General features: G+C 38.7%; 1 protein-coding gene and 1 pseudogene across 1 annotated transcript; one reads left to right on the top strand and one right to left on the bottom strand.

The window, feature by feature from the left end:
* The first annotated feature begins 2,027 nt into the window (after positions 1-2,027).
* LOC138894205 (protein neprosin-like) lies at positions 2,028-34,795 on the top strand (annotated as a pseudogene).
* A 10,329-nt stretch (positions 34,796-45,124) lies between these two features.
* On the bottom strand, positions 45,125-46,878 carry LOC104121370 (F-box protein SKIP22-like). Its single transcript, XM_009633346.4, has one exon. It carries the CDS (start codon positions 46,874-46,876, stop codon positions 45,371-45,373), a length of 1,506 nt encoding a protein of 501 aa, XP_009631641.3. The 5' UTR covers positions 46,877-46,878; the 3' UTR covers positions 45,125-45,370.
* Positions 46,879-72,089: the final 25,211 nt, after the last annotated feature.

The following is a 72,089-nucleotide window of genomic DNA, read 5'->3' on the forward strand; positions in this document are numbered from 1 at the left end:
GATGATACTGCTACAAAAAGAATTTCATTCAACGGTCAATCTCAAAAAGGAAGCAAGCACTTCAACTATGAGGAAAATCAGAAATCATATCAAGGAAAATCTGCAACAAATATGAACAGATGATACTGGCAGCAAGAGGAACATAAAGAAGATCTGAAGACACTTCTCAGACCAGCTTCACAGACAACTTTCCTATTTTTTCTACATCTTAGTCAAGCACTGTATTCTTAAATTTACAAGTGTCATAAAAGATAAAGAGAAAGGAAAAAATACTGAGAGGTTGTGTCATTATTCGTTTCTTTGGTGAGCGAGTGAAAACCAAAGTGTCGTTATTGGTGAACGATTGAAAATCAACCCTTTGTCGTTTGTTGGCGAGCGAGTGAAAATCAACGCTTGTAAACGTTGGTGGTGAACGCTAAAAATCACAAAAGTTATACTCAACCCAACTTACAAAGAGCTCTAAAAGATAACACTCTTGTAACCCAAGAGAACTGGATTAGGATACCGCATTGGCTCTGAACCAGTATAAAAATTTCTGGTGTCATTTACCTTAATGCTCTCATATTATATTTTAATCCTTTACTGTTTGTTGTGATTTACACTTGTTTAAATTGAAAGGACTAACAGTTTTGTGCACGCTGTCTCCGTATCAGTTGACTAAGTCTATATATAGTCGACCAATTTTTAATAGGCGTACAATTTACCTCTCCCCTATTGTACTTTCAGATTTTAGAGAGTTTGGAGAGCTTTTAGAGGATTGTCATTTCTTGTTAAGGAAAAATTCTAATATTTCTCCAATTTGAATTAAGAGACAAACAAATCTAGCTGCTCATTGTTTGGCAAGAGAGTCTAGAAATTATGCTAGTCATTTCTATTGAGAGTATGCTCCTAGTTTTATTGTAATCTTGTTAGTTGCTGATTCAGTCTAATAAATGTTTTTGTTTTAGTTCCAAAAAAAAAAGTCCTGGAAGCAACATAAGAGAGAATGATTTAACTCACAGTCAATAGGTATCTCCAAAAGAAAAAAAGAATTTAACTTATATACACAGTCAATATAAATAATTTTTATACCATATATAACTTATATATGTGTATGTATGTGTGTGCTATGTATATTATATTTTAACCCGTAGGAATAGGGGACATGTTATATTTTTCAAGTTACTAATTCATTTCATTTAATAGAGACGGATCCAAGACTTCAACATGATGGGTTCAATTTTTATGTACTTACCACTGAACCTGTTATAATTTCAAAATTATGAGTTCAACATGTGATATTTAGTGAAATTTCAGTAATTTTTCGTATATATTCCTAAACTATGTGTCAAAATGTTGGGTTCAGTTGAAAATAGCGAGGGAGTGGACCTTGTTTTAACTTATAACTCTTTTGAACTTTTCTTAATTAAGTCTTTTGTATGAATTTGTTGATAGAGCTAGGCACTGTTTCCATGGACAAAATTTTGGAATAAACCTTTCTTGTCCTGCTGCTCATCATTGTTGTAGACAAGCAGAACACATACAAATACAAAGGCCAAGTTAACAGAAGAAACAACCACACGAAGACAATAATACCCCAAAATCACAAACAAATATAATGAGAGGTGATTTTATTAATATAGAGAATGTGAGTACAAATTGTGTATCATTTAATTATTTTCTCCAAATTATTTTATTTTGATTGGAGGGCCGAAATAGTGTGATTCTCAAGTAACGATGACGTCGACTTCTTCGTGGTGTATATGTATCTGATGTTCGAGAAAGTCATGTAAAATTTGAGTTGAGGTAAATAATTTATGTATTTTCATTCAGACTAGAAAAATTCTTCAAAAGAAACAATATGCACTTTCTACGAAAGGTCGAAAAAGAAATGAATGAATGTATTGCATTGTGATTTTGGAAATAAAATTGTCAAAGAAGGGTATGTTTGAGAGAGTTGAAACTCTTTGAAAGAATTAGCAAAAAAAAAAGAAAGAAACTCTTCCAGACATTGAATTAACATTTCTTAGACATCTAATAACGGCATAATGAAAATGTTTGGATTCATGGCAGCATGCAGTAGCTTTTGTGAATATTATGGAGCAAATTAAAGGCGAGTGTTAGTGTATGGACTCCAGCGGTATATAACAGAGTAACAGACCAATATGAATTCAGTTATAGCATTGAAGCTGGTTGGCAGGTTTGCAATTTCACTTCCTAATTAATTAATCCTTTTACTTACTATGTTCCTTCTTTTCTTTATCTCACCCCCAAAGGAAAGATGGACAAAAAAGTTATATACACTATCTATCAGTGCAGTCTAGTCTATTAGTATATTATTCTACTTTTTAGCCTAATTACCATATTAGAGTTGTTAAGAAAATTTGTCACCACCTAAATTCCCCTCCGTTTGGGTATCGTGATGACACCTAGTCTTAGGAACTAGGTAAGTCTAACACTAATTGAAACAACAACATTATCTAAATAACATCCAACAATTTGAAATAGATTTCTCTTAAAAGTTATAATTTCCAAAACCGGTAGTACAAGTCATAAGATTTACATAGTGTTTGCTAGAAAACTTCTAATTACAACTGTCCAGAAATAAGAATAAACAGTGTAAAATGAAAACTTGAAGGTGACTCTAAAGCCTGCAACTGCAGCGGCAGGTTTATCTTGTATCTCTGCAGTAACAATCCACATAGCTAGCTAACGAACAAATACCTAGATCTGCACAAAAATATGCAGAAGAGTAGCACGAGCACACCACAGTGGTGCCCAGTAAGCATCAAGACTAACCTCGGTGGAGTAGTGACGAGGAACAGTCAAGACACATCACTGGTCTAATAAACTAAACAGGTACAAGTATATGAACAACATAAGTATGATGTCTACATAAAGACTATGCAATATGGCTCACAATACAGTAATGGCATTAAGGAAGGAAACGATAAGTATCAGCGGAATATCATGAAAATGACACAGACAAAGTGAATGGAACACAACCTAAATTCGGAATCACAAATACAGCAAGGACAAGTAATAACTCAGCAACTACAACCGCCTTTATATCAGGTTTTAGTCAACAACTCCACGAGGTAGGGATGTTCAAAACCGAACCGAAACCGAAAACCGAATCGAAACCGAAGCTTAATGGCTTATTAGTATCGGGTTAACGGTTTAACGGACGGGGAACAGATTGAATTTTTTTTATTAACGGCTTATCGGTTTGGGGGCGGATTATTCAATTTTCTTAACGGATAATCCGTTAACCCGTTAAGAATATATATATATATATATATTAAATAATCAAATATATATATATATATATATATATATATATATATATATATATATATATAAATATCAAAAATCCTTCCACTTCTTCTAGTACTCTATCTCTAAGTTCTAATACCTAATTCCTAAATAATCAGAACCCTAACGCCTAAACTTCAACTAGCAGCCACCAGCAGAATTATGGTTCTCTTTATTCGACCATAATTCAACCAGCTTCAGTAGAAATTCAACCAGGACTTCAGCAGCCACCCGCAGTACTCTATCCCGTCGACTTTCAGGCTTCCAGCACTCTATCTTAGGGCCCTAGTATGAAGAGCAAGCTCATATTTTTGCTTTTTAAAATTGTAAATATGACTCCAGCACAGCCTTTGTGTTAATTATTAATATATTGTTACTTTTCTACGAGAAATGAACAAGAAACAAAGGAAAGGACCGCATGTTTATTGTAATGTTGCTTCGTTTGTGCTATGAATAAATTAATAAAAGCTTAGATACCATTATATTTAATGAGCTAAACTACTAAAATTGTTCCTTTGCATCTAAACCCAGGCAATCACATAGTTATCTCAATGAAATTTGATATCCTTATATGATCCATGTTATAGCTAGCAAGAGTTATAGCGGCATATCCACTTTTTTGTTAATTACATCATATCATAGTCTGTTTTGGGATGTAATGTAGACTACAATGTGTTCTGCTTTTTTCACTCTACACCACATGACACACTACATCATTCTTATGTATGCGTTAACAGACATGTATGTCTGGACTCAATGTGTAATTTTTTATTCTGAATTTGTATGCTAGGCAGTCAACAAACAATTAATGCACGCAATATAGATTGAATTAGGCCGATAAACCGCCCGATAACCGCCCGATAAGAGCTAAACCGATACCAAACCGCCCGATATCTTATCGGGTGGCTAGTGGATTAATACATTTAAATGCCGATAACCGTTAAGCCAAACCGTTAAGAGTAATTAACCGCCCAAGCCGTCCGATAAGCAGCCCTACCACGAGGTACCGAACCTCGAACAATTCACAACTCATGGGTTTCAATGCCTGAACCCTAACACTTGGCATCCTGTACCCTCGTAACACCTCATAATCGTACTGATGACTCATGTGTCGATAGGGCCATTCTCACATAGAAGGCAAGTAAATAAGGGTGAGCATCTATGCTCAACAATATCAAGAAAATCTTTTATCCGATAAGAGTGCTTAACAACGTGTATGCTTGTGCAAGTATCCTAACATAGTCCATACCAGCAAATAAGCATAAAGAAAAAAAAGAACGGGCAGCACGTAGAATATTTTCTCACAACTTTCACAAGATAAAGCTCAGACATGTAAGTGTACCACTACACAAATATCAACAACAGAATGCCCTCAGGCCATCACAAATCATCACAAATCAATCCCTCACACAGCCCACCTTGTCTCGCCACATGTGCAATAATAAAGTAAGTGCCCGCCTTGTCTCGCCACACGTTCATAACAATGTTCTCACCTTGTCTCTCTACATACGCAACCCACACATATATATATATATATATATATATATATATATATATATATATATATATATATCGCCTTGTCACGCCGCATATGCAAATATCAATAGTAACAATAGCACGGCAGAAACCTCGTGCAACCCCATAACAACAACTGCACGGCAGAAACCTCGTACATCACAATAACCACAATCGTAAGGCAGAAACCTCGTGCATCACCACAACAAGTAAAACAGCAACAATGGCAATAATACAGAGTATGACAAGTAAATCAACTCAAGAACTTTAAATCACAAGAAATAGTAGTACCAATTCGCAAGGAATAACCACAGTAAAGAATGATAGGCGTAAAGAGATCAGCTCAACAAGGAAAAACTAATATGTAACAACGATCCCACAATATACATTTCAATAACAGGGAAGCTAACACGAGTCAAATAATTACAAATAAAATAAGTCGACTAAGATATAGGATATCTAACCTTCATTTAAGGTTGAGAAATTAAGAAGGATATTCAACAATTCAATTAAGGATAGGCAGTGTAAAGATAATCATAACCTCAATTAAGACTGAACAATTATAGGATGAGATAATAATGATTCCAAATAAAGATAAGCAGATATGAAAAGATAGCATGGCAATAGAAAAAGTAAAATCTTCAGTTAAGTCAAATAAGAGTGAATCCTGAAATAATTAATTCAAATTAAAGCATATAGAGGTGTAACTAGTAAATAAAAACTTAATCGTATCAAGAACAACTTCACACTCAGTGAATATAAGGACCTAAGAACCCTAAAAGGCCAACTTTCCACAAATAAGTTCGAGTACGCACTCGTCACCTCGCGTACATTGACTACAATCAACATAGAAGACTCAAATTCTAAGGGGTAGTTCCCCCACACGAATTTAGGTAAGATACTTACCTCAAGAAGACAAACCGATACTCAAAATGAACTTCTTGGGTGAAATGACCTCTGGACGGCTCAAATCTAACCAAAATAACTTCAAAGCACAAATAAAACTCATAAGAAAATATTTCGGACCATAAACCCTCAATCTTTATCAAAATCTAAAAATCAGTCCAAAAGTCGATCCCCGGGCCCGCACCTCGGAACCCGACAATTTATACAAAATTCGAAAATCCATTCCGATACGAGTTCAAACATACTAAAATTATTAAATTTCGATACCAATTCGTCCCTTAAAACATGATTTTTTATTTTGAAATTTTTCTTCAAAAACCTCCATTTTCTTCAACTCAAAACACAAATTAAATAATAAAAATAAAGATAAAATTATAAAATATATTAAATTCTATGTGAAGAACACTTACCCAATCGATTTGCTTGAAAAACTCACAAATAATCGCTCAAAACCGAGCTCTAGAACTCCAAAAATTGTGAAAATGAAAAACCCTCGGAATAGAGGACTTTATATTCTGCCCAGGTGTTTGTGCATTGCGAACGCGGAGAAAGAGACGCGTTCGCGAAGAAGAAAACGTAAGGCTGCCAGGAAGTGCTTCGCGAACGCAAAGACACGCTTGCGAACGTGGAGAAGAAGAGACGGAAACCTACGCGAACGCGTGGGGAAACACGCGAACGCGAAGAGTAACGACCTCCAGTGCTCAAGGCCTGGTTTCTACTACGCGAACGCAGAATAGAGGACGCGAACGCGATGAAGGAAATGTGCAGAGTTACGCGATCGCAAGGTGTACTACGCGAACGCAAAGAAGGAAATTGAGGGGGTCAGCAGAGACTCTTCGTGATACCGAAGAAGGACATCACACACGAGAACCAGCAGTTCAAAAATAGAAGGAAATGACCCGTAGCCCATCCGAAACATACCCGAGGCCCCAGGGACCCCGTCCAAACATACTAACAAGTTTCATAACCTAACACGGACTCGCTCGAGGTCTCAAATCATATCAAACAACGCCAAAAATACAAATCACACCACGAATCGAACTTATGAACTTCCAAAACTTTCAACTTCTAAAACTCGTACCGAAACCTATCAAACCAACCCGGAATGACGTCAAATTTTGCAGGCAAGTCCCAAATAACATAACGGAGTTGTTCCAACTCTCGGAATCGCATTCCGACTCCGGTATCAAAAGGCTCACTTCCTGTCAAAATCCCCAAAAATTTAACTTTTGCCATTTCAAGCCTAAATCAGCTACAGATCTCAAATTCACAGTCTGGACACGCTCCTAAGTCCAAAATCACCCAACGGAGTTAACGAAACTCCATTCCAGAGTCGTCTTCATACAGTTTCGACTACGGTCAAAATCCTAAGACTTAAGCTTCCGTTTTAAGGACCAAGTGTCCCAAATCACTCTGAATCATCCGGTAACTGAATTCAACCACGCACGCAAGTCAATACACATAATACGAAGCTGTTCAGGGCCTTATGCCGCCGAACGGGACTTAAATTCTCAAAACGACCGGACAGATCATTACAAAATTTATTGCGTATATTGTAGGTTAATGATTTTATACTGAACAAAAGATTAGGTAGTTCCTTCTTTGTTCCAATGTTATTAATTACTATAGCTTCTTTTTCTTGTTTTTCAGCTGAGTATATGATTGATGCTATCATAAGTTAGCTGCCTTCTTTCAAAAGTAAAATATTTCTGTAGTAGCATAACAAACTATTCCTACTAGCATATGACAGCTAATTATAATTAGTTAGGACAGACAACTGAGATTTAGTACTTACATTAAAATTGATTAACTGCCATGTTCATATTGTCACTTTGTCAGGTCAGTCCAGAATTATATGGAGACATCTATCCTAGCTAGGTTCTTCACATATTGAACGGTAAGAATTTTAATTACTCAAAGAAATTCAGAATTTATTTCTTCATGCTTAGTTTGGACAGTCTCATAGTCAGAAAACTAGTAAAAGTTCTAAATGCAGAGAAACCACTGGCTGCTACAATTTACTGTGCTCCGGTTTTGTTCAAACGAACAACAAGATTGCTATGGGAGCTGCAATTTCTCCAACATCATTAGTCAATCGTAGACAATTAATTAATGATATTTAAGCCCTCCAAATACATCTCCAGTTTAATTTATTTTTCCTGTTGACTGTATTAATTAGTAACTTTTTCTATTAGCATTACTTGATAAAAATGGTAAGTAATTAGGTCGCCTACACCGTTAGAGGATGGAGGCTGATCGATATGGATTGTGACTGAACCAGAGTGGTTGATGAATGAGTAGAGGACATTCTTATGAAATGACAAAGATGCATTAATTAGTATTCTATTTTTCGATGGTTTTTACCTCACTTAATTTAAACAATACTTATTAAATTGCAAGATTCTCTACTTTGGTAGAGGAGCATCCGCAGTCAACTTTCGGTATTCCAGTGACCAGTTTATTAAATACTCCTACTCTTACCATTTTCTTACAACCTGACAGAAAACATCGTTTAAGACGAGTAAAACAGCTCGAACCATTGTTCTTGTCCTTTACGCATGTGGATTAGTCATTTTCAATTGATTCTTCTTTCTCTTGTCTTTTCCTTCCACTCTTGAATAGAAAAAGGAATACTAAAATCTTTCTTTAGTATTAACATAGTTGAAATTCGAGAATAAAAGTTTAAATTTCAAAATACTATTTACATAGGCAGCTCAACCCCAAGAGATTTTTTATGATAAATATTGATTTGTAACCTATTTAAAATAATAGTTGACTTGCTATTACAAATTATTTTTTGGGAATTGGGGTTTCCATTAGAGTTGGTGGCAGATTTTAAAACCTTGCTAACAACAAGGGCAATTTTGTCAGGATAGTATAACAAAAGTTAAAAATAGTAAATTCAAAAGTAGAGAAGTAAATTTGTCCATTTTTTCTTATGGCTTATGTCCTTGAGATATTAGACACTCACAAAAAACTAGACATGTTTATCGGGCCGGGACAACCCAATTCCAGCCCGGTTCGACCCGATCCAGCCCGGTTCGCTAGGCGTGGGACGGGGTTGGGGGAGGGGGTAGCCGGGCGGGAACGAACAATTTTTGGTAACCGGTGCCCCGGAACCCGGTTAGCCCGGTTACCCGTTACCGAATTTTTATCAGGCTACAGCCCGGTCCAGCCCAGTTAGCGTTTAAATATTTTTTTTTGGACCGTTGCCAAAGGTCAAATTCAAAAATGACCGTTGGGCAACAGCCATATTTTGCAAAAATGTCCATTTCGGCATATCCCCTTAAGAAAATTGCTCCCACCCCACCCCCCACCCCTAATAATTGCTAAATTATAATTTTAACCCTTTAAAAACTATAAATAGTCCCCCTTCTTTTTTATTTTTCTCACAATTTGCTCTCTTACTACTCTAATTCTCTCTCAATTCTCTCTTGATAATAAGCTTATTGCTCTTAAATTGTCAATCACGTTTTATTTCAAGTTTCATCAAATATTTACTTTAGTCATGTCACGACCCGAAATTCTCACCTTCGGACTGTGATGGCGCTTAACATTTCACTTGCTAGGCAAGCCAACGTTAGAATAATATTAACCAATTTTTAAACAATATTTTTAAATTATTCATAACAAAGAAATAAATGCGGAAGTAAGGTCTAAAATGTAGTGAATAATCCATAAAAATAACAATGTCTAAATACCATCCCAGAATTGGTGTCACAAGTGCACGAGCTTCTAGAATAATATAAATAAAGGTCTGAATAAAATAAAGCTGTCTGGAAATAAACAATTAACGAAAGTGAAGTAGATGGGGACTTCAGAACTGCGGACGCCATGCAGTTATACTTCAAGTCTCCTCTGGTAGCTGAAATCCGAGCAAGTCTATGGTACGCCGCTGGGACCAACTCTGAAATTTGCACAAGAAGTGCAGAGTGTAGTATCAGTACAACCGACCCCATGTACTGGTAAGTGTTGAGCCTAACCTCGACAAAGTAGTGATGAGGCTAAGGCGGGTCACTTACATTAACTTGTACGCAATATTAGTAACAACAACAAATAATAGAAATGAATCAGGTAACTCATTTAATATAATTCAAGCCAACTCAGCAGTCATAACCAATTATCATTTTCATCAATTCTGTTGCAGCGTACAACCCGCTCTCACAATATATTCACATTCAATTCTGTTGCAGCGTGCAACCCGCTCTCACAATATATTCACATTCAATCCTCTCATATAATTATTTTCAATCAAGTATATATATTAATTTTTAAATAAGTCTATTGCAGCGTGCAATCCGATCCCCCAAATATTGACTTTAATAAGTCTGTTGCGGCGTGCAACCCGATCCTCCAATATGGACTTTTTCATAAGTCTGTTGCGGCGTGCAACCCGATCCTCCAATATATCCATTTCAATCAATTCTGTTGCGACGTGCAACCCGATCCTCCAATATATCCATTTACTAATTCTTATAGAAGAAATTTTTCCAATAAATGCAACAATTAATATAAAATTGTAAGATAACAAGCATACAATAATTATGATTTAATTATGAAACAAACAATGACAAATAGCAAATTATTATGGAAATCAGAGAGAAAATAGGCAGTTTAATATTTAATATGTTAAATGTCAAATAACAATTAAGACACATAATTCAAATAGCATGTAACAATTAATGCAGGAATTTGAGAATTAATATTTGACAAAGAATAGGAGAGAAATAATTATTATAATAATTAATTCATGATTTAAAACGATTTATGATTTTTCAAGTAATTATGCAAACAATTAATTTGACGATGTATAGACACTCGTCATCTCGCCTATACGTCGTTCACATGTATTTCACATAACAAATAGTTTAAGGATTCTATTCCCTCAAGTCAAGGTTAACTACGACAATTATCTCGCTTTGCAAATTCCAATCAATTACTCGATCACAAGTTTTTCTTTTAAATTTGTCTCCAAAAGATTCAAATCTATTCATAAACAATTCAATATACTCAATACGAATCATAGGAATTAATTCCATATGAATTTACTAATTTTTCGGATAAAAATCTGAAATTCATTAAAATATTCGACAGTGGGACCCAAGTCTCAAATCTTGAAAAAACTTACGAAATCCGAACACCCGTTCCGATACGAGTCCAGCCATAAAAAATTTATCAAATTCTGATGTCAAATGGACCATCTAATCTTAAATTTTTGTTTTTGGACGATTTTATAAAAATCTGATTTTTCTTCCGTAAATTCACGGATTCATGATATAAATGAGTATGAAATTATGAAATATATTCAATATAGGATAAGGAATACTTACCCCAATATTTTTCCGTGAAAATCGCCCAAGAATCGCCTTACCCGAGCTCAAAAATTGAAAATGGTTGAAAATGGGTCGAAACCCCATTTCTAGAACTTAAGTACTGTTTTTCAGATTTTTATTCATCGCGATCGCGGAAATTCGTTCGCGATCGCGTAGAACAAAATTTGCCCAGGTTTGTTTAACACTACACGATCGCGTATAAGGCCATGCAATCAAAGAGAACAATTTCTCAGCCTTACGCGATAGCGTACAGGTTTATGCGACCGCGTAGCACAATTTCGGTGCTTCAGCTTCTACCTCATTCCTTCTTCGCGATCGCAGCTTTGAGCTCGCGTTCACAGTGCACTGGGAGCTAGCCTTTCGCGTTCGCGTGCCTATCTTCACGAACGTGAAGAGTAAAACTCACGGCTTAAAATTTTCTCTTCGCAATCGCGAAGCACAATGCACCAGATGAGAGCACAAGCTCAAAACCCAGATTTTCTAAGTTTAAAATCATCCCGTAGCCTATCTGAAACTCACCCGAGCCCTCGGAGCTCCAAACCAAACATGCACCCAAGTCCTAAAACATCATACGAACTTGCTCGCGTGATCAAATCGCCAAAATAACACCTAGAACTATGAATCGGACATCAAATCAAAGGAAGTTTTTAAGAAAACTTTAAAACTTATATTTTCACAACCGAACGTCTGAATCACGTCAAATCAACTCCGATTCTTACCAAATTCGGCAGACAAGTCATAAATATTATAATGGACCGATACTGGGCTCCGAAATAAAAAAAAGACCCGGGGTCAATAAATCCAACATCTGTAATTTTTTAAAAATTATTAAGCTTTCAAGCTTTTAATTTTTCCTCAAAATTTTATATCTCGGGCTAGGGACCTCGTAATTCGATTCCAGGCATACGTCCAAGTCCCAAATCACAATACGGAGCTACCGAAATTGTCAAAATACCGATCCGGATCTGTTTACTCAAAATATTGACCAAAGTCAACTCGGTTGAGTTTTAAAGCTCCATTTCACATTTTAATCTATTTTTGACATAAAAAAAACTTTTTGAAAAACTGTACGGATTGCGCACGCAAGTCGAGGACTAATAAATGGTGCTTTTTGAGGTCTTAGAACACAGAATTACTTATTAAATTTAAAGATGACATTTTGGGCCATCACATTCTCCACCTCTAAAACAAACGTTCGTCCTCGAACGGAGTTAGAAAAAAATACGTGAGCTGGTGAATAAGTGTGGATATTTACTCCGCATGTCCGACTCGGACTCCCAGGTAGATGCCTCTACCGGCTGACCTCTCCATTGCAGCCGAACTGAAGGATAACTCTTAGACCTCAACTGTTGGACCTGCCGGGCTAGAATAGACACCGACTCCTCCTCGTAAGTCAAATCTTTGTCCAATTGGACTGAGCTGAAATCTAACACATGGGACGGATCATCGTGATATTTCTGGAGCATAGACACATGGAACACCGGATGAACCGCTGATAAACTAGGTGGTAATGCAAGCTTGTAGGCTACTTCACCCACCCTTTCAAGAATTTCAAAGGGTCCGATATACCTAGGGTTCAACTTGCCCTTCTTTCCAAACCTCATTACACCTTTCATAGGTGAAACTCAGAGTAATATTCTTTCTCCAACCATGAATGCAATATCATGAACTTTACGGTCGGCATAACTCTTTTGCCTAGACTGAGCTGTGAGAAGTCGATCCTGAATAATCTTGACCTTATCTAAGGCATCTTGTACCAAATCGGTACCTAATAACCGAGCCTCTCCCGGTTCAAACCAGCCAACTGGCGAACGACATCACCTTCCGTATAATGCCTCATATGGAGCCATCTGAATGGTCGACTGATAGCTATTATTATAAGCAAACTCCGCAAGTGACAAGAAATGATCCCAAGAACCTCCAAAGTCTATAACACAAGCGCGAAGCATATCTTCTAATATCTGAATAGTGCGCTCTGACTGTCCGACTATTTGTGGATGAAATGTTGTACTCAACTCCACCCGCCTGCCTAACTCACGCTGTATAGCCCTCTAGAAATGTGAGGTAAATTGCGTACCTCGATCTGAAATAGTAGACTCGGGCACACCGTGAAGGCGGACAATCTCACGAATGTAAATTTCAGGTAACCTTTCTGAAGAATAAGTAACTGCCACTGGAATGAAATGTGCTGATTTGGTTAACCTGTCCACAATGACCCAAACTGCGTCAAATTTTCTCTGAGTCCGTGGGAGTCCAACAACAAAATCCATAATGATACGCTCCCATTTCCATTCAGGAATTTCTAACTTCTGAAGCAAACCACCAGGTCTCTGATGCTCGTACTTAACTTGCTGACAATTCAGACATCGAGCTACATATGCAACTATATCCTTTTTCATTCTCCTCCACCAATAATGTTGCCGCAAATCTTGATACATTTTGGCAGTACCTGGATGAATAGAATGCCTGGAACTGTGTGCCTCTTCAAGAATTAATTCACGAAGCCCATTCACATTAGGCACACAAATACGACCCTACATTCGCAGAACTCTATCTTCCCCCACAGCAACGTGTTTGGCATCATCATGCCGCACCGTGTCCTTAAGGACAAGTAAATGAGGACCATCATATTGCCTCTATCTTATGCGCTCATATAAAGAAGACCGAGCGACTGTGCAAGCTAGAACCCGACTGGGTTCTGAAACATCTAACCTCACGAACTAATTAGCCAAAGTCTGAACATCTGTAACTAATGGCCTCTCACCAACCAAAATATACGCAAGACTGCCTATACTCACAACCTTTCTACTCAAAGCATCGGTCACCACATTGGCCTTTCCGGGATGATACAAAATGGTGATATCATAGTCTTTCAACAACTCCAACCATCTTCTCTGCCTCGAATTAAGATCTTTTTGTTTGAACAGGTACTGAAGGCTACGATGATCAATAAATACCTCACACGAGACACCTTAGAGGTAATGCCTCCAAATCTTCAGCGCAGGAACAATGGCAGCCAGTTCTAAGTCATGAACAAGGTAATTCTTCTCGTGAACTTTTAACTGCCGCGATGCATATGCAATCACCCTGCCATCTTGCATTAATACTGCACCAAGACCAATGTGAGATGTATCATAATATACTGTATACGATCCTGAACCTGTGGGTAATACCAACACTGGTGCCATAGTCAAAGCAGTCTTGAGATTCTGAAAATTCAACTCACACTCGTCTGACCATCTGAATGGGGTACCTTTCTGGGTCAGTCTGGTCAATGGGTTTTCTATAGATGAAAACCCTTCCACGAACCGACGATAATAACCTGCTAAACCCAGGAAACTCCGGATCTCTGTAACTGAAGTAGGTCTAGGCCAATTCTGAACAACCTCAATCTTCTTAGGATCCACTTTTATGCCTTCTGTTGATACAACATGCCCCAAAAAGGCAACTGAGTCTAACCAAAACTCACATTTTGAAAACTTGGCATATAACTGATTATTCTTCAAAGTGTGAAGCACACTTTTAAGATAATGCTCATGCTCCTCTCGACTGCTGGAGTAAATCAAGATATCATTAATGAATACACCACAAAAGAATCCAAATAAGGCTTTAACACCTGATTCATCAAATCCATAAATGTTACTGGGGCATTTGTCATCCCAAATGACATCACTAGGAATTCGTAATGCCCATACCGAGTCTGAAAAGCTGTTTTAGGGACATCAGATGCCCTAATCTTTAACTGATGCTAACCAGACCTCAAATCGATCTTCGAAAATACCTTGGCACCCTGAAGCTGATCAAATAAGTCATCAATTCTTGGCAACGAATATTTGTTTTTGATAGTGGCCTTGTCCAACTGCCGATAATCTATACACATCCGCATAGAGCCATCTTTCTTCTTTACAAATAATACTGGCGCACCCCAGGGCGAGATACTGGATCTAATGAATCCCTGATCAAGCAAGTCTTGTAACTGCTCTTTCAATTCTTTCAACTCTGGCGGGGCCATACGGTATGGTGGAATAGAAATGAGCTGAGTGCCCGGAGCAAAATCAATACAGAAGTCAATATCTCTGTCGGGTGGCATTCCTGGCAAATCTGCAGGAAATACTTCTGGAAATTTACGAACAACTGGTACTAAGTCCATAGAAGGAACATCCGTACTGGGATTGCGAATATAAGACAAATAGGATAGACACCCTTTCTCTACCATACGCCGAGATTTCATATAAGAAATAACTCTGCTGGCAGAATGACCAGGCATTCATTTCCACTCTAACCGAGGTAACCCCGGCATAGCTAGGGTCACTGTCTTGGCATGACAATCTAATATAGCATGATAAGGGGACAGCCAATCCATACCCAAGATGACATCAAAATCTACCATATCAAGTAGTAGAAGATCCACACTAGTCTCAAGATTACCAATAGTAACCACACACGAACGATAGACATGATCTACTACTATAGAATCTCTCACCGGATTAGATACACACACAGAAGCACTCAGAGAATCACAAGGCACAACCAAATATGAAGCAAAATAGGAGGACACATAGGAATAAGTAGATCCTGGATCAAATAGAACTGAAGCATCTCTATGGCAAACTGGAATAATACCTATGATCACAGTATCAGATAACTCGACCTCAGGCCTAGCTGGAAAAGCATAAAATCAGGGCTGGGCCCCACCACTCTGAACTGCGTCCCTGGGACAGCCTCTAACTGGATGGCCTCCATCTCTAACTGTCTGACCTCCACCTCCAATGGCCTGACCTCCACCTCTAATGGCCTGACCTCCACCTCTAGTTGCCTGACCCCTACCTCTAGCTGGCTGAGCAGGCGGTGAAGCAACCAATGCCGGTATGATGGCACAAGAAGCTTGCCGAGATATGTTACTCATCAATCTAGGGAAATACCTCCTGATGTGACCAATGTTCCCACACTCATAACACACATGCTGATGTCGTGGCTGTTGAAGCTGAAGCTTACCCAAATGGTCCGGATAACCACTGCAGTAACTCTGGAGTGGCGGTGCACTGACAGGAGTTGAATGTGCACTAAATGATGGCTGTCCATAGTAAGGCATAATAGGACTGCGACTCCCTGAAGCACCGGGAGATACATAAAGTGCTGAATGAAACGGTCTGGGAGGATGATCCCTACCAAAATTACCCCTGCCTCCAGACGAAGCACCACCGAAACCACCAAACTGACTAGGCCTCTTATCAGACCTCTGCCCTCTCTCCTGTGCAAGAACAATATCGATCCTCCTCGTGATATTAGCAACCGCCTGAAAAGAAATCTCGCTTCCAGTATCCTTGGCCATCTGAAGCCTGATAGGGTGAGTGAGTCCCTCAATAAACCTCCTCACTCTCTCCCCCTCAGTAGGTAGTAAAAGGAGAGCATGATGGGCCAAATCCACAAAATGGGACTCATACTGAGTAATAGTCATACTGCCATGCTGTAGACGCTCAAATTACTTGCGAAATTCCTCTCTCAGTGTGATAGGAAGGAACTTCTCTAGAAATAGCTAAGAGAACTGCACCCATGTAAGTGCAGGCAATCCAACTGGTCTGGTCAATGTATAATCTCTCCACCATCTCTTGGTGGAAATCATCATCTGAAATACAGCAAAATCAACCACATTGGTCTCAACTATACGCATGTTCCACAGCACCTCATGGCAGTGTTCAAGATAATCCTGTGGGTCCTCAGAAGGTGTACCACTGAAGTGAACTGGAAAGAGCTTAGTAAACTTATCCAGTCTCAATAAGGCCTCAAAAGACATGGCGGGCCTATCACCGGTATGTACTGTAACAACTGGCTAAACTACCCCAATTAGCGGGGCTGCTAAAGCCTGATTCTGGGGAGCCATCTGCTCCGGAGCGGGAGTAGTGGAGTTTGTGCTCCTCCCCTAGCCTGTGAGATGGCTGGTGCCACTGGAAATGTACCATTCTGGGCCACACCCTCCATAAGACTTACCAAACAGACTAGAGCGTCCTGAAGTACTGGAGTGGCTATGAATCCTTCCGGGACCTGAACTAGTCCAACTCCTTCCGGGACCTGAACTAGTCCAACTGGTATATTCTGAACTGGAACCTCCTTCTCAAGGTCCACCTGAGGTTCTTCAACAGGTGCAGCTACTCAAGCTCTGGAATGGGCTCTACCTTGGCCTCTGCCTCGGCCTCTAGCATGACCTTGGCCTCGACCTCTACCCCTAGCCATAGTTGTCACTGGGGTTCTGGTCCCTATCCATCGATAGAGGTATTACGTGTTCTAACCATCTGCGAGAGAATAAGAGTAGAATGGTTCAATCATCGATGATAGAATAAAATCGCACGACAGAATAAGAAAGAAGTGATATTATTCCTAAACTTCATAGCCTCTGAGAGATAAGTACAGACGTATCCGTACCGATCCTTCAGACTCTACTAAGCTTGCTCGTGACTCGTGAGACCTATGTAACCTAGTGCTCTGATACCAACTGTCACGATCCGAAATTCCCACCTTCGGACCGTGATGGCGCCTAACATTTCACTTGCTAGGCAAGACAACGTTAGAATAATATTAACTAATTTTTAAATAATTTTTTTAAATTATTCATAACAAAGAAATAAATGCGGAAGTAAGGTCTGAAATGTAGTGAATAATTCATAAAAATAACGATGTCTAAATACCATCCCAGAATTGGTGTCACAAGTGCATGAGCTTCTAGAATAATACAAATAAAGGTCTGAATAAAATAAAGCTGTCTGGAAATAAACAAACAACGAAAGTGAAGTAGACGGGGACTTCAGAACTGCGGACGCCGTGCAGTTATACCTCAAGTCTCCTCTGGTAGCTGAAATCCGAGCAAGTCTATGGTACGCCGCTGGGACCAACTCCGAAATCTGCACAAGAAGTGCAGAGTGTAGTATCAGTACAACCGACCCCATGTACTGGTAAGTGTTGAGCCTAACCTCGATGAAGTAGTGATAAGGCTAAGGCGGGTCACTTACATTAACTTGTACGCAATATTAGTAACAACAACAAATAATAGAAATGAATCAGGTAACTCATTTAATATAATTCAAGCCAACTCAGCAGTCATAACCAATTATCATTTCCATCAATTCTGTTACAGCGCGCAACCCGCTCTCAAAATATATTCACATTCAATTCTATTGCAGCATGCAACCCGCTCTCACAATATATTCACATTCAATTCTGTTACAGCGTGCAACCCGCTCTCACAATATATTCATTTTCAATCCTCTCATATAATTATTTTTAATCAAGTATATATATATATATATATATTGACTTTTAAATAAGTCTATTGCGGCATGCAATCCGGTCCCCCAAATATTGACTTTTAATAAGTCTGTTGCGGCGTGCAACCCGATCCTCCAATATGAATTTTTAATAAGTCTATTGTGGCGTGCAATACGATTCTCCAATATATCCATTTCAATCAGTTCTGTTGCGGCGTGCAACCCGATCCTCCAATATATCCATTTACCAATTCTTATAGAAGAAATTTCTCCAATAAATACAACAATTAATATAAAATTATAAGACAACAAGCATACAATAATTATGATTTAATTATGAAACAAACAATGACAAATAGCAAATTATTATGGAAATCAGAGAGAAAATAGGCAGTTTAATATTTAATATGCTAAATGTCAAATAACAATTAAGACACATAATTCAAATAGCATGTAACAATTAATGCAGGAATTCGAGAATTACTATTTGACAAAGAATAGGAGAGAAATAAATATTATAATAATTAATTCATGATTTAAAATGATTTATGAATTTTCAAGTAATTATACAAACAATTAATTTGACGGCATATAGACACTCGTCACCTCGCCTATACGTCGTTCACATGCATTACACATAATAAATAGTTTAAGGGTTCTATTCCCTCAAGTCAAGGTTAACCACGACAATTACCTCACTTTGCAAATTCCAATCAATTACTCGATCTCAACTTTTTCTTTTAAATTTGTCTCCAAAAGCTTTAAATCTATTCATAAACAATTTAATTTACTCAATACGAATCATAGGAATTAATTCCATATGAATTTTCTAATTTTCCGGATAAAAATTCGAAATTTATTAAAATATTCAAATCTCGGAAAAACTTATGAAATTTGAATACCCGTTCTGATACGAGTCCAACCATACAAAATTTATCAAATTTCGATGTAAAATAAATCATCAAATCTTAAATTTTTGTTTTTGGAAGATTTTATAAAAATCTGATTTTTCTTCCAAAATTTCACGGATTTATGATATAAATGAATATGAAATCATGAAATATAATCAATATAGGATAAGGAACACTTATCCCAATGTTTTCCCGTAAAAATCGCCGAAGAATCGCCTTACCCGAGCTCAAAAATTGGAAAACCCCATTTTCAGAACTTAAGTTCTCTTTTTCAGATTTTTATTCATCGCGATCGCGGAAATTCGTTCGCGATCGCTTAGAACAAAATTTGCCCGGGTTTGTTTAACACTACGCGATCGCGTATAAGGCCATGCGATCGCAGAGAACAATTTCTCAACCCTACGCGATCGCGTACAGGTTTATGCGATAGCATAGCACAATTTCGGTGCTTTAGCTTCTGCCTCATTCCTTCTTCGCGATCGCAGCTTTGAGCTCGCATTTGCAGTGCACTGGGAGCTAGTCGTTCGCGTGCCTAATTTCGCGAATGCGAACAGTAAAACTCACGGCTTAAAATTTTCTCTTCGCGATCGCAGGAATGGCTTCGCGATCGCGAAGCACAATGCACTAGATGACAGCAAAAGCTCAATAATCAGATTTTTTTAAGTTCAAAATCATCCCGTAGCCTATCCGATACTCACCCGAGCCATCGGGACTCCAAACCTTTCACGACCCAAACTAACCCCTGTCATGATGGCGCCTATCGTGGAACTAGGAAAGCCGACTCATTTTCATAACAAACCAATATTTTCATTTCAAAGAAAATTTCAATGTTATTTAACATAAAAACCTTCGTAAAGGAGTTCAAATCAAAATAAAAGTGCGGAAGAAAAAGCCCGACATTAGGGTGTCACTAGTCATGAACATCTACTACCATTTGTCTGAGTACGCCAACTTAGTAACATGAGTACGCCAACTCAGTAACATGAGTACGCCAACTCAGTAAGTAACAATAATAAATAAAGACTGAGCAGTAGTGACGAGCAATAAAGCATATCAAGTTCATATCACAAAAATTCAGTAAAGTACAGCATGCTTTAAAAATCAGTGTTTGAATCAAATCATCTCGTTTAAACCCGGTTCCAGTAAAAATCATTTAAAGATATTTTTCAATAGTTTTTGAAACAGAGGAAAAATGAAAAGGTGAGCAAAAATGAAGAAATCATAAACAGCCCCTCGGGCAAACCTCACAATCACTCTTGCCACTCGGGCATACCTCACAATCACTCTTGCCACTCGGGCATACCTCACAATCACTCTTGCCACTCGGGCATACCTCACAATCACTCATGCCTCCCAGTCACTCAGCACTCGGCACTCGCACTCAGTAGGTACCTGCGCTCACTGGGGGTGTGTACAGACTCTGGAGGGGCTCCTTCAGCCCAAGCGCTATATCAAGCCAAATCATGGCATAAATCACTCAAGCCCTCGGCCTATATCAAACATGTTGCGGCGTGCAGCCTGATCCCATGAATATGCAACATGCTGCGGTGTGCAGCCCAATCTTATAAATATCCTCACAAATAAGGCCCTCGGCCTCACTCAGTCATAAACCTCACAAGCCACTCGGGCATTTCAGTAAAATAGGGCATTCGGCCCAAAACATTTATATGCATCAAAATAGAGTCATAAAAACGAGTTATGCGGTAAACAAGAATAATCATGACTGAGTATAGATTTTAAATCGAAAACAATGAGAGGAAATAAGAAAAGGCCCCTAAGGGTCCAAACAACACTGGCACAAGGCCCAAATATGGCATTCAGCCCAATTTACAGAAACTCTTTCTAAAACATATAAGTATCATATAGTTTCAACAAAGTATGCAACTTTACAGTTGCTACGAGACGGACCAAGTCATAATCCCCAACAGTGTACGCCCACACGCCTGTCACCTAGCATGTGCGTCACTAAAAATAGTAGAATGATACAAAAATCCGGGGTTTTATACCCTCAGGACTAGATTTACAATCGTTACTTACCTCAAACCGGTCAAATCTATACCCCGCAATGCTCTTGCCTATGGACTCGGCCACCAAATGCTCCCAGTCTATTAAAAAAAAGCACAATACCATCAATACGCGCTAATGGAATGAATTCCACAAGAAAAGCTACAAAAATTAGACCAAAACCCGAAATTGGCTCAAACCCGGCCCTCGGGACCACGTCTCGAAATCTGACAAAATTTATAAAATTAGAAAGTCATTCACTCACGAGTCTAACCATACCAAATTTATCAAAATCCGACATCATTTGGTTCTTCAAATCCTTAAATTACTTCTCCAAAAATCCCAAGCCCTAACCCCTCATTTTCACTAATTACATGATTAAACAATGGAAAAATCACCATATATACGAGTATTAGGGCTCAAGCAACTTACCTCACTGATAGCCCTTATATCACCCTTCAAATATCACTCTAAAAGCTTCAAAAACCTACTTGAAAATGGTGGAAATAAACCAAATTCACGAAGGGTTCTATTTATGGTTTCTGCCCAGGTTTTTCGCACCTGCGGAAAATTTCACGCTTCTGCGCCACCGCGCCTGCGGAAAAATCCATCGCAGATGTGGAACTCACTTAGGAGCCCAGCTTCCGCATCTGCGGCCCAAAACCCCGCACCTGCTAAGGCGCACCTGCGCGTTTCCTCCGCATCTACGAAGCCTACCCAGCGTCCCCCTTTCCGCATCTACGCCCCACGTTTCGCACCTGCGGGCTCACAGATGCGACCTCCAACTCGCACCTACGTATCCTGCCTAGCCCAGCATTGCTCGCTCCTGCGGACTTCCCATGCGCACCAGCGGCCTCGCACCTGCGACTCTTCCTTCCGCATGTGCGGAAATAGCAGAAGCAGCAGCTTCAGCTGCATTTTCCAACTTCGACAAATCCGTTAACCACTCGGAATCACCCCAAGGCCCTCGGGACCTCAACCAAAAATGCCAACAAGTCATATATCAACATACAAACTTAGTCGAATCTTCGAATCACTTAAAACAACATCCAAACAACAAATTACCCTCGGATTCAAGCCTAAGAACTTCCAAATTTCCAAATTCGGCAACCGATGCCGAAACCAACCAAACCACGTCTGAATGACCTCAAATTTTGCACACACGTCACAAATGACACTAAGAACCTATTTCAACTTCCGAAATTCCGTTCCGACCCCGATATCAAATTTTCCATTTCCGACCAAAATCGCCAAATTTCCAACTTCGCCAATTCAAGCCTAATTCTACCACGAACCTCCAAAATTTATTCCGGACGCACTCCTAATTCCAAAATCACCTAACGGAGCTAACGGAACCATCAGAATTCAAATTCGAGATCGTTTAGACATAGGTCAACATCCGGTTGACTTTTCCAACTTAAGTTTCTACTTAAAAGACTAAGTGTCTCAATTTACTCTGAAACCACTCCGGTCACGAACCAACTAACCCAATATAACATAATATAGCTGAATAACACAAAATGAAGTAGAAATGGAAAAAATGGGGCTATAACTCTCGAAACGACCGGCCAGGTCGTTACATCATCCCCCTCTTAAACATCCGTTCATCCTCGAACGGGTCTAGAAATATACTTGGAGTCTCGAATAGGCATGGATATCTGCTTCGCATCTCCCACTCAATCTCCCAGGTGGCCTCCTCCATAGGCTGACCTCTCTACTGCACCTTCACTGAAGCTATATCCTTTGACCCCAACCTTCGAACCTGCCAATCCAAAATAGCCACCGGCTCCACATCATAAATCATATCACCCACCAACTGAACCGTGCTAAAATCCAAAACATGGGATGGATCTCCAATATACTTCCAGACCATGGAAACATGAAACACTGGATGCATATTCGACAAGCTGGGTGGCAAGGCAAGCTTATAAGCCACCTCTCTTATCCTCTGAAGCACCTCAAAAGGCCTAATAAATCGGGGGCTCAACTTGCCCCTCTTCCCAAACCTCATAACACCCTTCATGGGTGATACCTTCAGCAAAACCTTCTCCTCAACCATAAAAGACACATCACGGACCTTCCTATCCGCGTAGCTCTTCTGCCTAGACTGCGCCGTGTGAAGCCGCTCCTGAATCAATTTCACCTTATCTAATGCATCCTGGACTAAGTCTGTACCTAAGAGCCTAGCCTCACCTGGCTCGAACTATCCTACAGGAGATCTACACCTCCTCCCATATAAAGCCTCGTATGGAGCCATCTGAATACTCAACTGATAACTGTTATTATATGCAAACTCCGCGAGTAGAAGAAACTGGTCCCATGAACCCCCAAAGTCAATGTCACAAGCGCACAACATGTCCTCTAATATCTGAATTGTGCGCTCGGACTGCCCGTCCGTGTGAGGGTGAAAAGTTGTGCTCAACTCAACCTGAGTACCCAACTCTCGTTGTACTGCCCTTCAAAACTGCGATGTAAACTGAGTGCCCCTATCTGAAATGATAGAAACTGGAATACCATGCAGGCGAACAATCTCTCGGATGTAAATCTCAGCCAACCGCTCTAAAGAGTAAGTAGTACCAACTAGAATGAAGTGTGCAGACTTGGTCAGCCGATCCACAATAACCCAAATAGCATCGAACTTCCTCGAGTTCCGTGGGAGCCCAACTACAAAGTCCATGGTGATCCGCTCCCACTTCCACTCTGGGATCTCTAATCTCTGAAGCAAGCCACCCGGTCTCTGATGCTCATACTTAACCTACTGACAATTGAGACACCGAGCCATAAACCCAACTATATCATTCTTCATCCGCCTCCACCAATAGTGCTGCCTCAAATCCTGGTACATCTTCGCGGCACCCAGATGGATGGAATACTGCGAGTTGTGGGCCTCCTCAAGAATCAACTCTCGAAGCCCATCTACATTAGGCACACATATCTGGCCCTGCATTCTCAACACGCCGTCATCACCAATAGTCACATCCCTAGCATCACCTCTCTGAACCCTGTCGTGAAGAACGAGCAAGTGGGGGTCATCATACTGATGCTCCCTAATACAGTCATAAAGAGAAGACCTAAAGACCACACAAGCCAATACCCGACTAGGCTCCGAAATATCCAATCTGACAATTTGGCCTGCTAAGGCCTGAACATCCAATGCCAAAGGTCTCTCTGCTGCTGGAAGATATGCTAACCTCCCCAAACTCTCTGTCCGGCGACTCAAAGCATCGGCCACCACATTGGCCTTCCCCAGATGGTACAGGATAGTGATATCATAGTCCTTAAGAAGCTCCAACCATCTCCACTGACACAAATTAAGATCCTTCTGCTTGAACAGATGTTGCAGACTCCGGTAATAAGTATAGATCTCACAATGAACCCCATACAAATAATGACGCCAAATCTTCAAGGCTTGAACAATGGCTGCTAACTCAAGATCATGGACATGATAGCTCTTCTCATGGGTCTTCAACTAGCGCGAGGCATAGGCGATCACCATACCCTCCTGCATCAAAACACAACCAATGCCTATCCTCGAGACATCACAATACACGGTGTAAGAACCTGAAACTGATGGCAGAACTAACACTGGAGTTGTGGTCAAAGCAGTCTTGAGCTTCTGAAAGCTCTCCTCACAGTCATCCGACCACTAAATGGAGCACCCTTTTGGGTCAATTTGGTCAAGGGTGATGCAATAGAATAAAATCCCTCCACAAAGCGACGGTAGTAACCCGCCAAAACAATAAAGCTACTAATCTTCATGGTTGAGGACGGTCTGGGCCAACTCTGCACCGCCTCTATCTTCTTCGGGTCCACCTGAATACCATCACTGGACACCATGTGCCCCAAGAATGCTATTGAACTGAGCCAAAACTCACATTTGGGGAACTTTGCATAAAGTTTCTCCTCCCTCAATCTCTGTAATACAATCTTCAAATGCTGAGCATGCTCCTCCTAGCTACGAGAGTACACCAGGATGTCATCAATGAATACAACAATGAATGAGTCCAAATAGGGCTGGAATACACTTTTCATCAAATGCATGAACGCTGCTGGGGCATTGGTCAGCCCAAAAGACATCACCAAGAACTCATAATGGCCATATCGGGTCCTGAAAGCTGTCTTAAGAATATCTGAATCCCGAATCTTCAGGTGGTGATAACCGGACCTCAAATCAATCTTGGAGAACACCCTTGCTCCCTGAAGCTGGTCGAATAAATCATCAATACGAGGTAAAGGATACTTGTTCTTGACTGTGACCTTGTTCAACTGCCTGTAATCAATACACATTCTCATGGAACCATCTTTCTTCTTCACAAATAGAACCGGTGCACCCCAAGGTGACACACTAGGCCGAATAAGCCCCTTATCAAGGAGTTCCTAAAGCTTTTCTTTCAATTCCTTCAAATCCACTGGTGCCATATGATACGGTGAAATAGAAATGGGATGAGTGCCCGGCACCATATCAATACCAAAGTCAATATCCCTATCAGGCGGCATGCCCGGAAGGTCTACAGGAAACACATCCAAAAAATCACATACCACCGGAACAGAATCAATGACAAGAGTCTCTGCATTAACATCCCTTACAAAGCCAAATAAGATAGGCAACCCTTCTCAACCATGCGCTGAGCCTTCAAATATGAAATCACCCTACTTGGTACATAATCCACAGAACCGCTCCTCTCAACCCTCGGAATTCCCGGCATAGCCAACGTCACCGTCTTAGCATGATAATCTAGAACAGCATCACATGGAGATAACCAATCCATACCCAATATCACATCAAAGTCGACCATACTGAGCGGCAAAAGGTCTACTTGGGTCTCCAGACCCCCAATAGTTACCACACATGACTGATATACGCGGTCCACAATAATAGTATTGCCCACAAGAGTACAACATGTACAAATGAAACTAAAGACTCACAGGGCATATCTAGAAAATGGGCAAAATATGAAAAAACATATGAATACGTGGAACCAGGGTCAAATAATACTGAGGTATCTCGGTGACAAACTGAGACAATACATGTAATCACAGCATATGAAGCAATAGTGTCTGGTCTGGCAGGGAGGGCATAGAAACGGGTCTGGCCACCCCCTGATCTGTCTCCCCCTCTAGGGCGACCCCTAGCTGACTGACCTCCACCCCAAGCTGACTGGGCGGGTGATGAGGTAACTGGTGTTGAAGTCAGAGGCTGACTCCTCTACTAAGATATACCTCCATGACGACGAGGAAAATCCCTCCATATATGCCCAAGCTCCCCACACTCAAACCAACTCCCTGGTGCTGGTGGCAGGAACTGAAGGGAATCCCTAGCACCGGGATGACTGGTAGAAGAACCTGGCATGGAAGAGCCCTGAACAGGTGGAGCACGGGACAAACTCTGAGCTAGAAGGGCACTAAGTGATGAGTGGCCCTGATGAGAACTGTGAGAACCATGTCCAGATGATGCACCACGATGAAATGGCCGAGCTGACTGAGCCTGTCTGAAATGACGACCTCTACCGTGCTGGGACTGACCCCCAAAAAGAGCACCGCTGAATCCACCCTGACCAAGAGGCCTCTTGGCCTCCCTATCAACCCTCTCCTAACCGAGAACCATCTCAATCTCCCGAGGAATGTCGACAACCTCATCAAAAGTAGCACCCGAAACCCTCTCTCTGGTCATGAGCAACTGTAGCTGATAAGTGATACCATCAATAAACCTCATGATCCTCTCCCTGTCTGTGGGAACCAACCAGATCGTATGATGGGCCAACTCGGAGAACCGCATCTCATACTGTGTCACAGACATATCACCCTAGCGAAGCTGCTCAAACTGCATGCGCAGCTCCTTTCTGCGGGATCGAGGTATGAACTTCTCCAAAAAGACCACGGAGAACTGTTGCCAAGTAAGGCGTGCTGTGCTAACAGGCCTATGCCTCTCGTAAGTCTCCCACCATCTAAGTGCAGCCCCGAAAAACTGAAAAGTAGTGAAGGAGACCCCACAAGTCTCTAGAATACCAGCAGTACGGAGAATCCTCTAACACCTGTCTAAAAAGTCCTGAGCATCCTCTCTCTCTATGCCACTGAAAGGTGGTGGCTGGAGTCTCCCAAACCTCTCCAACCTACGCTGATCATCCTCAGGCACAGCAGGAACCATATAATTTTGAGCAACAACAACCGGCTGGGCTGGTGATGCCTCTAGTGTCTGCAGTCCTTGAACAACCTGCTCGGGTGTGCGAGCGACGGGAGTCTAAGTGCCTCCTCTGGCCTGAGAAGTGGTTGCGGCCGTCGAGATAAAGACCGCCTGAGCAAGGCCGGTATAGGCTGTCAGAATCTGAGCTAGGGCCTCTTGAAGGCCTGAAATCACAATAGGCACAGGTGATTCCTAAGCTGGTGCATCAACAACTGGAACCTGGTCCTGACCTGGGACAACTGGTGGATCTGCAGGTACTGCCCCAGCTGTTGTACGGGCTACACCTCTGCCCCTACCACGACCTCTACCGCGGCCTCGGCCTCTCGTGGCCCTAGTTGGTGGTACTGGTGGCTGGCCCTCCTGACCGGTAGTACGAGTCCTCACCATCTGTGAGAGAATGAAACAACAGATGTTTAGTTAGTAGAATCAACAGATTTGCACGACAAGAATTCAAGAATGTGGAATCTTTCTAAAGATTCTACAGCCTCTCGAAGATAAGTACAAACGTCTCCGTACCGATCCGCAAGACTCTACTAAACTCGCTTATAACTCGTGAGACCTATGTAACCTAGGCTCTAATACCAATCTGTCACGACCCAAACTAACCCCTGTCGTGATGGCGTCTATCATGGAACTAGGCAAGCCGACTCATTTCCAAAACAAACCAATATTTTCATTTCAAAGAAAATTTCAATGTTATTTAACATAAAAAGCTTCGTAAAGGAGTTCAAATCAAAATAAAAGTGTAGAAGGAAAAGCCCGACATCGGGGTGTCACTAGTCATGAGCATCTACTACCATTTGTTTGACAATATCGAGACTACCATAGTTTGGAAAATAGCTAAATACAACTAAAGGAAGATAAGAGGGAGAAGAGCAGGGGCTGCGGTCGCCAAGCAGCTACCTTGCTATCCCCGAGAAAATCTGCAACCAGAATAATCAGCAACCGCTACCGTGTCTAGCTACACCTAGATCTGCACACAACGTGCAGGGAGTAATGTGAGTACGCCAACTCGGTAAGTAACAACAATAAATAAAGACTGAGCAGTAGTGACGAGCAATAAAGCATATCAAGCTCATATCACAAAAATTCAGTAAAGTATAGCATGCTTTAAAAATCAGTGTTTGAATCAAATCATCTCGTTTAAACCCGGTTCCAGTAAAAATCATTTAAAGATATTTTTCAACAGTTTTTCAAACAGAGAAAAAATGCAAAGGTGAGCAAAAATGAAGAAATCATAAACAACCCCTCGGGCAAACCTCACAATCACTCTTGCCACTCGGGCATACCTCACAATCACTCTTGCCACTCGGGCATACCTCACAATCACTCATGCCTCCCAGTCACTCAACACTCGCACTCAGTAGGTGCCTGCACTCACTGGGGTGTGTACAGACTCTGTAGGGGCTTCTTCAGCCCAAGCGCTATGTCAAGCCAAATCATGGCATAAATCACTCAGGCCCTCGGCCTATATCAAACATGCTGCGGCGTACAGCCCGATCCCATGAATATGGAACATGTTACGGCATGCAGCCCGATCTCATAAATATCCTCATAAACCAGGCCCTCGGCCTCACTCAACCATAAACCTCCCAAGCCACTCGGGCATTTCAGTAAAATAGGGCATTCGGCCTAAAACATTTATATGCATCAAAATAGAGTCATAAAACTGAGTTATGCGGTAAACAAGTATAATCATGACTGAGTATAGATTTTCAAACAAAAACAGTGAGAGGATAATAAGAAAAGGTCCCTAAGGGTCCAAATAACACTAGCACAAGGCCCAAACATGGCATTCAACCCAATTTACAAAAACTCTTTCTAAAACATATAAGTATCATATAGTTTCAACAAAGTATGCAACTTTATAGTTGCTATGGGACGGACCAAGTCACAATCTCCAACAGTGCACGCCCACGCGCCCTTCACCTAGCATGTGTGTCACTAAAAATAATAGAATGATACAAAACTCCAGGGTTTCATACACTCAGGACTAGATTTACAATCGTTACTTACCTCAAACCGGTCAAATCTATACCCCGCAATGCTCTTGCCTCTGGACTCGGTCACCAAATGCTCCTAGTCTATTAAAAATCAGCACAATACCATCAATACGCGCTAATGGAATGAATTCCACAAGAAAAGCTACAAAACTTAGACCAAAACCCGAAATTGGCTGAAACACCCCCTCCCCCCCGGGCCCACGTCTAGAAATCTGACAAAATTTAAAAAACTAGAAAGCCCGTTCACTCACGAGTCTAACCATACCAAATTCATCAAAATCCGACATCGTTTGGTCCTTCAAATCCTTAAAGTACTTCTCCAAAAATCCCAAGCCCTAACCCCTCATTTTCACTAATTACATGATTAAACAATGGAAAAATCACCATATATACGAGTATTAGGGCTCAAGCAACTTACCTCACTGATAGCCCTTGAATCACCCTTCAAAAATCACTCCAAAAGCTTCAAAAACCGACTTGAAAATGGTGGAAATGAACCAAATTCACGAAGGGTTCTATTTATGGTTTATGCCCAGGTTTTTCGCACCTGTGAAAATTTCACGCTTCTGCACCACCGCACCTGCGGAAAAATCCATCGCAGATGTGGAAATCACTTAGGAGCCCAGCTTTCATATCTGCGTCCCAAAACCCCGCGCCTGCGAAGGCGCACCTGCGTGTTTCCTCCGCTTCTACGAAACCTGCCCAGCGTCCCCCTTTCCGCATCTGCGCCCCAGGTTTCACACCTGCGGGCTCATAGATGCGACCTCCAACTCGCACCTGCGCATCCTGCCTAGCCCAGCATTGCCCGCTCCTGCGGACTTCCCATGCGCACCAGCGGCCTCGCACCTGCGACTCTTCCTTCCGCAGGTGCGGAAATAGCAGAAGCAGCAGCTTCAGCTGCATTTTCCAACTTCGACAAATCCGTTAACCACCCGGAATCACCTCGAGGCCCTCGGGACCTCAACCAAAAATACCAACAAGTCATATATCAACATAAAAACTTAGTCGAACCTTCGAATCACTCAAAACAACATCCAAACACCAAATTACCCTCGGATTCAAGCCTAAGAACTTCAAAATTTCCAAATTCGGCAATCGATGCCGAAACCAACCAAACCACGTCCGAATGACCTCAAATTTTGCACACACGTCACAAATAACACTACGAACCTATTCCAACTTTCGAAATTCCGTTCCGACCCCGATATCAAATTTTCCATTACCGACCAAAATTGCCAAATTTCCAACTTCGCCAATTCAAGCCTAATTCTATCACGAACCTCTAAATTTCATTCATGACGCACTCCTAAGTGCAAAATCACCTAACGGAGCTAACAGAACCATCAGAATTCAAATCCGAGATCGTTTGCACATAGGTCAATATCCGATTGACTTTTCCAACTTAAGTTTCTACTTAAGAGACTAAGTGTCTCAATTCACTCTGAAATCACTCCGGTCCCGAACCAACTAACTTGATATAACACAATATAACTGAATAACATAAAAAGAAGTAAAAATGGGAAAAATGAGGCTATAACTCTCGAAACGACCGGCGGGGTCGTTACAAAACCAAACATGCACCCAAGTCATAAAACATCATATGAACTTGCTCGCGCGATCAAATCGCCAAAATAACACCTAGAACTACGAATCGGACATCAAATCAAAGGAAGTTTTCAGGAAAACTTTAAAACTTATATTTTCACAACCGGGCGTCCGAATCACGTCAAATCAACTCCGATTCTCACCAAATTTGGCAGACAAGTCATAAATATTATAGTGCACCTATATCAGGCTCCGGAACCAAAATACGGACACGTGGTCAATAAATCCAACATCAGTAATTTCTTAAAAATCATTAAGCTTTTAAGCTTTTAATTTTTTATCAAAATTCCATATCTCGGGCTAGGGACCTCGGAATTCGATTCCGGGCATACGCCCAAGTCCCAAATCACGATACGGACCTACCGAAATTGTCAAAACACTGATCCGGGTCCGTTTGCTCAAAATGTTAACCAAAGTCAACTCAATTGAGTTTTAAAGCTCTATTTCACATTTTAATCCATTTTTCACATAAAAAAAACTTTTTGAAAAATTGTACGGATTGCGCACGCAAGTAGAGGAATGATAAATAGTGTTTTTTGAGGTCTTAGAACACAGAATTACTTATTAAATTTAAAGATGACATTTTGGGTCATCACAAGTTACTACAAAATTATAATTATCAAGTATTCAAGTGAAGTGTGGTATCAATATTCAATATCATCAAATATCAAGTATCAGTCTATCAACTGAAGTTTGATATCAAATTTAGTGCGGCATTCGGAAATTCCGGTACACTCGTTCCATCTCTTTCTCTTCTTTGGTGTATATTTTTATTTTATTATTTAAAATTATTAATTTAATTTACATAATGGATTTATTTAGAGCAGCCAAAAAAATGTGTACTAGTAGGGGTGGTGGTAGTAAGAGTAAAACTTCTAAAAAATCAAGAGGTGGTGCTGGTTCTTCTAGTAGCTTTACACATATTTTTGAAAGTTCAGCTGAAAATTTAAATGTAGATTATGGGCGACTTCAAGAAATTGTGGTACAGATAATAATTTAGATGATATTCAATCACCTGGTAATCTTGAAACACCACCAGCTACACCTGCTAATGCTAGTCAAACTCAAAATACTAGGGATGGAGGTCGTGGTAATACATGTAGGCCTCCCCTCCCTATTAAGAGGAATCGAAGATTAAGAAGTAAGTGTTGGAATTATTTTGAAAGACTAGAAGAAGATAAAAATTATGTAAGATGTCAAATTTGTAAGGAAGTTTATAAACATGAGACCGGAGGATTATAAACTTGTAGAGCTGATATCTTTAGGCTCTTTGGACAATATCATACATATATCCGTTATTTGTTCGCTAGTCTTTCTTGTAGAGTTTCTCTTACTTATGATATTGGTCGTGCTGTAAATGGAAATGATTATTTAACTGTTACATGTCATTGGATAGATGATAATTTTTATATGCAAAAATGTATTATTGCTTTTAAATATGATGAAGATCAAAGTCATACCGGTGCATTTATAAGTAATACTATTCATGAAGTTGCTATATTTTACAACCTTGCAGAAAAAGTTTTGTGTATGTCATTTGATAATGCTTCTAACAACAATGCCGCTATTACAATATTAAAATTGCATCTACACCCACCACTTCATGAAATATTTCATGTTAGGTGTGCATGTCATATTTATAATTTAATTGTGAAAAGTATCCTTGAATTATTTAGAGATGAGATCACTTTAGTTAGAAGAGTTGTTGGTGTAATTCAAGAAAATAATAGAAGTGCTAGATTAAATGCATTTTAGGAAAAATATGTACAATATGGACTAAAATCAAGACTCATGCCTGAAGAAATAGTTACTAGGTGAAATTATACTTATTTATTCTTAAGATGTTGTTATAAATATAAAATGCCTATAACTGAATTTACTAATTCTCATTGTACCAATCCAAATCGTTTGTTAACATCTAGAACTTGGGATGTCATTGAAGATGTTGTAAAAGTTTTACAAAAAAATTATGTGGCTACACTTGAGTTTTCTGGAGCTTATTATCCTGCTATTGCAAATGGTTTAGTTCATATTGCTGAAATTTCTCTTTTACTCCATAATTTGAAGAAGAAAGAAGGATATACATCTATTGTTGAATCTATGCTAGATAAATTTAAAAAATATTTCTACCCAATTCCCTCTATTTACCTATTTGGTGCTATTTTAAACTCTTCTATCAAAATGGCCATTTGTCTCCAATTAATCACTGCTTTATATGTTTATATGGATATTAGACCAACTGAAACCCCTGATATTGAAACTTGTATTTCTGATCTACACAAATATTTACAAACTTTATATAATTATTATGCTAACATTGTTGATAATTCTGCTGTTGTAGATGCAAATATTCCTTCAAGTTTAATTTCAACATCTGCATTCGGTGCTTTGGAGGATAATGATGGTGTTGAAGATTATTTAATTTAGTCTACACTAGGAGAGCATCAACAAATCAGTAGCAGGAACATTGATGAGCTCAAATTCTACTTGCAAAAGTCACCAGAGTCACGCACAAAGGAATTTCTACCGTTGGATTGGTGGAGGAGCAACTCAAATCAATTTTCTGTTCTTTCGGCCATGGCTCGAGACGTGCTAAATGTGCTGATTTCAACAGTCGCATCAGAGAGCGCATTTAGCCAAGTAAGGCAGCAACTAGGAGATACCCGTCATTCATTGGGCAGTAATGCTTTGAAAATTCTAGTATGCTTCAGAGATTGGATAAGATCAAAACGACGAAATCAAGAGCGTGAAGAGGTAGATGAAGCGGAGGCCCAAGAAATTAGATATATAATAGTTTATGGTTCCGATTTAAGCAATGCCGGAAATCAAGAACCTCATGTTGACATGGATGAACGTATAAAAATGATGCAAAGCATGTAATGTACTCTTTATTTTTTATAATTGTTGTAAACTTTTAATTTGCAAGTTCAAAAGTTAAAAAATCAAATTAGAACTTGCAAATTAATTTGAATTATTATTTATTATTCAATGAAAATACAAAACGAAAGCTTTCGAAATTTGATCCTTACATATTGCCTATTGGTCTTATTAAATAATTTTTTGTAGCCACTTACTTTCAAATTTCAATTTTAAAATTTTAAAATTCAAATTTCAAATTTAAAACTTTAAACTTTAAACTTTAAATTTTAATTCTAAGCCTTAAAAGTTTGCAAACACTTAAGTATCAATAACATTGAATAAGAAAAATAAAATATACTAAAAAAAAATTGAGCCAGCCCGGTCCGGACCCGTTAAGCACGAACCCGGACGGGCCCACCAAAACCCGAAAAATCACAGCCCGGAACAATAACCGGACGGGCTATTTTTTTTTTTGTGTCCAGGCCGGACCAGCCCGTCCGGTACGGTTAACACCTTTACAAAAAAACAAATTGATTTGTATAGGACCCAAAGCATGGACATTGGTGGCTTGAATTGGGGTCAGGATTATTAGTAAGATACTGGCCTTCATTTTTGTTCAGCCATTTGCAAAACCATGCAAGCATGATACAATTTGGAGGAGAAATAGTGAACTCAAGATCAATGGGATTTCACACTTCAACACAAATGGGAAGTGGTCATTTTGCAGATGAATTAAGGCTTTGGCAAGGCATCCTATTTCAGAAACTTGCAATTGGTTGATTGGGACAATAACTTGATTCCTTTATCAAACCTTCATCTTTTAGCTGACAATCCTAATTGCTATGACATCAAAGCTGGAAAAAATAATGTTTGGGGTGATTATTTTTACTATGGAGGTCCTGGTAGGAATTCAAGGTGTCCATAAAAAATAAAATGCTACAATATTCTTGGTGATCTTGTAGAGTATCCTATTGTTCTGACTCGCATCTTTTTGCCTCTCTTTCTGATTTTAATTTTCTCTTTTTTACTTTATTATATTTTTCTTTGTATCCCTTCTTACGATAGCCTAGAATTAGAGGGTCCCCGAAATTTTAGAAGAAATTTTCTGCTCCTAACATTTCAGTATATTATCACTATCTTTTTACATAGCCATGTAAATTTTGTTAACAATAGCATACAAATAATGTAATGTAATGTAATGGTTTCTTTAGCATCATGTGATCTCTGTCTCATATTTTCCTTTTAGTCTTTTTCAATAAAATTGTTTGTAGATCTGTACAATCACACACTTCTGGTATATATAATGGCCTAAATATCCTTAACCAGCCATCCTGAGAAACCAAAGCTATAGCATCTGTCTTATTCTGTACCAGTGAGACTAAAGATATCTCAAGCAAACCTAAGTAATTTTTAAGGTTTTCAAACGTAAGTATATTCCGGTTATATGTTCTGTTAGTTTGCATGCAGGAAGCACAGGAAAATACAATAAACTGGCGGAATTCCAACTTATGAACCTTCCCAACATAATAATTTACTAATAATTGGAGCTGAAACCAAAGCTTGCAGACAAAGGAGAAGCATATTTAATGGAAAATAATCAATATATCACATAGGCCACCAATATATATGTAAAAAAATTGCAGAAATATGACACTTTTTGGGTGGTCTTTAACGGCAAAACTTTAAGGTTAAAAGTCGAAAGTGTTACCTATGGGCTAGCAAGGGATAACAGTTGTTAAACTTGAAATTCTGCTCATAGAGCAAACGGGGACAAAAATTCAAGACCGTCCACACTTTGAGGGCTATTTTATGCGCTTCACCCATATATGTTGGTTTGTTATGATAAGAGAAGCTATTGAGGCCCATTAAAAAGAAAAAAACACGAATTTACGTTAAGTGGACACCTATTTAAATTTTGTCCATAATAAGAACACTCTTAACCATTTAAACGCTCACCAGGAATTCCTTATTCTTCCTCTTTTTGTACATCTTCTTCTCCTGCTTTTTCCGTAAAAATAGCATGGGTTAGCCAGTTTTCGGAACGGTAATTGAAAAATGGGGCATTTGCATCTATACCCAATTTTTGGGTCAATTTTTAACTTATACCTGCTTTGCAAAAAATAATTGCAAGCATACCCACTTTTCGGGTAACTTCAGACATACGGGCCTGAAGTAGCAAAAATTTATGTCTGAAGTTTGAACTTCAGAATGTTTTGCCTGAAGTGTAGCAAAACTTCAGATAATTTTGCCTGAAATTTGACCTTACTTGCAAAGGCAATCACGCAAACTTCAGTTCATAGTGCAATGGCAAACTTCAGCTCAATAAAACTACAGCATGTTTTGGCTGAAGTTTTTGTTTTGTAATTGCTGAACTTCAGCATTCTAGGAGCTGAAATTTGTTTTGTAATTGCTGAACTTTAGCATTCTAGGAGCTGAAGTTTGTTTTGTAATTGCTGAACTTCAGCATTCTAGGGCTGAAATTTGTTTTGTATTTGCTGAATTTCAGCATTCTAGGAGCTGAAATTTTTGTTTATATTTGTTGAACTTCAGCATTCTTAGAGCTGAAGTTCTAAGTCTGCACACGGAAATGAGGAAGATCATCTTTCAAAAAAAGAATTCAATAAAGAACATATTGTACATAAACGAAATAGTACTAAACAACAATGAATTTAATAAATCATGATTAGCAGCGATTGATGTTGTTCATTTCAAAGATTAAAGAATGAAAAATATTTTCGACATGAAAACAAGTTACTACAGATAAATTAAAACCAAAAACCAACGTGCCTCTAAAGCTAAAATATCTAAGAGGTTAAATTATTGTAAATCCAAACTGAACATGATGGGACAAGCAGATATATATGAATCATCAGGCTAGAACGCATAACAATATCTCAAGTTTCAGCATTCAGAAAACGAAGGAGGGGGAGAAAGAGACCTGAAGTTGTTTAAAAGTGGGTATAAGTTAATTTTTTTAAAAAAAAGTGGATATAGGTTAAATGGGGCGACCAAATAGGGCGCCCCGTGCAATTTTTACTTGAAAAATAGCCAGCATTTGCAAAGTCATTGAAATATAGCCACTATTTTGCTACAACACGGACCGGTCCAGCATAATATACTGGAGATTGGTGCACCTGTGTATGAATTCCAGCATACTATGCTGGAACTCCAACACACGAAAAGTTCCAACATAATATACAGAGATTGGAGCACTTGTGTATGAACTTCCAGCATATTATGATGGACCAGTATATTATACTGGAACTCTAGTATATTATGTTGGAGTTTCAGTATATTATACTAAAACTCTAGTATAATATACTGGACTCCAGTATATTATACTGGAATATTTTTCGGATTTTGAACAGTATTTTCGTTCAAATTTATCTTTACATGAAAAGTGGCTAAATTTTGATTACTTTTGAAACGATGGCTATTTTTCAATTACCACTTGTAAATATGGCTATTTTTAAATTTCTCTCGCTTCTTCCTCCTCCTCTTCCATATTCTTTTTCTTTGTCGTATAAACTATAGAGATTTTTACACGATAAGACTCTTAAAAAATACGTATTTATATTAATGTTACTATATATGGATTATTCCAATAATAGCAGATTTTATTACAAATGTAGCATATTTAAATGAAATACTAGAATTTAATAGTAACTCATTCATTTTCTAATTGTTCTCGAAAACAAGGAATTATGTTTAAATTATTGATATCTTATTTCTCTCTCTCTCATTCATAAATAATAAGTATCATTTTTTTCATTTCAAAACTCTAGCAGCCACTCTACCATTGATTCTCCTTCTTCTCTATCGTACCCAAAAGTTTCATAATCACCCCTCCACCGTGAACCTCCATCTCTACATAATAATCATCTGAGTGTTGCCCTTCAACAACTCTGTCACACCTCTAAAAATATGGGCAGATCCAGATCCAGTGTGAGAGTTACGGGTTCAATTGAACCCATAATTTTCGACGCGGAGTTGAAATTTATGTATAAAAATTCATTAAAATTACAAAAATAATAGATTTGAACCCATAACTTTAAATATATAATGGGTTCAATATTAAAAATCTTAAAAATTGAACCCATAGAATTTAAATTCTGGATCCGCCTCTGTCTAAAAAGAGCACTTCTTGACCAATGTTGTAGTTGTCACGATAACGAAAAATTATATATACTATCAAACTATGAAAGCTTATCACATATATACTATTAACATCTTTTTTAGATATACACAGAAAAACATAAAAGGCAAATATACGGGCTACCATCATTATACCATTTTGTACAATAATGATACACATTTTAACTCAAGCAAGATATCGTCTAAGTTTTTTTAATTATACCAAACCTATAAATAATTTAAAATGTATATTATACCACATATATACCTTATATATTTCCACTTAATATGTGTATTTTATATTTTTCAGAATATAAGGATGTTATGATAAATATACATGATTTATTTTAATATTATACCATATTATTAATTATACATGATTTATATTTGTATGCATATTAGTTTTCGTTGAAAAATGGATATATTGAAATATTAATATTCAAAATTAAAAATTTTAAAATCTATAAGTAATTTTAAATTAAGTTTTTATTGAAATAAATGAACAACATTGTATAAGTTAAATAACTATTAGTGGGGTATAACTTAAAAATTAATAAAAATATAGAACACGTTGAGTGAATGTATATTTCAATTCAGAAGAGTAGTCATCACTTTAATATTAAGAGGGTGTTTGGCTAAGCTTATAAGTTGGTCAAACTGGCTTATAAGCACCTTTTGGCTTATCTACGCGTTTGGTAAACACTCAAAGTGCTTATAAGCTAAGTGCTTATAAGCTAAAATCAGCCATAAGTCATAAGCTGGTCACCCCCAACTTATGGTTTTTCAGCTTATAAGCACTTTTAGTTTGACCAACATTTTCACTAGTTTATCCTTAATAATATTTTCTAATTCACAAAATACTTTTTTCAAAATAAATTTCTTGACTTTCTCTTCATTCCATATTCGTTATTAATTCTTTTCTTTACAAAGAAATTTTTAATCTTTTGAAAAAAATACAAGGGTATTTTAATCATTTTAACAAAAGAATAGCTTATCAGCACTTTTTAATCAAACACATCAACTGCTTATTATCAGTTTCAGCACTTCTATCCAAATACGTAAATGCTAATTTTAAAAATCAATTTCAGTACTTAAAAAAACTTTCAGCACTACAAGCTTATCAGCTATTTACAATCAGTTAATCCAAACGGGCTCTAATTCATAAAAGTTCAATAACTTATTTGTGGATTGGTAAGATTTATGTATCATTAATTAGTATGCCTATTTTAGTGAAATTCGGAAGAGCGCTTAGTTTTGGATGGAAGTCATCATCTTTCTTTTTATTTTTGCTTAAATTTATTAATTATTAACTAGCATCCCTATGTTAATGGGACTGAGTGATTTCTCTTTTAGGTAATATAATTATTTAGTTGTCATGTATGTAAAATACCTATTACTACTAGGTCTTTGAAATTTTTTCTTAAATATTGGCTATTTATATTTTTTCCTCTAAATGATAAGTACAAGGCTAAAATTAAAAAATAAAATCAAGTACAAAATTTTGGTGATCATTAGGAGCATTAAGCAAAATTTTGGCTGAAAGTTATTTTCTCAAATTTCTTTTAAACGGGATTAAAATTTAAATGATGACATCGAATGACCCTATTCATGCAAATATCATACACATATAATACATAAATTATGCATATATTATACCTCCACCGGCTATTTTTAGTTTAAGTGTTTGAATGAGCGGCTATTTGGGTTAAATTTTCAAAAAAGATCCAACAACTGGACACATACAGTAAGGTCCACTAAACAAGAACATGACTTTTTATCAAGAAAAAATTTAATCAGTAGAAATTAAATAAATTCAAATACAGATTTGTTGCATGGATTAGTTGTTTTCCTTGGTAATCAAGATGTCAATGTCTACTAGGTCAAGTCAAGGTATCAGATAACCTCTTGATCATAAATAATTCTGAAAATATAGAAGAAAAGAAAACATTACAGTAATATTCGAATCTCATCAAGTGAGAGGGACCAAACCAATCTTTTTCAACTGCTATTTTTCATATATTTACCTTCTGTTTATGGGTTTGTTTGGATTTAGTTAACTGCCCGTCAATTGCTTACTCAACAAACATGAGATCCCCTTATTTTCCAAAAACAATTGGACAACAAATCAGAGAAGAAGTTGTAATTAAATTGCATTTTTCATACTTAACTTATAAGGGTTATCAATTTCTACCCTACTTTTTCATTTATGTTAAAGTTTTGGTGGCTAATTTACAGAGTTGGTGCATTTTATTGTCCAACTTTATTAAAATGTTTCCATAACAGGTTAATTCTGGTCTCGCTTAATACAATGAAAAATTTATTTTTAGAATAACGTGGAAAGAAACATATTACTACTGATTAATGAAAGACAAAATAATTAATATATATTTCAATAAACAAAGTAACTTATTTTTCAAGAAATAATTTTTAATGGGAACATTCTTCTTCCTACCAACTACCAAATACACCCTCCGACTTCATAAATTCCGAACAATCACATACGAAAGATAGTAAAAAATGCATGGGTGCTTTATTTGGACACCCTCATTTAACCTATGCCCAATATTTTATGTTTTGTGCACAAATACCCGTTTTATGGTTAAAGTTAACTGAAAAAGACTTTTATGTCCTCCTTTTAAAGCAACGCTTGGCATATTATTTCCTCTTCTGCTGTCAAGTGTCTTTCTCCTTCCACTGGATAGCTATCGTCGCTTTATCCAAGAGGGAGGATGTGCTAAAACCATAGGAGTAAGCTCCCATAAATCAGGTCATCTGTATAAAAAGAAGATTCTCTTTATTCTCACCTTAAGCTCGGTCATTAGATGTCCTTTTCAATTGATTAGACTATGGCGAATCCTTGGGGTGGTGTAAGATTGCTCGCAACTGGGTTAACGATTCTCAACTTTCGTCTTCGCTTCCATTTTCTTAGATTACTCATTCCATAAAAGGAATAAATTGTTATAACTGTTACTCCCGTCAATATTGCTATATTTGTAAATAATAATTCTGGAAAATATAAGTTATCGTAATGAAGCAGTAATTAATTCGAGCCCACTGAATTCACAGTGTTTCCTTAAGGAATTTAATCCCCTCCTAGTACCCAAGGTTATGGATTATTTCCTCCCATGATAGAACGAATCACACACTGGTGTAGCGATACTTCAAACCCCAGTGTTTCAGCGAACACAAAGTTCGGTAGCAAATCACACTTACAGTTGCTGTGTTTGAAGTTAAAACAATGCAGAACAAAGGAGTAGAACTCAGAAAATCGTATGGAAATGCTGAGAGGAAAGAGTGCAATGTATAGCCAATGAGCGTTTTCAGTTTGGTGTTTGTTGTGTCTTTCTTTAACAGCTGCTGCACATATTTATAGCAGTCAGCTTTGAAGATGAACGACCCTCCACCCTCCATGGTGGAGTATGCACTAGCTTGTTTGTGAAGCAAGCACTTGGTCATAGTGGGAAGAGCATTAGGCGGCTGCTATTGCAGCTGGTATACACGGATTGGAACATATCCGTTACAAATGCGGATAATCTTACGTTAATATTTACTATTAACAAATAAATTTGGTCCAAAAGATTAATCAATCAATCGATCATTTGACCAAATCCGAATCCGAATCCGAAGCCGAAGCCGAAGCCGAAGCCGAAGCCGAAGCCGAAGCTGAGCCGAGCCGAGCGAGCGACGACGACGGCGCGAGGCCCGTTGGGAGTTTCTATGAGTGCTAACCGTGTCTATCATTTATTTCTATTCATTATTGAAAGTTACGAGACTATAAGTGGATTCACGTTGTCCATTATGGTAGGTTTGATGTGATTCCTGAGTAAATTTGGTTATAATTTGTGATTTGAAACTCTACCGGGGTGAGAATTTAGCAAGTGTTGAGATTTTATTGGCAGAATTGAGTTAGTGGAAGATTTCTATTGGTATGGTGTGTATTCGACTTGTGATTCAGAGTTGAGGGCGAGACCCTCGCGACTCCATGTGATTTGATATGTTTGAGTCGGGCTGCGTGTCGCGGTGGAGGGTGATACCGGGATAAGATCCTTATGATTTGTTCATATACTTTAATTTTTCCTTTTGAATTGATTCGTAGTAGGGTATTGTTAGAGAGTTGTGCATGTCGGGCTTGTTTGATATTTATCTTATGTATTTCTCTTTACATATTTAGTCAATTTCATTATGTGTTTCTTGAGTTTTGGCTTGTGGGGTGTGTGTCCGGTGGTGTCAGTTGTGACTTGTTGATTCGGGTGTATAGTTATGAGGTCTTCATGTTTCTTGCATCATTGTCAGCCTTGTGGAGGTTTGAAACGGGTTGCTAACGGATATGGGTCTAATTGTCGGTGTTGGTTTTGATTTCGGGTAGCTAATATGATCAGAAATGTTATTATGGGCCTATATGTGGTGTGTCTTGTTGTGTGGTCGTACCTTATGGATGTAGGCATGAGTTGTTACAACTAGTTGAGACTGATACCGGTTATGGATTAAGAATCGGGTCTTTTGAAGATAAATGGAAGGTGAGAATTTTGACTCTATATTCAAAACTTCATATTTTGTAATTACTACATCATAGAATGAATTTACTGCATTAAAGTGGATGCCCAGTTTTTTACTGTTAGTGAACTTTCCAATTTTTACTGCATTAGAGCTATAAGTCCCCAGTTTTTACTCTTAGTGAACTACCCAGTTATTTACTGCATTAGAGTCATAACTGCATTACTGCATTAGAGCCATAACTGCACAGTTTAACTACTGAACTTTTAGTGCAATTTTCAGTCATTATTCTGTTAAAATCGACATTAACATGCCATATAAAAAACTATAATTAGTGATTACAACCAAGTTGACCAACATAATAAATCCGAAAATGAAAGGTATTACAACCAAGCTGATCATATTTGTGCCATATTTTATTAAAATCGACATTAATATGCCATATAAGGTATTACAACCAAGCTGACCAAAACAAAACATTCATGAAAATCTGGATTTTACAACAATTAACTTCATCAAAACCCTACTGCACTACACAAAATGCAAAATTTATTTCATCAACAATGCCACAACAAATTCGACTAATGGTGTAAATGAAATCATAATGAACATATTTATCTGCATCACTTTCACTTCCATCTCCCTTGCTTTATTCATTTCAACATCATTTATAGCCTCCAAAACATCAACTTTTTCCATCAATTTGTCCCTTTCAAGCTTGCACGCATCCAACAACATATTCAGCGTCATGATTTTGACATTGGCAGCATCTAATTTAGACTTGAAATCATTGATTACTATCAACACTTTGTCCGGAGGGGCTTCGTCTTTTCATTCCCAATATCCACATGACTCGTTCTTACAAATACAATCAATAATTATGTTAAAGAGCAAAAAAATAAAACTTTAAATGCATCGACGAGTAATGAATGACAAGCAAAATTCAAACTTACTTCAGGTTTAGCACACTTGTAGAATCTCTTTCCGGGGTTGTTTGTAGTCGTCGAAGTGAAGTTGTTCACAATCTCCCCACAATAGCATCTCCTTCTCGATATAACACTAGAACTAGACATTGAACCAACTTTTTAAGACTATCAGATAAACGAAAAAGAACAAAGAAATAGAATGAGAAGTTATAGTATTTCAGTTGTAGAAGAGAGAGAGGGACAGAGCGCTTCTATTGTTGGAACCAAAAATAAGTGAACAAATTAGGGTTCACACATTAATAAGGGTGAAGGGTCTAATATTTTAGGGTCGGGTAATGGGTTTTGGTCGGATCTATATTAAAATTAACTGGATGAGTTTGGTGTTGACATGTGGCCCATCTGTTAAAATAAGGTTATTTGTGTTTCATAGTAAAACGATATGGGATTTAATGCTCTAATAGTATAACAGAGAGCTTATTTAAACTATTTATGATAGTTGAGGGACAAATCAGACCCTTTTTCCGTTAATAAAATTCAAATCTCCCAATAATGCAAAGTGTCCCCAAAAGAGCAGCCATTTACTAATGTGGCCCAATAAAGCTTATCCTTGAGCTGATGCTTCCAAGTGATCAACCATTAAAGGAGTATGATGTTAAAATAAAGTCAATGCTTAACAACAAAGGAAATAAAACCTAACCACAGATGCATTTCAGAAATTTTATTTCCTGTATTCCTCTATGATGGCTCCTTCTCTGGATAATGGTCCCACCTCTCCAGACTCCAATATCAGCCATATTGTAAATAAGACATCTGCGAAGTGCAAATATGAGCCAAAGGTAGAAGGACCTGAAGAACAACTCCACTGACTTTAATATGGAAATTACTAAAGTGTAAGCTAGAAAGGAAGAAACTCCAAGTGCGCCTACTATACTAGAATTGCACATGCACTTCAGGTCTTGCTCAGCCATTGTATATGTAACACCTTAACTTTCAACTAAGAAAAGTAAAAAGAAAATTGTAAGACATTAAAATTGAAGTTAAAAAGGTCTGAGCTTGTAAAGATTCATTTGTTTGTGTTGCTTCACTCCACATAAGTTTTTGAACTGGTCAAATAAAAAAAAAAAAAAAAGTCGATGTATGAGCAGCTATTCCCGAGCAAAATAATGCCATCAGAACATCTGCTTAAATAATATCTAAACCAAACAAGACGACTCAAATGACACTGCTGCAACAAAAGTCAATTTCCAAATAACATTATTACCAAGTATTTGTTTTCATTCTTTTTTTTTTGGGTGGGGAAGGGGGAGAGGGAACCATATATCACCACTACATTATATGTACACAATGAAAAGCTAGCAGATTTAGTTTAACATGTTCCACACAACAGGACACATAATGAACATACCTGTGTGTTACACGTCCAAACACCTAGAAGAGGAGTTCAAAAAAAAACCTTTTGAACAACTTGTTACATGCATGAATCTTTAGGTATCATTTACTTGAGCAAAGCACAAAAAATCTTACAGAAAAGACATCTATTCCCCAACAGAAATATTCCAGGGCGGAATATGGCCCATGATCAAAACTCCACTCTTTCATTAGTCAGAACAACCTCACTATCGCTACTAATATTGTACACAACTATCAGCCAGCAATAGGTGCTTGGAAGCAAATTCAAAGCCAAAACACAAACCTAAAAATATCAAACGAATCTGCCCGATTCATTCACGTTTCCCACAAACAGAAAAAAGAAATAGAACTAACAGAGCTGTCTAAAAGTCATTCATCAAACACCAAAAAGACAAAAGTTCCAAAAGAAACATAAAGAGATAGCTCCCTGATGTACCAGATTAACAAAAACTTGTAATTAGAACCTATAACACTACTTATAACAGACACAAACTATACAGCTTTCTGCTTAAGACTCCAGACGATAGAGGCCATAATCAAGTGAAGTTGCTCCTATGTCCTCCAAGATGACAACGAGGTACATGGTTTCGCAATGGACAGAGCAATCTAGAAGGTGGGGTATTATCAAACTGTGGAGGCAATAGATCATAATCTCCACCAATTATATGTGGCCTCCAAGGTCCTGGGAATGGATTAGGACCCCCTAAAAATCTCAGGGGATCAACCACTCTTCTTCTGCTTATCATCTTCCTTCTCTTCCTACTCTCCCAAGACTTGACAAACTTGTCTTTCCAATGCCCCCCTTCCCCTCCTCCAGGCGTGTTGGCATCACCAAACTGCTCCACATACTTCTTCTTCCACAGATCATCACTCGAAGCCAAATATCGCAATTCAGAGCTCAGACAACTCACTTTGGCTATCTCAACACCGGGAAGCAACTCCAAAATCTTCAACTTAAGGTCAGTGGGAAGTCGCATAAAGCATGGTGGAAGTTCCAAACCAGACTTGTCACACAAATCAATCAGCAATGGCAGCACAAGCCCATCCTTCACATTCCTCCAAAACTGAAACACTTCCCTCTCAGGACAAGCCCCATTGTTTACTTCCTCATGTAATCCACAATTAGCCCACACAACATTCAAGAACGGAACCAACTGATCCTCATTCAATGTAACTCTACGTGTGAAAACACCACCAGACAATGACCCGTGAGCAATAAAAAACTTCCCTAAACAATGAAACTTCAATTCAACAGTATGATGAATAGACGCCTCAGGCAGGGTGTAAAACAGAGTCATTCGGGAAGGCGAAGCACCCCAAGGCCAATAACATTTCCAAAACTGGGACCCACTAAGTTGAGTAAAGGAAACAGGGTCAAGGAGAACAAACCCAGATTCTAGAAAAACAGCGTGAAGCGCAACCACCAACAGCTTATGGTCACGGCCGCCATCATCACTCAGCTCTTCTGTGAACACTTTCCTTAAAAATCCAGGTACAGAAAACGACTTGGTCAAATTCACATCAACTGTCATGTCACTGTAATCGACCTCCATAAACTCCTCCGCTTCCGCTTCCGCTTCCTCTCCCTCGAATATCGAATTTACGGTCTCAGGTTCCTGGATAATTTGGGTATCCAATTTTTTGACTGTCTCAAGTTTTTGGATAATTTGGGTGTCCAATTTGATGGGTTGAGATTTGGGGATATGGGTTTCAGTTGAAATTGGAAACCCATTTGGCTTGAAAGTGAAGAAAATAAGATCACCGGAGGTAATACCAAAGGATTGAAGCGTCTCTTCAGAGGGCGAAAGGTCGTCCTTCCCGTTGAGGGAAAGATGAATGGAATTCGATGAAGATGAAGATGGAATTGTTTGAGAGATGCGTTGTTTCAGTTCATGAACAGTGCAAGAAGAAGATGGTATGTCGATTTTTAGGGTTTCTTTGGTTTCCAAGCATCTGATTCTCAGTTTCATGGTGGTGGCTTTGGCTGTGGACTTGGATCTTTCGGGGGCAATTGCACCAGTACCCGATATTAATACCACCATTTAGTCTGTAGCCAATTTTTATAAATTATTTAACTAGTACCCAGTTTATAATAAGTTACTAATATCTGGACGATAGTACCCTTGTAATAAACAAAAACTTGTACGACCTTCATCGCAGTAGATCCATCCAACACTTAGACCCGTTTGACCATGAGTTTTGCCAAAATAAATTTGAGATTTATTTGGCAAATACATGTTTGGCCATAAATTTTGTTCACATTTTGGCAAAATTTCAAATCCCAAAATTACCTCAATGGGCCAAAACATGATTGTTACATTTTTAAATTTTTTTAAATATTATCCCAAACTTTTATAATTTATAAAAGAACCCATATTTATTATGACCAACTAAATATTTGATGAATATGCTCCCTTATCAGCTCAATCCTTTGTGCATCTTACTTTTGCTTCTGATTTGTAGGCTAAATGGCTTTCTGAACACTCATATCAGTTAATTTTTTCTTCTTAATTAGGAGCCGTAATTTTCTAATGGGATTTCACTGTAATTAATGATTTATATAGTTCATTATAAAAATGATAATTTTGTACCAAACTTATTTAAGTTCAGGGTTATGGTTTGTGATAATGATACTATTGGGTATTTGTGATAGTTTTTAGAACTTGTGGGTATAAATAATGTTTCATGTTTTTTCAAATAAAAAGTGAAATATGTTTTGAAAAATCAGATTTTTCAAAACAAATAATTTTTCAAAACAAATTTGAAAATCTATGGCCAAACGCTAGCTTAGTTCTCAATGATTTTCTCTACAACTTAAATCGTTCTCTTTATTTTTATGCAATATCTCATTCCGTTCTCTTTATTTTCTTTGTACTTTCGTGCTTAATTATTGGTTTCAGATCTAAAGCATGAGATGAAAAAGTAATAGCTATGGCGGAAGATGTAATGATTCACGAAGAACTTTCTTCGAACTATTGTTGCATTTTGGTGAGTATTTTGAGGTGGGGTTTCTATTTCTCTATCAATTTTTAGTTGCTTATGTACATAGATTTTTGATTTTTTTGTTTGGGTTACAGTGGGGAAAGAAGTTTAATAAGTTGAAAGATAACTACTGGAAGCTTGAAGAACGTAGAAATGCTCTACGTAAAAGTCTCTCCAGTCTCCATTTATAAGAACCAAGTTTTCAATATAAATTCTGAGAATTTCACTCTAAAAAAAGGTTAGAATTTTTCTAGGCACTATATAGTTGATACATTTGAGTTTGAAGTTAGGCATGATAGTTCAAACTTCAAACATATAGATCTGAAGTTGGGTCCTGCAGATTGTTAAGGTTAACTTCAGTCTGAAATGTAGTTCGAACCGCACAAGCAATATGCCAAGAATAATTTCAGACATACAAATCTGAAGTTGGGGACAGCGGACTGCCGATTGCCAACGTTGACTTCAGTCTGAAATGTCTAATGTTCGAATGGCACATGCAATATGTCAAGGTTAACTTCAGACATACGGATCTGAAGTTGGATACTGCGGACTACCAAGGTTAACTTCAGTCCAAAATGTCTGAAGTTTGAACTGTACAAAGCAATATGTGAGGTTAACTTCAGTTCGAAATGTCTGAAGTTCGAACTGCACAAAGCAATATGCCAAGGTTAACTTCAGTCCGAAATGTCTGAAATTCGAACTACACAAGCAATATGAATATGCCAAGGTTAACTTCAGATATACAAGTCTAAAGTTGTTGAAACTTCAATTATATGCAAGCCTAATATCATATCCGTATGCCTGAAGTTGTTGAAACTTCAGATCGGGAGGTCTAAAGTTTGCACTGCAGTGGGCAAACTTCAGACGCGAGACTGAAACTTGCTTTCTGCTGCACTTCAGACCCATGGCAATTGTCTTTCGATCTCCATGGTGATGCTTGTAAATCCTCTTATTTTCGGTGCTAAATTTCTATTAATGATAACCGGAGATATTAGATTAACCAGATTTTGGATTATATTCTCTGTCTCACAATCACACCAAGTGCAAACTAATTCTTTTTCATGGATAATTTCTTTTGTGAGTTCTATACACAAGCAATATGCCGAACTTCAGTGCGAAATGTCTGAAGTTTGAACTGCACAAAGCAATATGCCAAGGTTAACTTCAGTCCGAAATGTCTGAAGATCGAACTGCACAAACAATATGAATATGCCAAGGTTAACTTCAGACATACAAGTCTGAAGTTGTTGAAACTTCAATTATATGCAAGCCTAATATCATATCTGTATGTCTGAAGTTGTTGAAACTTCAGACCGGGAGGTCTAAAATTTGACGTGAGACTAAAATTTACTTGCTGCTGAACTTCAGACCCGTGGCAGTTGTCTTTCGATCTCCATGGTGATGCTTGTAAATCCTCTTATTTTTGGTGCTAAATTTCTATTAATGATAACCAGAGATATTAGATTAACCAGATTTTGGATTAGCTTCTCTGTCTCACAATCACACCATGTGCATACTAATTCTTTTTCATGGAAAAAGAAGACTAATTCTTTTTCATAGATAATTTCTTTTGTGAGTTCTATACACAAGCAATATGCCGAGGTTAACTTCAGTTTGAAATGTCTGAAGTTCGAACTGCACAAAGCAATATGCTAAGGTTAACTTCAGTCCGAAATGTCTGAAGTTCGAACTGCACAAGCAATATGAATATGCCAAGGTTAACTTCAGACATACAAGTCTAAAGTTGTTGAAACTTCAATTATATGCAAGCCTAATATCATATCCGTATGTTTGAAGTTGTTGAAACTTCAGACCGGGAGGTCTAAAGTTTGCACTGCAGTGGGCAAACTTCAGACACGAGACTGAAATTTGCTTGTTGCTGAACTTCTGACCCATGGCAGTTGTCTTTCGATCTCCATGGTGATGCTTGTAAATCCTCTTATTTTCGGTGCTAAATTTTTTCTATTAATGATAACCGGAGATATTAGATTAACCAAATTTTGGATTAGCTTCTCTGTCTCACAATCACACCATGTGCAGACTAATTATTTTTCATGAAAAAAGAAGACTAAATCTTTTTCATGGATAATTTCTTTTGTGAGTTCTATACACAAGCAATATGTCGAGGTTAACTTCAGTTCGAAATGTCTGATGTTCGAACTGCACAAGCAATATGCCGAGGTTAACTTCAGTCTGAAATGTCTGAAGTTCGAACTGCACAAAGCGATATGCTAAGGTTAACTTCAGTCCGAAATGCCTGAAGTTCGAATTGCACAAGCAATATGCCGAGGTTAACTTCAGTCCGAAATGTCTGAAGTTCGAACTGCACAAGTAATATGCCGAGGTTATTTTCAGTCCGAAATGTCTGAAGTTCGAATTGCACAAAGTAATATGCTAAGGTTAACTTCAGTCCGAAATGTCTGAAGTTCGAACTGCACAAGCAATATGCCGAGGTTAACTTCAGTCCGAAATGTCTGAAGTTCGAACTGCACAAAGCAATATGCTGAGGTTATCTTCAGTCCGAAATGTCTGAAGTTCGAACTGCACAAAGCAATACCAAGGTTAACTTCAGTCCGAAATGTCTGAAGTTCGAACTGCACAAGCAATATGCCGAGGTTAACTTCAGTCCGAAATGTCTGAAGTTCGAACTGCACAAAGCAGTATGCCAAAATTAACTTCAGTCCAAAATGTCTGAAGTTCGAACACAAGCAATATACCAAGGTAACATTACAATGACATTTGGTCTTTATAACTGTAGGAATTGAAGAAATATTTTCGTTGGAGGGATGAAGAAATCGATTCATGATCCATGGTTGTTCTAAGGAGAAATGGAAGACCATATACACGAGGCCCTAATGATCAATGTCAGAGTAAACCACGATGGCGGAGACCGGATAACATTGACTTCTCTTAGTTTCTGGTGTATTTCTAGAGGTGAAAAATAGATATTGAAGTTATTTCCAGAGGTCAAAGTAAACCACTTCAATTTTCTTGTTCCACCTGTTTTCTAATTCTTGTAGTTTGGTGATGTTGTTCCTAGTGTTGGAGAGAGTGGTTTTTGGGTCTTATGTGTGTGCAGAAAGTTGAAGCTAGAAATAAATTTATAAAATCTAACATTAGTGAAATTTAGTACTTTTTGTGTGTCCACCAAATTAGGATGGTTTTAGTACTTCCCGTGTGTACACGGGGTTCATTGATGTAATCACTACTTACCAAAAAGAAAATGGAACAAAGTTTTTTTATCTCAATTGTATTCTTTGATTCTCAATGTTGTTCAGAAACTCTAATGGCAAGCTCATCAACCAACAAGAAAGTTATTGTCAAAAATGACTTTTTTTTATAAGAGAGCCAAAAATGAGATAAAATAGCCGATTGTAATAACAAATTCATTACCAAATGAAACACAAAATAGCCAACCATCTTGGCAAATTGATCACATTATTTCAAATATTACAAGCATTGCCTTCCAACTATTAACCTAAATCAAATTTAAAAAAACTACAATATTTTTTATGACAATTGCGAATTTTTATTCTTTAACTGGTCAATTTTTAATAGACAAGCTAAAATGCCCACATAAGCACACACAAGTATAAAACATAACATATTTTTCCGAGTCTTGCATCTAGTTCTTTTTTCCTTAGTTTTCTATCTTTTAACATCTCTATTTCACCTTCCAACTTTATAATCTAATCCATGTAAGATGACAATTCCATCTCCATCATTAGCATTTCTGCTACTTTTTCTGCCAATACAAATTTTAGCTTCATTCTTTTTCAATCTGTCATAAATGGCAAGATCTTCCTACAATATGAACATTGACAACTCCATTAGTCATTATAAATCCAATGAATATATGGTAAAACTAAAGTACCAACACCATTATTCATTCATATACAATAGATGATAAAATTAAAGCACCAACACCACTAGCCATTCATGTCTAGTGGTCACAGTACCAACTAGATATATTGTTGATACCCAATTTTTTCCTCATATTTAAAAAAAAAATATATATATACTTTCAAAATAGCATATTTGTATCATCATTTAGTTACAAACCCATACAAGCAATTTTCATAATTTTTAGAAGCTCTAAATTAATTTCTTGCTGCATTTTATTGCATAAATATCCAATAATTACTCTTAAATTATTTTTATGATGATTTAATCATCCAAACTTATTATTTACACCAACATGTATGTTTTATAATATTCTACTTCATTTTTTCTATAATTGCATTTGTATTTTTAGGCTAATTGCACGTTTTTTGCAATAATAGCTTATATTCATGTATAATTACATTATTTGTGCCTAAGTTATTATTTTTCATTATTTTAGTGCACAAATAATATTTTTTATTATTTATTAACTACTTTTATAAATTATTTTTTTGATAAATATTGGGTATTTAAATAACAACCCATTTTAAAACCAATTTCGGACCAAATAAATGGCCCAAAACCCTCAAACATCTAGCCCAAATACCCCAACCCAAACCAAATGACCCACTAATCCAAAATCCGGTCGGTGCCCCATCTCTATGACCCGCTCGTTCCAACTTTTAATCTTGGTCGTTGATCTCTCAAGATCAACGATCCTTATTCACCCTTCCCTTTTAATTAACCCAACTCCCAAACCCTAACCTATTATCCTCTAACCCGCCGCCCTCACACTCTCTCAACCTCCCCTTCTCTCTCTGAAGAACCCTAAACCACCCCCCTCCCCCCTAAATCCTTCTCCTAATCCCACTAAATATGGGATTCGACTACTATTTCTTGCCATATCTGACCCCCTTTTGGTACTGATTATTCTCTTATGGTATTACTTAAGTGCTTGCCTAAATATGGCAAGCAAATCTCTTCCGAAATCGAACCAAAATGGTTCAAATCTCTGATTTTGAATGTTTTTCTGTCTATATACGTTCTATGCTACTATGTGAGTCCGATTTTTTGTTTAGATTCTGTTGATTTACACTTTTCCTAAAAAACTAGGGTTTATAGATTTCTCTCTTAAATTGATTTTTAGATTGATTTGCATGTTTATTTTTCTTGTTTGTTGCTTAATTTACTCTGTTTTCTTGATTATTGCTCAATTGTTTCACTACTATATAAACCCCTCCTCCATTCCCTTTTGGACAGACGGCGAATCACAAAATTCCCACTAAAAAGCTAAAGATCTTCACTCTGTTGTTCGCTTATTCTCTTGTTCTACTCTGGATCTTGGACGGCTGAAATCCAAGGCCATCGAAATTCCTATTTTTCGACCTTCCTTGGGTGCGAGCATTGCCCTGGGTTCCTCGAAACCCTTGGGAACTTGACGCATCTAAGGTTCTGGGTTATACTATTGTGTTTACGTTCAAAGTGTTGTGGAGTCTGTTCTTGCTTGTTTTGTCTACTTGTCAATCAGTAACTGGTGAGTTCTTTAGCCTTTGCAATATTCATTCTCTTGTGTTCATGATTTGCATATTCACATCTCTGAAATTTCATAACCCAATGTGTTTTTAGACTATCTCTATGTGCAACCCTGCTAATATCGAATCTGTTTGTGATATGAAACTCTCTAGCATTTACTTATGCCTAAACTGCCAGTTCTGAAATGTGTTTCTGTTTAAATGGAAAAATTTAGACTGTTTGAAGTCGTTTAGCTTAATATATTGGTACTTTGATTGTCTACATTGGTTATATGGCATCAATTTATTTCCTGCCTTGTCCTGGATTTCTATAGTGATTGATTTGTATCTGTGATATGCACCAATCTATGTTAAAACCCTCATTCTAGCTATGATTTGCTCCTATGATTATTTTATCACTTAGTATATCCTTACCCTGCCTAACTCTGCACTCCCTAGCAACTAGTTGTAACCTTTTAGAATAGCTTCCCAACTTGAGTTTCCCTCATGACATTTGACTCTGTTTTGCCTTGTTGCTATGAGTTGGTCTGTTTAACTTCTGGTGTGCGGCATAATTTTACCCTTAGGTTTGAACCTGTTAGGTTAATGTTCTATTGTTTGTCTTACTGGCCTAATGCGCCTTTGCTTATTAGTTTGCAATCCCAGAAGTCATAATTCCCCCCTTGCATCCCACAAATGTCTTCTGCCCCAATGTGCTAAGTGTGGACTTGTGATATCAACCTGTCTTTTAAGTTTGTTTATCCTCTTTGCTGAAGTGTTCATTGTGTGATCACCTTTGCAATGCATTTTTCTAAAAACTGCAAATGCATTTCTTCAAATTCTACCAGTTGATCACCATTTTTCATTCTCATTGGTTATTTACCCTATTCTGAATCTATAATTCTTGACCGACTGAAATCCAAGGCCACTAAAGTTTTCTCTATTAACCTCCCTAGTGTGAGCACTGTTCGGGGTCCATTTTGAGACCCTTGTGAACTCTGACACACTAGGACCTGAGAATCTTTGGTCACTTTCTTTACTACTCAGTTTTGTCCCTCTTTTTGTCTGTTGAATGTGCAAATTGAGTTGTGTGATTGATTGGTTTCTGGATCCTATGATCAAACCATGGTTGTTTGGTTTGGTTTGAGTTCTCCTATGGTTTCTGGGCTATGTTGAGATCTGTGTGTGCTAAAAGGTGGAGAAAGAGCTTAGTTGAAGACCTGGTAGTGCTGGGTATCTCTTTGTGCCTATCTTAGGCCTATTGTTATTACTTGTACCACTTTGTAATTTATTTATTATTGGGTCTGTAATAATTCTGTAATAACAATTGGGGTAATAGTGAAATTGGAAAATGGGTATCTCCTAATACCTGCATGAAAATGGTAGAAAGCATGCTCATAGGATTTTGTGTGATACATTTTCTTTCCAACCTGTTATATTTAAATCTCTTTGTGCACTATTAGAGATCATGTTATTAGGGCAATCACACACTCACATAACTGGTGTACTGTCAAAGCATGAGTGCTCTATTTATTCCCATGTCTACTGCTATGTGTTGCTAGATAGCATGCCTATAGAAAATAACTGCTAACAACTGTTCTTTAATCCGCACCATGTTCATTAGATACCATGCCTATAGGATTTTAACTAATTAATTCGCTCCGTTCATCTAGACAACATGCCTATAAGAGCTAAAGGTATAAAATCAGTTCCAATCGTCAATCTCTAGAAATCATGCCCATAAGACATCACTGCTCGCTTTTCAAACGTTGTTTCATTGCCCATCCACACAATTATTAGGAAGCATAGGTAATTTTGAGCATTTTCAATAAGTTTCACTATCTGTGCAAACCATTTAGAGATCATGCCTATAGGTCTATTAACTTATAATATATAATAAACGACTTAGTAGCAGCATGTATTCACAACTGGTAATTTAGAAATCATAGGTCTAAAATAGCCTGCATATCTGAATCAGATCATCTAGAAGCCATGTCTATAGGTCTTAACGACTTCAATCTCCCTCAATTCTGAAACTGCCTAATACCCTACATAGAAATCTGTCTGCGTGCCTTTGTTGTCTAATCGCGGAGGCAAACTTGAGCCTTTAATTGTATTTAATTGCAGTCATATCTGTTTTGAACTGTCGCCTAGTTTTAACATTTTCTGAGCAGCCTGAGTCAAGTCTAGAACCACCCAAAATAGAGGTCCAAATGCCTCCTAGACCATAGGTATGGGACGGGTAGTGCACGCATAAGGCACGATTTAGAATCAACTAGTGCGCTTTAGGTAATAATTTAAAGATAGTAATCGGGTAGCAGGAGATGATAGTCTGTGCCCGCTGAATAATACGAGTAACACCCCATCTCGAGGGAGTTACGAAGTATTATTTATGTTGTACGGGGTGATCCTTTAGGCTAAAAAACTTAAGACCCCCCGAACCCCCAATCTTATTCTTGTTTATCTTTGAATCAAGTGTTCGTATTTACTCAAAGTCTTTTAATAAATTTCCAAAATTTCTTGTTTTTCTATGTCTTCATTTATCTGACCAATTCATATAATTCAAGTTCGGCCGGGACCACAGTTGTGGACCTCGAAGAGTGCCTAACACCTTTTCTTCGAGGTAATTGTGAGCCCTTACCCGATCTTTGGTGATGCAAACTAGTTTAACCCGAGTCATATGCAAATAGGTGCCCTTACACACCTTAAAACCCATTAGGTAGTGATTCTCCTCTTTTAATACTTCCTTAAAAAAGTTGTCATATGTCGAAACCCGATTTTGCGAGAAAACGGGGCGCGACAGTATGCTGACTCTGTTGGGGATATACACTTAGGCTCTTACCATAATGAACTTAGCTTATGTGGATTAGTTTTCTCTGTTATAAACGCACATTCCTTTTCCATATTTATTTGTTAGATTTGCTATAACACACACATCCCTTTCTCGTTCACCTTTACTTGTCTAAAACCATTATAACATGTACGACCCTTCCCTTCTCCATCTTTATGTGCTTAAATTTGTTATAACATGCACATCCCTTTCCATATCCGCCCCTTAGTTGCTCTAACTGCTATTTATTAGCTATATCATATCTCTCCCACCCCTACTCCCTTGCTCACTTTATTATATTCCCTATGTTCCATGAACTAACTTCTTCTTTTGTCTTTCTTTTTACGTCCTTTATGTTTTATTTTAATACTGCGTTTATTGCTTTCACGTATTTATCATGCAAATACTTGGCAATATATTATTATCTTTGCATAAAGCATGCTCCACATCATATTCTACTCGTGCCCAACTAATACCATAGCGGCACTTGATGAGTGTCCGCGCTCTTCCCAAAATTACCCTTTTTAATTTGGAAAGGCTTATTTGCGGTAAAACTAGTCGATCAATGGTACAGTAGATGGTGCTCTGCCTTTCCCTATCAAGTTGTCCACTTGAAGGTACCAGTCTAGACCCTTCCAGAAACCTCACTCCAATATTAACTGTGCATGCGTCATGTCAAACCTAATACGGATTAGGACGTTTTCCACGTGATAATCCACTAAGATAAGCCTTGTCCAAAGTCCGACAGGATTTCCATAATATCAATGGACACCATCACGTTATGTACATTACTTGGAGAAAACATACTGATATGTTGATCATTAATGTGTAAATAGTCAGACCCGGAGGGGAAGGGGCTAACTCTATTTGTTTTGCAGAAAATGAGGCACGAAATTCCCAGGTTCGGCATGGTTTAAAACATTCCACCTTTGCTGCTTGATTGGTGGAAGAACCTCTCACCTAGTGACCAGAATCATGTGAAAAGTGTCCGCGAAAATTTACCTTCCTTATTGGACATCCGGCCAAATAACGCATTGATTGAGGCCACCACTATGTTTTGGAATGAGAAAAGAGTTGTCTTTTCAGTTTGGTAATGTAGAGATGACCCCTCTCTTAGAGGAAATAGGAGGCTTCGCTAGGCTGCCATGGGATAGTCCGGGTTTATTAGTACCAGAAAATCCCACTCCCCGCGATTTTTTAAAAATGATGGGTTTCAAGAAGAATGATGAATTACTTTGTGTGAAGGAGTCATACATACCATTTGAATTCCTTTATGAATGTTATGGGCATAGCAAGTTATATCGCCTTCATCGTGATGAACTTGCCATTACTTCTTTGGGCTGGACATACCGTCGAGTTTTTGCTTTCATTGTCTGTTTCTTGGAGTTGCTGATATTTTCGATGAAAGGGGGAGGATCCACACTCGTTTAGCCATGGTCGCTAGGACTCTAATGGAAGGAATTGAAGGACGAACTTACACTATCATCCCTATGATCTTGGCTGAAATGTACCGAGCTCTAGATCGATGCAAGTAGGGGTACGGGCATTTCGAGGGCTATAATCTGTTGCTACAGGTTTGGTTATTAGAACATTTCCAGAGAGGTGAATATCGTCAGGAACTTCTATGATGACTATTGAATGACTACATAGCCTACTATCATCCAAAAAAAAAAGACATTTATCCCAGATAAGTTCACACAACCTGGAAATGCTGTGAGCTAGGTGCGTTTCTTCAGCAATTTGACTGATGAAAGGGTACATTGGATGTTTGAATGGTTCCCTAGCAGCGAGTTCATCATCATGTCAAGAGAAACCACTCATTTGTTGCTGATCGGGTTAAGAGGAATCTATCCTTATGCTCCTATAAGGGTAATGAAGCAAGCAGGAAGAAAGCAGGTTATACCTCGGGTTTCCAACATGGTCCAGTATAAAGCAGACTTTAAAGGGAACATCATTCCGTTCAAGTTCGAGGTGCAACATATGTGGAATCAAAAAGTCGTTGTAGAGAAAGACACTATTGAGCCAGACATGTACCATGCCGGCCATGTATACTTCTACCCGTCGTGGTTGGTCGATGATATAGTCGGAGATGTCAAACTAGGGATCAATATGGTAAATAGGGTTATCGATGACGTTGCTGAAGCACAAGATAAGTATAGGATGTTGCGCAAGAGGGTTTTCGAGTCTGAAGCTAGACATTTGGAACAAGACAAAGTGGACATGGAAGCTATCGGCGAATGGAAAGAAATTGCTACTAAATCAACAGAAAGATTGGAATATTTGGAGCAAGGGTTAATGGAACTCGAATGGAAGATGAGGAAGAGGCTCTCGGATTGTCAGAATACGGAAGGCAGTGAGGGAGGGAACCTAGCAAGGGCTTACCTACTATTGGACATATGCGACCAGGGGAACTTGATTGATGGATCCAAGAGGGCCAAGCATGGAGAATGTCCCTCCGGGGCCAAATAGATTAAAGAATGATGTTCTTTACTGCTTTTTAGCTTAGTTTTAGTTTTTGAATGTAATAGGGCAAATGCCATTAGTCACTTTCTTATTATTGTCGTTTTAGTAAGGATTTGATCCATTTTCGCATTAATGAAATGACATAATTATTGGCATCAATTTTCTCCAAGTCTATGTGTCACTTAGGCCTACCTCGGGCATAACGAGGTCCCCCAAATTAGGACGCGAATTTATTTACTGATTCTGCAACACATGTTTAATATTGCAAGCATTCTTTCAATATCCCTTATTGATTTGGTTACCTTTTTGTTTTCTTTTCTTTGTTTATTCCCATTCCCCAAAGGTTGGTTTGTGCATATTGGCCTCATCCGCATATCATACTAGATCTAGAGGTCCTCCACCTTCTCCTCCACCAAGTTATCCTAAAGGCAAAAGCAAAGGGAAAGAAAAAATGGACGATTTAAGCGGTATCAGAAAGGACAATGCAGAGAACGTTGAAACCTCAGACGGTCAGAATACTCCAGCACAGAACGAATTAGTCCTACGTCTGGAACAGAAAATATTGGAACTACAAGGGGAACTTGAGCAGGGCCGGAACTTGGCAAACCTTTCCCTCACCCTAAACGTCCCTGACATCAACCAATAAAACACAAATGCCCAAAACCCGATACCTCCCCAAAACACGCAGAATCAAAACCCACCACCGAATCCTCCCGCACCATATCAATACACCACACCTTCTCAGAACTACAACACCGATACCTACTCTCCAACAACACCATCACCACCTAACTTAATACTAACAAACAACCACATACCACATCCCTCAGAATGCATCACAGCCTACTCCTGACCCAAAAAACTCAACCAATGACCACTATTACGCCCAGATTCCCGGAGTCCACCAAAGCAATCCTATATATATGGAAACCTTACCCCACACCCCACAACAGACCCTATACATACCCGAATCTGCCGAGAAGGACCTGCTCATCAAGAACATGGCAGAGGAACTCAAGAAACTTACTGGCAGGGTTCAAAGTATCAAAGGGGGCAAAGGCATTAAGGGTTTGAATTGTGAAGATTTGTGTATTCAGCCAGATGTAGAACTTCCAGAGGGTTACAAACCTCCTAAGTTCGAAATGTTTGACGGAACTGGTGATCCGAAGGTACATTTGAGAATATATTGTGACAAGCTTGTAGGAGTTGGCAGGGATGAAAGAATCCGCATGAAGCTGTTCATGAGAAGCCTCACCGGAGACGCCCTATATTGGTACATCAGTCAGAACCCAAAGAAATAGGTTAATTGGGTGAGCATGGAATCAGATTTCATTGATCGATTCAGGTTTAACACAGAAAACGCACCAGGCATTTTCTACATTCAAAATCTCAAGAAGAAGCCAACGGAAACTTTCCGCGAATATGCTACTCGGTGGAGGTCTGAAGCTGCAAAAGTAAGGCCAGTGCTAGAAGAAGAACAGATGAATAAGTTCTTCGTCAGAGCTCAGGATCCGCAATACTACGAAAGATTGATGGTTATTGAAAATCATAAATTTTCTAATATCATCAAGTTGGGAGAGAGAATAGAAGAATGGGTCAAAAGCGGAATGGTGACAAATTTTGAAGCACTCCAAGCCACAAATAAGGCCCTGCAGTTAGGAGGTATCTCCAAGAAGAAAGAAATAGGTGCAGTAATGGTAGCCCAAGGTCCGAAGTCTCCTTTCATATGCCAAACACCTCCACCCACATATAAGCCTTCACCTCCCAGATACCAACAACCTGCCACCACTTACCATACCTATAACACCCAACCCGCATACTACCACTCACCACCAGCCCGCCAAAACTACCAAAAACCTAGACCAAATTTCGACCGCAGACCACCGAGACAATACACCCCAATTGTTGAACCTATAGACCAGATGTATGAGAGATTGAAAGTTGCCAGTTATATCACTCCCATTCCCGCTGTTGCTATGAAAAACTCTTCCCAGTGGATTAATCCAAACAAGACAGTGCCTATCACTCAGGCATGAAATGTCATACTATTGATGAGTTTCGTACTTTGAATGATAAGATACAGACATTAATTGACACCAAAGTCATATAGGCAAAAGCGGCTGCACCCAATGTCCGTAACAATCCGCTCCCAGATCATAGGGGTGGAGGAGTAAACGTGATAGAGACCGATGAAGAATGGGACTCAGAGGGGTCAATTGGACTCATTCGGGAAGGGTATAATTCTGAAACATCTCCAATCACTCTCACACCTATCATGGTACAGACTCAGGCACCAATTGAAGTTGAGGTAGCTACACCAACTCCGTTTGAGGTTGAAGTAACAACGCCCTTCACCGTGATGGTAGCATGGGATTATGTTGTGGAAGCAAGAAGAAAAGGAAAGGCAAAAATGGAAGAAACAGGTGCAGCGCAAGGAATGACCACAGCTGGTAGGGTTTATACACCCGAGCATTTAGGAGGAACGAGCAAAGAAACTGCATCTAATTCACCTATCATTGAGACTGGCCCGGATGACCTTTGGATAAAGGTGCAAGCAAGGGAATATTCTGTGGTTGATCATCTGAACAAAACTCCTGCTCAAATATCCATTTTATCACTGCTGCAAAACTTCGAGGCACATAGGAATGCCCTGATGAAGGTGTTGAACGAAGCCTATGTACCCAACAACATCACCAGTGGAGAGATGACCAACATGGTAGGGCAAGTGTTGGAAAGCCACAAGATCACTTTTCATGAAGACGAGCTGCCACCAGAAGGATTAAGTCATAATAGGGCACTGCATATCACAGTGTAGTTTGAAGACAAGTTCATTGCTAGAGTCCTGATAGATGGGGGTTCGAGTCTCAACATCTGTCCACTAACTACTTTGAAAAGGTTGGGTAAAGGTCTGCACGAGATATGAGCAGGAAGTATGGATGTAAAAGCATTTGATGGGTCTCAAAGGGCCACAACTGGGGAGACCAACCTCAACCTACAGATGGGCCCAACCTGGTTTGATGTTGAGTTTCAAGTGTTGGACATATCTGCTACCTACAACCTATTATTGGGACGACCTTGGATACACGCCGCTGGAGCTGTAGCTACTACTTTACATCAGGTCGTGAAGTTTGAGTGGAACCATCCGGAAGTGATCATCCATGGGGACGGGAGTAATCCCATTTACACCAATCAAACTGTTCCGGTCACGGCACAACTTTTGGGCTTGAGTATGAATACACCTAGCACGAGTATCAGAATTGGTCGCCACCATGGCGTGGTCCTTATTACCCTCTACAGCAACCAGTACCACATTTGAGCCAGTCATTTCATCAAGCTGACATGATGTAGGAGTCCGAAGAAGATGAAGTTCTAGCTGGTATAAGGAATCTGTTTCTGGATGATGAAGACATGAATTGCAGTGCGATAGTTGAGGAGGAGGAGGAGGAAGGCCTCATTATTCAGACCATGGAGAAGGGAGCTATTCTCAAGAACTGGACTGTTGCACCATCAAGGGCCCGTTGAGTTCCTGGGTAGCCTGGAAATTAACATCATTTATTTTAAAAGCAATTTTATGAGCATTTAAGACATTTTCAGTATTTTGTTATAAGCATGTTTTGTTTGAAATAATTGCTCGGGTCATCGAGCCGTACTTGTTTGACGTTTTCAAGATTTATCTAATGCATTGTTATTTTTAGTATTTATTATTATTCTTTACGTTTTTCTCTACAGTATTATTATTACCTATCCCGATAAACTTACGACTGTGATATGTAATGAGACAACGCAATATAAGGATAATGATTCAGAGGATCTGGAGGAGGATATAATACCCGAGAAAATTGTCAGAGAAGTGGAAAACTTTGAAAACAAGCCTAAGTCCAATTTAGATGATACCCAAACAGTTAATTTGGGAGACTCTGAAACAGTCAAGGAAACACGTGTAATCATTCACCTATCACCATCAGAGAAGGCAGAGTACGTCCGGTTCTTGAAGGAGTATGAGGATATCTTTGCATGGTCCTATAATGATATGACCGATTTGAGCACGTCCATAGTTGCTCATAAACTATCTACCAACCCTATGTGTCTGCATGTAAAGCAGAAGCTCAGAAAATTCAAGCCAAATATGAGTCTGAAAATAAAGGAGGAAGTCACCAAGCAGATCAAAGCCAAGGTTCTCAAAGTGGTTGAATATCCGACCTGGTTGGCTAACATTGTGCCAGTTCCAAAGAAAGATGGGAAGGTCAAAGTGTGTGTCGACTATCGTAACTTAAACAGAGCAAGTCCCAAAGATGATTTCTCGTTGCCCAATATACACATACTGATCGACAACTATGCCAAGCATGAACTCCAATCCTTTGTGGATTGCTTCACGGGATATCATTAGATCTGGATGGATGAAGAGGATGCCGAAAAGACAGCCTTTATTACACCATGGGGAGTGTATTGCTACAAAATGATGCCGTTTGGCCTAAAGAATGCTGGAGCCACTTATATGAGGGTCATGACAACCATTTTCCATGACATGATACACAAGGAGATAGAGGTGTACGTGGATGACGTCATCATCAAATCCAAGAGAAGCACATATCATATAGCAGATTTGAGGAAATTCTTTAATCGACTTCGAAGGTACAACCTGAAACTGAACCCCGGAAAGTGTGCCTTCGGGGTCCCCACTGGAAAGCTGTTAGGGTTCATCGTCAGCCATCGAGGAATTGAGCTAGACCCGTCAAAGGTCAAGGGTATCCAAGATTTGCCACCTCCAAAGAACAAGAAAGATGTGATGAGTTTCTTGGGGCATCTCAATTACATCAGCCGTTTCATAGCACAATCAACTGTGATTTGTGAACCGATTTTCAAAATGTTAAAGAAAGACGCTGCAACAAGTTGGACTGAAGAATGCTAGAAAGTCTTTGACAAGATCAAGGAATATTTATCCAAACCACCTGTTCTGGTCCCACCAGAACCTGGGAGACCTCTGCTACTCTATTTATCTGTACTGGATGGGGCTTTCGGTTGTGTCTTGGGACAACACGACGAGACGGGAAGAAAGGAACATGCCATATACTATCTAATAAGAAGTTCACACCCTACGAAACACGATACTCTTTGTTGGAGCGCACCTACTGTGCTTTAACGTGGATAGCTCAGAAGTTGAGGCACTACTTCTGTTCATATACCACATATCTCATATCAAGAATGGATCCATTAAAATACGTCTTCCAGAAACCCATGCCTACGGAAAAATTGGCAAAATAGCAGATACTACCGAGTGAGTTCGACATCATCTATGTGACTCAGAAAGAGGTCAAGGGACAAGCATTGGCAGATCATCTGGTAGAAAATCCTATGGGCGGAGAATACGAACCACTGGAAATGTATTTTCCCGATAAAGAGGTATTATTCGTAAGAGAAGATATCACCGAAACCTATGACGGTTGGAGAGTGTTTTTCGATGGAGCTGTGAACTTCAAAGGAGTAGGTATTGGAGCAGTTTTGGTATCAGAGACGGGTCAACACTATCCGGTATCCGTAAAACTTAGATTTTCGTGTACCAATAATATGGCAGAATACGAGGCTTGCATCTTGGAGCTCAAGTTGGCCATTAACATGAACGTTCAGGAATTGCTGGTAATTGGAGATTTAGACCTTTTGGTACATCAGGTTTTAGGAGAATGGGCTACAAAGAATACCAAAATATTGCCATATTTGTACTACGTACAAGAGTTGATGAAGAGGTTCACAAAAATAGAGTTCAAACATGTTCCGAGAATCCAAAATGAGTTCACAGATGCGTTGGCCACTCTATCTTCCATGATACCACACCCAGACAAGAATTCCATCGATCCTATTCCAGTAGGAATCCATAATCAGCCAGCTTATTGTGCTCATGTTGAAGAAGAAGCTGATGGGAATCCATGGTTTCATGACATCAAAGAATACTTGGCAAAAGGAGAGTACCTGGAGCACGCAAATCATACTCAGAAACGCACACTCCGAAGATTTTCCAACCATTTCTTCCAAAGTGGAGGAATTTTGTACAGAAGGACTCCAGACCTAGGATTATTACGGTGTGTTGATGCCAAGGAAGCTTCCAAACTGCTCGAAGAGATACATGCCGGAGCTTGCGGACCACACATGAACGACTTTATTTTAGCTAAGAAGATATTAAGAGCAGGATATTTCTGGATGACTATGGAAACGGACTGCATCAGGTATGTCCAAAAGTGTCATCAATGCCAAGTACATGCAGATATGATACGAGTGCCATCCAATGAACTCAATGCAACAAGTGCACCTTGGCCTTTCTCCGCTTGGGGAATGGATGTCATCGGTCCAATCGAACCCGCCGCTTCAAATGGGCACAGGTTCATTCTAGTGGCCATAGACTATTTCACAAAATGGGTTGAAGCCGCATCTTACAAGTCTGTAATTAAAAAGGACGTCGCAGATTTCGTTAGAGATCGTATTGTCTGTCGATTCGGGGTGCCAGAATCTATCATCACCGACAACGCCGCCAACCTTAACAGTGACTTAATGAAATCTATATGTGAAACCTTCAAGATCAAGCATAAGAATTCCACAGCATACAAGCCACAAATGAATGGAGCTGTGGAAGCCGCCAATAAGAACATCAAGAAGATATTAAGGAAGATGGTAGATAATCACAAACAATGGCACGAGAAGTTACCATTTGCCCTACTTGGATATTGTACCACGGTTCGCACATCAACTGGGGCAACTCCTTATTTGCTGGTCTATGGCACTAAAGCCATTATTCCCGCAGAAGTAGAAATTCCTTCTTTGAGAATCATACAAGAGGCTGAACTTAGTGATGCTGAATGGATACGAAGTCGTTATGAGCAACTGGCTCTTATTGACGGAAAAAGAATAAACGCAGTATGTCACAGTCAACTTTACCAGAACAGAATGTCCAGAGCTTTCAACAAAAGGGTCAGGTCTAGACAATTCACACTAGGGCAGCTGGTGCTGAAGCGGATCTTCCCGCATTAAGATGAAGCCAAAGGGAAATTTTTACCCAATTGGCAAGGCCCCCTACATGGTTCATCGAGTATTAACAGGAGGAGCGCTCATACTCGCAGAGATGGACAGAGAAGTTTGGCCAAAACCTATCAACTCATACATAGTTAAGAGATACTATGTTTATATTGTTTACATTTCTTCATTTGATGTAACTAAACTACGCTTGACCTGATTCTCATTTAAGAGGGGATACGTAGGCAACCCTATGGGTTCGGTCACAACTCAATAAAGTCTTCATTTTTGTCATGATCAGAAAACTGGGGCAGAATTTTGAGGAGGAACTCAAAATTCTAAAGCAAGTTCAACCGACATCGTAATACACAGAACAGTCAAAGAATTGCTTTTAAACTGGGGCAGAATTTTGAGGAGGACCCTCAAAATTCTAAAGCAAGGAGGTCGCAATGTCTCTAAAATATGTCACAGTCATTGGTTCATCTAACTTAGTCGATAGTATATCTCAAATAACTACATTCATCAAATGCACACATTTTTTTCGAAAAACTTTATTTCTATAAACAGCCAGATGCTACCCAGGGTGACTCAAACAGGATCTCAAGACAGGAGCACAGGCAAAGCAAAAGACAAAAGCGCGAACCAACCTTCCCCTGCAAAACTCACAATTTTTCTTTGGATGCAGGAACAGTAAGACAATAATATCTGCAGACACGTCATGTCACTACCTTCAAGATAGCGGATTATATATCCCCAAGCATCTCCAGCTAAGAAACACTCTACTGTCACTCATCATTTTCCTTACATCGAGACTAAGCATTGTCTTCTATTTTTGCATGAGGCTACGCATTGCCTCCCGAATTGCATAAGGCCAAACACTGCCTTTCCTTGCATCGAGACTAAGCATTGTCTCCTATTTTGCATGAGGCTAAGCATTGCCTCCATAAATTGCATAAGGCTAAGCTCGGCCTTTCTTTGCATGAGACTAAGCATTGTCTCCTCTCCTTGCATAAGGCTAAGCTCGGCCTTTCTTTGCATGAGACTAAGAAATGTCTCCTAATTGCATGAGACTAAGCACTGTCTCCCTTTCTTTGCATGAGAGTAAGCATTGTCTTCTCTCCTTGCATAAGGCTAAGGTTGACATTTCTTTGCATGAGACTAAGCACTGTCTCCTCTCCTTGCATAGGGCTAAGCATCGCCTTTCTTTGCATGAGACTAAGCAATGTCTCCTAATTGCATGAGACTAAGAACTGTCTTCTTCTCTTTGCATGAGACTAAACATTGTCTCCTATTTTTGCATGAGGCTAAGCATTGCCTCCATAAATTGCATAAGGATAAGCATCGCCTTTCTTTGCATGAGACTAAGCACTGTCTCCTCTTTCGCATGAGGCTAAGCATTACCTCCCTAATCGTATAAGGCTAAGCATTGCCTCCCTAATCCTATAAGGCTAAGCTCTTCCTTTCCTTACATCGAGACTAAGCACAGTCTCCTTTTCTTTGCATGAGACTAAGCATTGTCTCCTTTATCTGCATAAGCATTGTCTCCTTTCTTTGCACGATACTAAGCATTGTCTCCTATTTGCACGAGGCTAAGCATCGCCTCCTTAACTGCACAAGTCTAAGCACTGCCTTTTTTGAATGAGACTAAGCATTGTCTCCTATTTTGCATGAAGCTAAGCATCGCTTCCCTTACTCGCATGAGACTAAGAGTTGTCTCCTATTTTGCATAAGTCTAAGCCCTGCCCCTCTCTTGCATATGGCTAAGCACTGCCTTTTCCTCAAGATTAAATACTATCCCCACTACACCACCTAAGACCTAGCAGTATCCTCTGTTCACCTAGGGCTAAGCATTGCACTCATCATACACAAGACTAAGCCTTGTCTTGTCTCATCTTTGCATGTGACCAAGCGTCACATATTTGCACTTCATAGGCTGAAATATCTCCATTTTGTCCAAAGGCGTCATAGTCCGAAGGCATCATCCTCATAGCCGGAAGACACCATTCCATGGCCTAAGGATCTCTCAGTATTGCACATCATTATTCAAAGGCGTCATGGTTCAGAGGCACCATTTTCATGGCCCGTGGACATCATCTTATGGCCGGCGAATCCCCTATCATATGATTCATGGCCTAGGACGTCATGGTCTAAGGACATCATCCCCACCGTCCAAAGACAACTTTCACAGTCCAAAGAAAATTTGCATCATGTTTAAATTCTCGCAATAATCCATATATACTTACATGCATTGCGTTTAAGTTTTGTAGGTAATCTAGGAGATAACCGTTCTTTTAAACGGGAGCAATCTTCACTCCGGTTTTCGTTTGGTGCTCACATCCTGAAATTACCTCAAATGTAGCCAACCACCGTCCGCTACCCGCTTCCACTTGATAACCGTTCAAATGCTCATCCATAACCGTTTTGAGATACATCCATTCACAACCTCATATAAACTCATATGATATTATCCTACCTAAAGGAACACTTTCCAAGCATACGACCATTCTTGCAACAGCTCCATCGGCTCAGTTCACCGCTAGATCCAGAACTACACGCGACTTGATTCCCGTAATACCAGGGATATGTAGGCAACTCAAAAACCAAATTTCGGCCTCTATTTTTCAAAACATCCCATTCGGTCAAAATCGGTCATCATTTCTTTACCCGACAATTCTTTCATCATTCCCGGGTAAAGAGGGGCAGCTGTTGATACCCAATTTTTCCCTAATATTTTTAAAAGAATATATATATATATACTTTCAAAATATCATTTGCATCATCATTTAGTTTAAAAACCCATACAAGCAATTTTCATAATTTTTCATAATTTTTAGAAGCTCTAAATTAATTTCTTGTTGCATTTTATTACATAAATATCCAATAATTACCCTTCAAATTATTTTTATAATGATTTAATCATCCAAACTTATTATTTACACTAACATGTATGTTTTATAATATTTTACTTCATTTTTCTATAATTGCATTTGCATTTTTAGGCTAATTGCACGTTTTTGCAATAATAGCCTATATTCATGTATAATTACATTACTTGTCCGAAATAACATTTTATATTAATGTTAAGTTATTATTTACCATCATTTTAGTGCACAAATAATATTTTTTATTATTTATTAATTACTTTTATAAATTATTTTTTTGATAAATATTGGGTATTTAAACAACATCCCATTTTAAAACCAATTTCGGACCAAATAAATAGCCCAAAACCCTCAAACATCTAGCCCAAATACCCCAGCCCAAACCAAATGACCCACTAATCCAAAACCCGGTTGGTGCCCCATCTCCATGACCTGCCCGTTCCAACTTTTAATCTTTGTCGTTGATTTCTCAAGATCAACGACCCTTATTCACCCTTCCCTTTTAATTAACCCAACCCCCAAACCCTAACTTATTATCCCCTAACCCACCGCCCTCACACTCTCTCAACATCCCCTTCTATCTCTGAAGAACCCTAAACCACCGCCCCCCTAAATCCTTCTCCTAATCCCACTAAATAAGGGATTTGACTACCATTTCTTGCCATATATGACCCCCTTTTGGTACTGGTTGTTCTCTTATGGTATTACCTAAGTGCATTCCTAATCATGGCAAGCAAATCTCTTCCGAAATCGAACCAAAATGGTTCAAATCTCTGATTTTGAACGATATTCTATTTATATATGTTCTATGCTACTATGTGAGTCTGATTTTTTGTTTAGATTCTATTTATTTGCACTTTCCCTAAAAAACTAGGGTTTACAGATTTCTCTCTTAAATTGATTTTCAGATTGATTTGCATATTTATTTTCCTTGCTTGTTGCTTAATTTACTCTGTTTCCTTGATTATTGCTCGATTTTTTCACTACTATATAAACCCCTCCCCCATTCCCTTTTGGACAGTCGGCGAATCACAAAATTTCCACTAAAAAGCTAAAGATCTTTATTTTGTTGTTCGCTTATTCTCTTGTTCTACTCTGGCTCTTGGCCGGCTGAAAGCCAAGGCCACCGGAATTCCTATTTTTCGACCTTCCTTGGGTACGAGCATTACCCTGGGTTCCTCGAAACCCTTGGAAACTTGACGCATCTAAGGTCCTGGCCTAATACACCTTTGCTTATTAGCTTGCAATCCCAGAAGTCATAATTACCCCCTTGCTTCCCACAAATGTCCCCTGCCCCAATATGCTAAGTGTGAACTTGTGATATCAACATGTCTTTTAAGTTTGTTTACCCTCTTTGCTGATGTGTTCATTGTGTGATCACCTCTGTAATGCCTGTTTCTAAAAAATGCAAATACACTTCTTCAAATTCTACTAGTTGGTCACTATTTTTCATTCTCATTGGTTATTTACCCTATTCTGAATCTATAATTCTTGGCCGGCTGAAAGCCAAGCCACTAAAGCTTTCTCTATTAGCCTCCCTAGTGTAAACACTGCTCGGGGTCCATTTTGAGACCCTTGTGAACTCTAACACACTAGGACCTGAGGTTCTTTGGCCACTTTCTTTACTACTCAGCTTTGTCCCTCTTTCTGTCTGTTGAATGTGCAAATTAATTTGTGTGATTGATTGGTTTTTGGATCCTATGATCAAACCATGGCTGTTTGGTTTGGTTTGAGTTCTCCTATGATTTCTGGGCTATGTTGAGATCCGTGTGTGCTAAAAGGTGGAGAAAGAGTTTAGTTGAAGACCTGGCAGTGATGGGTATCTCTTTGGGCCTCTCTTGGGCCTATTGTTATTACGTCTACCACTTTATAATTTATTCATTATTGGGTTTGTAATAATTCTGTAATAACAATTGGGGTAATAGTGAAATTGAAAAATGGGTATCTCCTAATACCTGCATGAAAAGGGTAGAAAGCATGCTCATAGGATTTTGTGTGATACATTTGCTTTCCAGCCTGTTATATTTAAATCTCTTTGTGCACTATTAGAGATCATATTATTAGGGCAATCACACACTCACATAACTGGTGTACTGTCAAAGCATGAGTGCTCTATTTATTCCCATGTCTACTGCTATGTGTTGCTATATAGCATGCATATAGGATATAACTGCTAACAATTGTTCTTTAATCCACACCATGTTCATTAGATACCATGCCTATAGGATTTTAACTAATTAATTCGCTTCGTTCATCTATACAGTATGCCTATAAGAGCTAAGGTATAAAATCAGTTCCAATCGTCAATCTCTAGAAATCATGCCCATAAGACATCACTGCTCGCTTTTTAAATGTTGTTTCATTGCTCATCCACGCAATTATTAGGAAGCATAATTAATTTTGAGCATTTCCAATAAGTTTCACTATCTGTGCAAATCATTTAGAGATCATGCCTATATGTCTATTAACTTATAATTTGTAATAAGCGACTTAGCAGCAGCAGGTATTTACAACTAGTAATTTAGAAATCATAGGTCTAAAATAGCTTGCATATCTGAATCAGATCATCTAGAAGCCATGTCTATAGGGCTTAACGAATTCAATCTCCCTCAATTCTGAAACTGCCTAATACCCTACATAGAAATCTGTCTGCGTGCCTTTATTATCTAATCGCGGAGGCTAACTTGAGCCTTTAATTGTATTTAATTGCAGTCCTATCTATTTTGAACTGTCGCCTAATTTTAACATTTTCTGAGCAGCCTAAGTCAAGTCTAGAACCACCCAAAATAGAGGTCCAAATGCCTCCTGGACCATAGGTATGGGACGGGGAGTGCACGCATAAGGCACAATTTAGATTTAACTAGTACGCTTTAGGTAATAACTTAAAGATAGTAATCGGGTAGCAGGAGATGATAGTCTGTGCCCGCTGAATAATACGAGTAACACCCCATCTCGAGGGAGTTACGAAGTATTATTTATGTTGCACGAGGTGATCCTTTAGGCTAAAAAATTTAGGACCGAGATGATAGTCTATGCCCGCTGAATAATACGAGTAACACCCCATCTCGAGGGAGTTACGAAGTATTATTTATGTTGCACGGGGTGATCCTTTAGGCTAAAAAATTTAGGACCTCCCCTGGCCCCCCCCCCCCCCCAATCTTATTCTTGTTTATCTTTGAATCAGGTGTTCGTATTTACTCAAAGTCTTTTAATAAATTTTCCAAATTTCTTGTTTTTCTCTGTCTTCGTTTATCTGACTAATTCATATAATTCAAGTTCGGCCGGGACCCACAATTGTGGACCTCAAAGAGTACCTAACACTTTCTCTTCGAGGTAATTTCGAGCCCTTACTCGATCTTTGGTGATGCAAACTAGTTTAACCCGATTCATATGCAAATAGATGCCGTAACACACCTTAAAACCGTTAGGTGGCGACTCTCTTCTTTTAATACTTTCTTAAAAGAGTTGTCACATGTTGAAACCCGATTTCGCGAGAAAACGGGGCGCAACATATATCACTAACACCATTAGCCATTCATGTTTAGTGGATACAATACCAACTAGATATATCACAACACCATTAGCCATTCATGTCTAGTGGTTACAATAACAATTAAATATATGACTAGTTGAAAATAATTCGTTTCGCAAAAAAGCAGCTTGGCAACAAACAATACATGACAAACAGTTCTCCCTTACCCCCATT

This window comes from Nicotiana tomentosiformis, chromosome 6, assembly GCF_000390325.3.
Source record: "Nicotiana tomentosiformis chromosome 6, ASM39032v3, whole genome shotgun sequence".
Taxonomy (NCBI): domain Eukaryota; kingdom Viridiplantae; phylum Streptophyta; class Magnoliopsida; order Solanales; family Solanaceae; genus Nicotiana; species Nicotiana tomentosiformis.

Excerpts from the sequence above, each read along its gene's own strand:
- LOC104121370 (XM_009633346.4), bottom strand. The coding sequence starts at position 46,876 with ATGGTGGTATTAATATCGGGTACTGGTGCAATTGCCCCCGAAAGATCC.